The sequence below is a fragment of the Arachis stenosperma genome, chromosome 2 (assembly GCF_014773155.1).
Source record: "Arachis stenosperma cultivar V10309 chromosome 2, arast.V10309.gnm1.PFL2, whole genome shotgun sequence".
NCBI classification, from domain to species: Eukaryota; Viridiplantae; Streptophyta; class Magnoliopsida; order Fabales; family Fabaceae; genus Arachis; species Arachis stenosperma.
Genome location: NC_080378.1, coordinates 104,982,208 through 105,054,296, shown reverse-complemented (window position 1 = coordinate 105,054,296; position 72,089 = coordinate 104,982,208). Strand labels below are relative to the sequence as shown.

At 32.6% G+C, this 72,089-nt stretch overlaps 5 protein-coding genes and 1 non-coding gene across 7 annotated transcripts; 4 read left to right on the top strand and 2 right to left on the bottom strand.

Moving 5' to 3' along the window:
* The first annotated feature begins 3,210 nt into the window (after positions 1 to 3,210).
* LOC130964320 (small nucleolar RNA R71) lies at positions 3,211 to 3,318 on the top strand. Its single transcript, XR_009080420.1, has one exon. It is a non-coding gene; the product is annotated as a small nucleolar RNA R71 (small nucleolar RNA).
* Positions 3,319 to 21,751: 18,433 nt separating this feature from the next.
* LOC130962168 (non-specific lipid-transfer protein 1-like) lies at positions 21,752 to 22,745 on the top strand. The gene is made up of 2 exons (XM_057888286.1): positions 21,752 to 22,161; positions 22,478 to 22,745. The coding sequence occupies exons 1-2, from the start codon at positions 21,818 to 21,820 to the stop codon at positions 22,485 to 22,487; spliced, it is 354 nt and encodes a 117-aa protein (XP_057744269.1). The 5' UTR covers positions 21,752 to 21,817; the 3' UTR covers positions 22,488 to 22,745.
* An 18,234-nt stretch (positions 22,746 to 40,979) lies between these two features.
* LOC130963364 (uncharacterized) lies at positions 40,980 to 42,182 on the bottom strand. Its single transcript, XM_057889488.1, has 2 exons — positions 42,021 to 42,182; positions 40,980 to 41,957 (listed from the first exon to the last, which is right to left on the bottom strand). Exons 1-2 carry the CDS (start codon positions 42,180 to 42,182, stop codon positions 40,980 to 40,982), a joined length of 1,140 nt encoding a protein of 379 aa, XP_057745471.1.
* Positions 42,183 to 46,886: 4,704 nt separating this feature from the next.
* Positions 46,887 to 48,478, top strand: LOC130962029 (non-specific lipid-transfer protein 1-like). The gene is made up of 2 exons (XM_057888118.1): positions 46,887 to 47,320; positions 48,156 to 48,478. The coding sequence occupies exons 1-2, from the start codon at positions 46,977 to 46,979 to the stop codon at positions 48,163 to 48,165; spliced, it is 354 nt and encodes a 117-aa protein (XP_057744101.1). The 5' UTR covers positions 46,887 to 46,976; the 3' UTR covers positions 48,166 to 48,478.
* A 7,660-nt stretch (positions 48,479 to 56,138) lies between these two features.
* LOC130963690 (uncharacterized) lies at positions 56,139 to 59,728 on the bottom strand. 2 transcript variants are annotated; one of them, XM_057889793.1, is made up of 2 exons: positions 59,435 to 59,728; positions 56,139 to 56,484 (listed from the first exon to the last, which is right to left on the bottom strand). In XM_057889793.1, exons 1-2 carry the CDS (start codon positions 59,573 to 59,575, stop codon positions 56,245 to 56,247), a joined length of 381 nt encoding a protein of 126 aa, XP_057745776.1. In that variant the 5' UTR covers positions 59,576 to 59,728; the 3' UTR covers positions 56,139 to 56,244. The 2 variants fall into 2 exon arrangements, with proteins under 2 accessions (XP_057745776.1, XP_057745774.1); XM_057889791.1 differs by lacking the exon at positions 59,435 to 59,728 and adding an exon at positions 56,574 to 57,716.
* A 2,636-nt stretch (positions 59,729 to 62,364) lies between these two features.
* Positions 62,365 to 63,672, top strand: LOC130961604 (non-specific lipid-transfer protein 1-like). Its single transcript, XM_057887567.1, has 2 exons — positions 62,365 to 62,791; positions 63,411 to 63,672. Exons 1-2 carry the CDS (start codon positions 62,448 to 62,450, stop codon positions 63,421 to 63,423), a joined length of 357 nt encoding a protein of 118 aa, XP_057743550.1. The 5' UTR covers positions 62,365 to 62,447; the 3' UTR covers positions 63,424 to 63,672.
* The last annotated feature ends 8,417 nt before the right edge of the window (positions 63,673 to 72,089 follow it).

Genomic DNA, 72,089 nt, shown 5'->3' with positions numbered 1-72,089 from the left:
GCACACTCTTATTGCCTTGGATCACAACTTTATTTCTTTCTTTTTCTCTTTCTTCCCCCCCCCCCTTTTTTTTCGTTTTTCTCCTTCTTTTTCTTTTTTTTTTTTTTGTATTCACTGCTTTTTCTTGCTTCAAGAATCATTTTTATGATTTTTCAGATCCTCAGTAACATGTCTCCTTTTTCATCATTCTTTCAAGAGCCAACAATTTTAACATTCATGAACCACAAATTCAAAAGACATATGCACTGTTTAAGCATACATTCAGAAAACAACAAGTATTGTCACCACATCAAACTAATTAAGCTAGTTTTAAAGATGAATTTGAAATCCTGTACTTCTTGTTCTTTTGATTAAAAACAGTTTTCATTTAAGAAAGGTGATGGATTCATATTCATAGCTTTAAGGCATAGACACTAAGACACTAATGATCATAACACACAAACATGGATAAACATAAAGCACTAAAATTCGAAAAACAGAAGAATAAAGAACAAGGAGTTTAAAGAACGGGTCCACCTTAGTGATGGCGGCTCTTTCTTCTTCTTGAAGATCCTATGGAGTGCTTGAGCTCCTCAATGTCTCTTCCTTGTCTTTGTTGCTCCTCTCTCATGATTCTTTGATCTTCTCTAATTTCATGGAGGAGGATGGCATGTTCTTGGTGCTCCACCCTTAGTTGTCCCATGTTGGAACTTAATTTTCCTAGGGAGGTGTTAATTTGCTCCCAGTAGTCTTGTGGAGGAAAGTGCATCCCTTGAGGTATCTCAGGGATTTCTTGATGAGAGGGGTCTCTTGTTTGCTCCATCTTCTTCTTTAGTGATGGGCTTGAGGTCAGGCCTTCTCGGTTGAACCGGCTTTGGATGCCATAAATGGTTATGGAAAAACAAAAAGCAATGCTTTTACCACACCAAACTTAAAAGGTTTGCTCGTCCTCGAGCAAAAGAAGAAAGAAGTGAGTAGAAGAAGAAGAATTGGATGAGATGGATGTGAGTGGTGAGGAGGTATTGAGGTGATTGGTGAATGGGTGAAGAAGAAGAGAGGGTGGTGGGGTTGGTGAGGATCCTGTGGGGTTCACAGATCCTTAGGTGTCAAGGAAAAGTCATCCCTGCACCAAATGGCATCAAAATCCACGTTTTGAGCCAATTCTGGCGTTAAACGCCGGGCTGGTGCCCATTTCTGGCGTTTAACGCCAGGTTCTAGCCCTTTTCTGGCGTTTAACGCCAGTCTGGTGCCCCTTTCTGGCGTTAAACGCCCAGAATGGTGCCAGACTGGGCGTTAAACGCCCAACTGCTAGGCTTACTGGCGTTTAAACGCCAGCAGCTTCTTCCTCCAGGGTGTGCTGTTTTTCTTCCTGTTTTTCATTCTGTTTTTGCTTTTTTCATTGTTTTTGTGACTTCTTATGATCATCAACCTACAAAAAAAGATAAAATAACAAAAGAAAATAGTTAACTATAAAACATTGGGTTGCCTCCCAACAAGCGCTTCTTTAATGTCATTAGCTTGACAGAGGACTCTCATGGAGTCTCAGAGATACTCAGAACCGTGTTGGAACCTCCCAACACCAAACTTAGAGTTTGAATGTGGGGGTTCAACACCAAACTTAGAGTTTGGTTGTGGCCTCCCAACACCAAACTTAGAGTTTGACTGTGGGGGCTCTGCTTGGCTCTGTTTTGAGAGAAGCTCTTCATGCTTCCTCTCCATGATGAAAGAGGGATGTCCTTGGGCCTTAAACACCAAGGATTCTCCATTCACTTGAATGATCAACTCTCCTCTATCAACATCAATCACAGCCTTTGCTGTGGCTAGGAAGGGTCTGCCAAGGATGATAGATTCATCCATGCACTTCCCAGTCTCTAGGACTATGAAATCAGTAGGGATGTAGTGGTCTTCAATCTTAACCAAAACATTCTCTACAAGTCCATAAGCTTGTTTTCTTGAGTTGTCTGCCATCTCTAGTGAGATTCTTGCAGCTTGTACCTCAAAGATCCCTAGCTTCTCCATTACAGAGAGAGGCATGAGGTTTACACTTGACCCTAAGTCACATAGAGCCTTCTTGAAGGTCATGGTGCCTATGGTACAAGGTATGGAAAACTTCCCAGGATCTTGTCTCTTTTGAGGTAATTTCTGCCTAGACAAGTCATCCAGTTCTTTGGTGAGCAAAGGTGGTTCATCCTCCCAAGTCTCATTTCCAAATAACTTGTCATTCAGTTTCATGATTGCTCCAAGGTATTTAGCAACTTGCTCTTCAGTGACATACTCATCCTCTCCAGAGGAAGAATACTCATCAGAGCTCATGAAAGGCAGAAGTAAGTCCAATGGAATCTCTATGGTCTCATTTTGAGCCTCAGATTCCCATGGTTCCTCATTGGAGAACTCTATGGAGGTCAGTGCACGCCCATTGAGGCTTTCCTCAGTGGCGTCCGCCTCTTCTCTTTCCTCTCCAAATTCGGCCATGGTTATGGCTTTGCACTCTCCTTTTGGATTTTCTTCTGTATTACTTGGGAGAGTACTAGGAGGGAGTTCAGTAACTTCCTTACTCAGCTGACCCACTTGTCCTTCCATATTCCTAATGGAGAACCTTGTTTCAGTCATGAAACTTTGAGTGGTCTTTATTAGATCAGAGACCATTGTCGCTAAGTCAGAGGGGTTCTGCTTAGGATTCTCTGTCTGTTGCTGAGAAGATGATGGAAAAGGCTTGCCATTGCTAAACCTGTTTCTTCCACCATTATTGTTGTTGAAACCTTGTTGAGGTCTCTCTTGATTCTTCCATGAGAAATTTGGGTGATTTCTCCATGAAGAATCATAGGTGTTTCCATAGGGTTCTCCTAGGTAATTCACCTCTTCCGTTGAAGGATTCTCAGGATCATAAGCTTCTTCCTCAGATGAAGCTTCCTTAGTACTGCCAGGTGCATTTTGTATTCCAGACAGACTTTGAGAAATCAAATTGACTTGTTGAGTCAATATCTTGTTCTGAGCCAGTATGGCATTCAGAGTGTCAATCTCAAGAACTCCTTTCTTCTGACTAGTCCCATAGTTCACAGGATTCCTTTCAGAAGTGTACATGAATTGGTTATTTGCAACCATTTCAATTAGCTCTTGAGCTTCTGTAGGCGTCTTCTTCAAATGAAGAGATCCTCCAGAAGAGCTATCCAAGGACATCTTAGATAGTTCAGAGAGACCATCATAGAAAATACCTATGATGCTCCATTCAGAAAGCATGTCTGAAGGACATCTTCTGATTAATTGTTTGTATCTTTCCCAAGCTTCATAGAGGGATTCTCCATCCTTCTGTCTGAAGGTTTGGACTTCCACTCTAAGCTTACTCCATCTTTGTGGTGGAAAGAACTTTGCCAAGAAGGCATTGACTAGCTTTTCCCAAGAGTCCAGGCTTTCTTTAGGTTGAGAGTCCAACCATATTCTAGCTCTGTCTCTTACAGTAAAAGGGAATAGCATCAGTCTATAGACCTCAGGGTCAACCCCATTAGTCTTGACTGTGTCACAGATTTGCAAGAACTCAGCTAAAAACTGATGAGGATCTTCCATTGGAAGTCCATGGAACTTGCAATTCTGTTGCATTAGAGAAACTAATTGAGGCTTTAGCTCAAAGTTGTTTGCTCCAATGGCAGGGATAGAGATGCTTCTCCCATAGAAATCAGGAGTAGGTGCAGTAAAGTCACCCAGCACCTTCCTTGCATTGTTGGCATTGTTGTTTTCGGTTGCCATGTGTTCTTCTTCTTTGGAGAATTCGGTTAGGTCCTTTAAAGAGAGTTGTGCTTTAGCTTCTCTTAGCTTTCGCTTCAAGGTTCTCTCAGGTTCAGGGTCAGCTTCAACAAGAATACCTTTGTCTTTGCTCCTGCTCATAAGAAAGAGAAGAGAACAAGAAAATGTGGAGTCCTCTATGTCACAGTATAGAGATTCCTTGAAATGTCAGAGGAAAAGAAGGGTAGAAGACAGAAGTAGAAAATTCGAACTTATCAGAGAAGATGGAGTTCGAATTTTGCATTAAGGGATAGTGTTAGTCCATAAACAGAAGGATGTGAGAAGAAGGGAAGTGATTTTCGAAAATTAAGTAAAAGATTTTGAAAACATTTTGAAAAACACTTAATTGATTTTCGAAAACTAAGAATGGAAAAAGAATCAAGTGATTTTTGAAAAAGATTTGAAATTAGAAATCAAAAAGATTTGATTGAAAACTATTTTGAAAAAGATGTGGTTAGGAAGATATGATTGGTTTAAAAAATGTGATTGAGAAAATATGATTTGAAAACAATTTTAAAAGATATGATTTGAAAACAATTTGAAAAGATATGATTTTAAAATTTAATGACTTGCCTAACAAGAAAAGATATGATTCAAACATAAAACCTTCCTCAACAGAAAAGGCAAAAAATGTTCAATCAAATCATTAATTGTTAGTAAGTATCTTTGAAAAAGGAAAGAAATTGATTTTGAAAACATTTGATTGAAAAGATATGATTTGAAAAAGATTTGATTTTGAAAAACTTTGAAAACTTGAAAAAAATTGATTTTGAAAACAAAATCTTCCCCCTAGCACCATCCTGGCGTTAAACGCCCAGAATGGTGCACATTCTGGCGTTTAACGCCCAAACTACTACCCTTTTGGGCGTTAAACGCCCAGCCAGGCACCCTGGCTGGCGTTTAAACGCCAGTCTGTCTTCTTCACTGGGCATTTTTGAATGCCCAGCTTTTTCTGTGTGATTCCTCTGCAGTATGTTCTGAATCTTCAATTCTCTGTATTATTGACTTGAAAAGACACAAATTAAAAATATTTTTGGATTTTTAATAATTAAAATGCAACAAGAATCAAATAACAATGCATGCAAGACACCAAACTTAGCAGTTTGTATACTATTGACACTAACTACATGAGAATGCATATGAGAAACACAAAACACTCAAGTCAATAGAATTCAAAGATCAAAACAAGAAAATCATCAAGAACAACTTGAAGATCAATGAGGACACATGCATGAATGCAATAAGAACAGAAACATGCAATTGACACCAAACTTAAGATGAGACTCTAGACTTAAACAAAAAATATTTTTTGATTTTATGATTTTGTAATTTTTTTGGCTTTTTTCGAAAATTAAGTGGAAAAGAAAATAAAGATATCAAAATTCTTAATGAGAATTCCAGGAATCATGCAATGTTAGTCTAAAGCTTTAGTCTAAAGGAATTAGACATGGCCGGCAAAGCTTCAGCAGGACATTGCATTCAAGAGCTAAATTGATGAAGATCAATCAGCTTTGGTGATGATAAGAACATCACCTTGAAACACTAGAATTCATTCTTAAGAACTCTGAAGAAAAATACCTAATCTAAGCAACAAGATGAACCGTCAGTTGTCCATACACAAGAACAATCCCCGGCAACGGCGCCAAAAACTTGGTGCACGAAATTGTGATCACTACAACTTCGCACAACTAACCAGCAAGTGCACTGGGTCGTCCAAGTAATACCTTACGCGAGTAAGGGTCGATCCCACGGAGATTGGTGGTATGAAGCAAGCTATGGTCATCTTGTAAATCTCAGTCAGGCAGACTCAAATGGGTATAGATGATGAACGAAAATAACATAAAGATAAAGATAGAGATACTTATGTATATCATTGGTGTAAGAGCTTCAGACAAGCATATGAAGATGCCTTCCCTTCCGTCTCTCTGCTTTCCTACTGTCTTCATCCAATCCTTCTTACTCCTTTCCATGGCAAGCTCGTATAGGGTCTCACTGTTGTCAGCAGCTACCTCCCATCCGCGCAGTGAAAGCTAATGCACACACTCTGTCACAGTGCTGCCAATCACCGGTTTGGTTCCCTCCCCTACCGGAATAGAATAACTCTTTTGCGTCTGTCACTAACGCCCAGTAGGTTACAGGTTTGAAGCACGTCACAGTCATTCAATCATTGAATCCTACTCAGAATACCACAGACAAGGTTAGACCTTCCGGATTCTCTTGAATGCTGCCATCAGTTCTTGCCTATACCACGAAGACTCTGATCTCACGGAATGGCTGGCTCGTTTGTCAGGCGAGCACTCGTTTGTCAGGCGATCAACCATGCATCGTGCAATCAGAAATCCAAGAGATATTCACTAAGCCTCAGATGCTTGTAGAACAAGAATGGTTGTCAGTCACCTTGTTCATGGGTGAGAATGGTGATGGGCGTCAATCATCACCTTCATCATGTTGAAGAACAAGTGATATCTTGGTAAAAGAACAAGTGGAATTGAATGGAAGAACAGTAGTAATTGCATTAATACTCGAGGTACAGCAGAGCTCCACACCTTAATCTATGGTGTGTAGAAACTCCACCGTTGAAAATACATAAGAACAAAAGTGATCATTGGTTTCGACCCCAGAGAGGGAACCAGAAGAACCAAGATCTGATCTAAGAACTAGATGTCCAAAGATGAAAAATACAATAGTAAAAGGTCCTATATATAGAGAACTAGTAGCCTAAGGTGTACAAAGGTGAGTAAATGACATAAAAATCCACTTCCGGGCCCACTTGGTGTGTGCTTGGGCTGAGCAATGAAGTAATTTTCGTGTAGAGACTCTTCTTGGCGTTTAACTCCAGCTTTTATGCCAGTTTGGGCGTTTAACTCCCATTTAGGTGCCAGTTTGGGCGTTTAACGCTGGGAATTCTGAGGGTGACTTTGAACGCCGGTTTGGGCCATCAAATCTTGGGCAAAATATAGACTATCATATATTGCTGGAAAGCCCAGGATGTCTACTTTCCAACGCCGTTGAGAGCGCGCCAATTGGGCTTCTGTAGCTCCAGAAAATCCACTTCGAGTGCAGGGAGGTCAGAATCCAACAGCATCTGCAGTCCTTTTTAGTCTCTGAATCAGATTTTTGCTCAGATCCCTCAATTTCAGCCAGAAAATACCTGAAATCACAGAAAAATACACAAACTCATAGTAAAGTCCAGAAAAGTGAATTTTAACTAAAAACTAATAAAAATATAATAAAAACTCAACTAAAACTACCAAAAACATACTAAAAACAATGCCAAAAAGCGTACAAATTATCCGCTCATCAGTAACTAACTTCTAAAGTATGTGAGTATATGAAAGTATGTTGATTCCCCTTCAATCCTTGGCTTAAATAGCATCAGAAATGAGTTGGATTGGGCCCACAAGGCTTCTAAAATCGCTGGCCACATGTTGCTTTAAGTGAACTAGGTGGCAGCAACGGCGCGTGCGCGTACTTTCCGCGTGCGCGCCACCATACGTGTAGCAACTATGGCAAATCTTATATCGTTTCGAAGCCCCGGATGTTAGCTTTCTAACCCAACTGGAACCGCATTATTTGGACCTCTGTAGCTCAAGTTATGGTCGTTTAAGTGCGAAGAGGTCGGCTTGACAGCTTTCCGGTTCTTTCATTTCTTCATGAGTTCTCCAACTTTTCATGCTTCTTTCTTCATTCCCTTGATCCAATCTTTGCCTTCTAAATCTGAAATCACTTAGCAAACATATCAAGGCATCTAATGGAATCAAGGTGAATTAAATTTATTCATTTTAAGACCTAAAAAGCATGTTTTCCCTCTTAAGCACAATTAAAGGAGAATATACAAAACCATGCTATTTCAATGGATAAATGTGGGTAAAAGGTTATAAAATCCCCTAAAATCAATACAAGATAAACCGTCAAATTGGGGTTTGTCAACCTCCCCACACTTAAACCAAGCATGTCCTCATGCTTAAGACAAGAGAAAGCAAAGGGATCAACATTTATTCAATGAAAACTAACTAAATGCAATCTACCTATATGCAACTATCTACATGAATGCAATTGCTTGGTCAAAATAAATTACTTCCCAAGAAGCATATATAAGCACAAGGGCAAAAGGCATTAACAACCATGCCAAACCACAATTGAATTGAGCTATTAAATATTTTTACAAACTTGCATGAAAGGAGATGATCATTGGTGGAAACATGTAATTGAGCATCAAACCCTCACCGGATGTATTTGCACTCTATTCGCTCAAGTGTTTAGGGTTGACTCACTCAATTCTCTCCTAATCATGCTTTCTAAGATTTGTTTTTCTTCTAACAATCGACATATATTTCATGCATGCATACAAGTATCATGAGGTCTTTTCTTTAGGTTGTAATGGGGCTAGGGTCAAGGTAGGATGCATATTTGGTTAAGTGAGTTTGAAATTTGAATCTTTGATAAGCTTAAACTTCCCACCTAACCTATGACATCCTATACAATTAAGTACTAATCTAACTACCCATTTTTCACTCTTTCACATACTCATGTATTCCTTTTTAATTTCACAACACCTATGCATTGATTTTATTGGACTATACTTTGATTTGGGGTATTTTGTCCCCTTTTTATTCCTTTCTTTTTTTTCTTCTTTTTCTTTCTTTTTCTATATATTTTTTTCTTTTCCATATTATTTTTTTCTTTTTCTTTTGTTTTTCTCATTTTTTTTTCTATATACAAGAATCTCAATGCATAAGGTTTTACATTTGATCAATACATGAGTATGTACCCAATTCCCAATATTTTCGATAACAATACAAAATTACCCTTTTATTCACCCAATGTCCCAAGGTTCCCACACTTGAATGATACTCACACACTCTAGCCTGAGCTAATCAAAGATCCAAATAAGGACATTTATTGTTTTTCGCTTTAAGGCTTGTAATGTGCTAAAATTAAGAACAAGTGGGTTAATCGTAGGCTCAAATTGGCTAACAAAGGAATATAAAAGGGTTGGCTATTTGGATAAGTGAGCTAATGAAATGATGGCCTCAATCATATAAATGCATGTATACACAAAATAATGGACATAAAGAATCAAACAAATCAAAGATTACAATCATAGAAAGAGAATAATACACACAAGAAGGAAAAATAAGTGGTTATAGGATGTAGCCACACCATTAGGCTCAAATCTCACTTGCTTGTGTTCTTAGCTCAAAAACATGGTCCACAATATATATAATTCAAGCAAGTTCTATGAAAAGTTTTCACTCAAATCAATTGGTGCCCTATAGATAGAAATCTTGAAAAATTCATTATTTTGACTAAGCTTATTGTGTATATATATGCAAAAATAAGAAAATGCAAGTAAAAACCATAAAATCCTAGAATGAAATGCAAAAGTGTTGGGATTAGAAATTTGTCACCCAAAATCACCGACCGGTCGGACGACCTCCCCACACTTAAAAGTTTGCACCATCCTCGGTGCACTCAAAGATGAGCAAGGGGGTACGGCGACTCTCCGGATTGCTACGTGTTCTTAGTCTTGCTTCCATTATTGCTTGTGGTGCATTCATCATGAAAAACAAAAATATAACACCATAAGATGAGAAAACAAAAGCAAGGAAGCATACTTTGTTGGAGTGAGGTAAATCACTAGAATGCGGTGAGTGAATTAATGTGACATGAATGACAATTAGATGTGTGAATTCTAAATTGCGCGGTTTAGAACACACATTAGCATAAAAAGCTATGTCACCAAAGAAGCATGCACTTTACTCATTCTAGTATGCTTGAGATGCTTTAAGTAAACTTGTAAGGTAAAACAAGCATTAAAGAAGCATAAAAGCATTCAAGTCAAACACATATGGATGCATAGAATCATGAAATACAATGCATTAAGGTAAATGCACAACATCATCCATCAAGAGGTTGCCTAATCACAAAATAAGGCTCAAATCACATGGTGGCCAAATCATGTAATTCAAGAAGAGTTACAAGCTCGAAGGCAATTCGCATCACTTGGTATTTTTTCAAAAGATAAGCATGAAAAACTTAAGACCAAGTAGCAAAATATAACCTCAATCATAGGATCCAACAAAGATTATCTAAAAACATTAATGCTAAATTAGCATTTAGGCAATAAGGGGGAAGCAATGCATAGTAAACAAAGTCAATAATCCAACACTTATGATGAAAAGAGAGAAAATAAAATGAAAACTAAACTAAAACAAACTAACAAACTAACCGACTAACTAATTAACTAACTAAAATAAATGGTTATCCATGGTGTTTGGAAGTGTTGGATGAGGGGTAGGAGGAGGGAAAAAGAAAGGAGGAGGAAAGAAATAGAAAGAGGAGAAGAAAAGAAATGTGGTGAAGGAAGGAAATCCACGCGTACGCGCGCATGCCGCGCGCGCGCGGATGGTTTATTTCGAGAGTGGGGTTGTGCCAAAGGCACAACGTTGGCGTGGCGTAGGCATAACTCTCTGAAAAATGTATGGAATGTGAAACTTCTCAATCCACGCGTACGCACGCATGGCGCGCGTGCGTGGATGGTCCAAAATGCATGATGTGCGCGTATGCGTGAAGTGCGCGTACGCGTGGATGGTGCTCTGTTTTTCAAAAATTTTTTTGCTATGTTTTTGCACCCATCCAAGCATTCTAAACCTCCAAGCATCTACCAAAATACCATAAAACCTTATTTGACATGATAAAATACTAATTAAACTCAACCAACTAATCTAAACATGAAATTAAACTAGTTATACCAATATGTACAAAAAAAGAAAATGAAAGGATTTTACCATGGTGGGTTGTCTCCCACCTAGCACTTTTGTTTATTGTCCTTAAGTTGGACTTATGGGGAGCTTCTCTCAAGGTGGCTTGTGCTTGTACTCATCTTGGAACTTCCACCAATGCTTGGACTTCCAATAAGCTCCATCATGCAAGATTAATATCTCCAAGCTTTGATGGCGTTCTTCACAAACCATGGGCTCCCAATGTTGATCCTCATGTGTTCCCGGATCCCATATTTTGTCTTCACACCCATCTCCAAGTTGATTATCATTAATCCATGTGGGTGGTGAGCAAGGTGAATTCTCAATAGAGTGACCAAACATCCTTCTAGACTCAAACAATCTAGTTCTACACCAACTCTTACAATTAAGCTTTGAGTATGCAACCATGATGAACCTAGAATGATATTTCAAACCACTAACCATCTCCTTTTTACTCTTAAAGCCACCAAAATGTCTAAGTTGACCATCCGTCTCAAGAAAACCATATTCAAGGGGAATAATAGAGCTTAAGTATAAAGAATTTACCCACTTGAATGAAAAGATAGATGGTGGTGGCTTGGGGAGAGGTATCTCCAATGTGCTAGCGAGCTCTACTCCCTTGTATTCTTCCTTGTCAATTTCCACCTCTTCATAAACTTCTTTGTTTTCAATCCCTTGTTCATCATTTTCATCTAGCTCTTCTCCATCACTCAAATCATAAATTGGAGGACGAGAGAAATCTACCTCCACATCACTTTCAAATTCATTGGGAGAAGGTTCTTCAAATTTAAAGGATTTTCCACCAAGAAAATTGGATGCATGATCTTCATCACCAAGGGGACTCAATTCTTGCTTCATTCCTTCCAAGTCTTCATTCAAAAATTGTTTTGGAGGTTGTGTACTTTCCTCCTCAACATCAAATTCAATCTTCTTGGAGGGGTTTTCTTCAATTCTAAGTTCCCAAGGGGATTCCGCATCTCCTAAGTCTTCAACCACTTCTTCCTCTTCTTCAATGACCATAGGTTCCTCCAATTGTTCTAACACAAAGTAGCATTCCTCATTCTCCACCGGAGTTTCCAATCTCTCCTTCATGCTATGCTTTTCAATTGATTCTCCACATGTAACCATGGGAGTGCCTTGAGTACTCAAATATTGGGAGACTAAATTGCTTACTACCTTGGTCAAAGTAGCCATAAATTCTAGTGTCTCCCTTTGCATTTCTCCTTGCCCTTGAAGTATAAGGCTAAGGATTTCATCCATTGAAGATTGGAGTGGATAAGAGGGTTCATTGTCTTGGAGAAAGGGTTCATTATAGGAAGGTGGTTCTTCTTGGTAAGGTGGTGGTGTATATTGAGGTGGTTCTTGGGAGTAGTAATCTTGGAATTGTGGTTCCATGTATGGCTCATATGGTTCAAAAGGTGGTTGGTGTAGTGGATATGAATCATGGTCATATGGAGGTGTTTGGTGAAAATAGGCTTGAGAGTGTGGTTGAGGTTCATGTTGAGGATATGACTCATAGGCATATGGTGGTGGTTCTTGAAAGTCACAAGGAGATTCACCATAGCCATTGGATTGGTATGCATCATAGAATGGCTCTTCTTCATAGTGCATTGGTGGAGGTTGTTGCCATGAGGATTGATCATAAGCATATGGCTCCTCCCACCTTTGATTATCCCATCCTTGATACATTTCTTCATTGTAATCTCCACTTCCTACAACATAGTTATAACTACACTCATAGCCAATATGAGAATTCATAGTGGAAAGAGAAAACAAAAATCAAAAGATAATAGAAAACAAGAGAAATAAAATTCTACAACTAGCAAATAAAGCAAAGAGCAAGATATTTATACTATTCACATATATACAATAACCAATAACATAACACCATTGCAATTCCCCGGCAACGGCGCCATTTTGACGATTGGATTTTTGACGGTATAGAATTTCACTATTGAAGTCTCGTTGCAAGTATAGTTTCTAAACCAATCAAAAATCCTTTCATACAAAAGATTGTTTGTCACAAGTAACAAACCCCTAATTTTATAAACCGAAGTATTCAAACCTCGGGTCGTTCTCCCTAGGAATTGTAATGAAGTGTCTTGTTATTGGTTGTGAATTATATTTGGGATTTTTTAGCTTTTGGACAAGAAATATAAATGACAAAGAAAGTAAACTAACAACTAACAAAGCTCTTGGCAAGATATGAGAACTAGAAGTCCTATCCTAATTATCCTCCTCAATTGTGATGACAAATTGTCCATTACTCCCACTTAGTTAACCTCTAACTATGGAGGAAAGTCAAGTGGATGAATCAATTTGATCCCTCAAGTCCTAATCAACTCCTAAAGGAAAGACTAGCTTTAGAGGCATTCAAATTAATTAGCAACTTCTAATCATCAATCAACAAAGGAATTAGATAATTCAAGTGTCACTAATCACTCTACCTATGCCAAGAGGAACAAAACCTACACTAAAATCCAACCAAGCATTTCATCAAACACTTGGAAGGCATGAAAGAAAAGCATAGTAAATTGATAACAAGAATAGAATCTAACAACAATTATTGCAAAGAATTAATAACAACAATCAAAAGAAACGCATCTATTATGAATTACCTTGAATTGAATTGGAAGAAAGTAGAAGAAACAAAAGTAGATCTACAACAAAAACACAAGAACAACATAAAGGAAATTACAACAAAAGAATAGAGGAAGATGAATGTAACAACAAAGAAATTGAAAGGTAGAAGTAGAAGAAAGTAAAGACTAAAACCTAGATCTAAGAACTAATCCTAATCCTAATCCTAGAGAGAAGTGAGAGCTTCTCTCTCTAGAAACTACTTCTAAACTAAACTATGACTAATGGTAACTAACTTCTAAAGTATGTGAGTATATGAAAGTATGTTGATTCCCCTTCAATCCTTGGCTTAAATAGCATCAGAAATGAGTTGGATTGGGCCCACAAGGCTTCTAAAATCGCTGGCCACATGTTGCTTTAAGTGAACTAGGTGGCCGCAACGGCGCGTGCGCGTACTTTGCGCGTGCGCGCCACCATACGTGTATCAACTATGGCAAATCTTATATCGTTTCGAAGCTCCGGATGTTAGCTTTCTAACCCAACTGGAACCGCATCATTTGAACCTCTGTAACTCAAGTTATGGTCGTTTAAGTGCAAAGAGGTCGGCTTGACAGCTTTCCGGTTCTTTCATTTCTTCATGAGTTCTCCAACTTTTCATGCTTCTTTCTTCATTCCCTTGATCCAATCTTTGCCTTCTAAATCTGAAATCACTTAGCAAACATATCAAGGCATCTAATGGAATCAAGGTGAATTAAATTTATTCATTTTAAGACCTAAAAAGCATGTTTTCCCTCTTAAGCACAATTAAAGGAGAATATACAAAACCATGCTATTTCAATGGATAAATGTGGGTAAAAGGTTATAAAATCCCCTAAAATCAATACAAGATAAACCGTCAAATTGGGGTTTGTCAGCTGTCACCTGGTGATTCATGACATTGATCAAGCTTATGACTGTATCTCCTGCACTTGAAACATATTTGATGAAGGCCCTCGTATTTGATGTGGAATTCTTTTCCTAAAGCTGAGAAAGAGGAAACTAACTTGTTCCTTAGATCAATCTCAACACAAATACAAGCAATTTTTTCTCTAGAGTGGATGGAGGTTAATTTGTCAACTTTGAGCATTGTACCCAAAGACTTTCCAACCTTCCAGAGAAAATATCTGTTGTACAACTCTGCTGGTAAATTGGGAATTCGTACCTACATAGCAATTTTCTACACTTGTGTCTCCATTGGTATAAAGAGGGGTCTCCATCTTTGCACAATAAGGTAGTGGTCCACTATTATCCATAGCCCTTCAAACAAGGCATATCCATAGTCTTCTTGACTTTCGAAGCTCACGAGAAAGAAGTTTCCCACTAGATCCATGACCCGGATAGAGCCTTTCTTAGCCCACCTTCACTACACCCATCGGTCTATACCTAGGAGATTAACCAGTTTTTCAAGAGGCTTGACAATCAAAGAGAACTTTCATGGTCAACACCATTCTTCATATTCTTCTAGAGACACCTCAATATTAGGCTTTGGATTGAAGGGAGTCTGATTCTCCATATTCATATCCATGGGGTCGGATTCAGCGATATAGTCCTTTGCCACAAGTTCAACAATTTCATCAGGATTTAGTTTTTCAAATTCATTGTTGACTACCATATCATGATATGATTTGTTCGGCTGATGATCAATTTCTGGGACAATGGAGTCCCTACTATGCTGATCGGTTGTAGGAGTTTCATCTAACTCCATCTCTATTTCTGTAGACTTGTCCTCGATGCCTTCCCTGAGGCCGTCATACTGATTAGCCCCATCCATTTTTACTTTTTTTGTGCTCCTGGTGATGAGGTCTTCTTCTTCTGACGATTTCTTGTCGACTTTAATAGGTTGGTTTTCGGTGCTCATAGAGAGGTTTTTTCAGCTTTCTCACTCTACTTTTTAATTATGCAGAACTATATATAAACTTTAATAAATATAAATATAAATTATATTTTTTAAATTAAATATTGACTAAAATAATAATATTAATTTTATTAAATATAGAAAATTGGATTCAGTACATAGCTTTTTTTTTTTGTCTAAAATAGTGATTTTATTACTAGAAAAAGGTTCATTAAGGACTTACATGCACCAAGGGGTAAATATAGAAAAGTTTCACCAACAGAATTTAATTAAAGTTTATTACTTGAAGAAGTATGAAGAATTGGTAAGGTCAGTTCATCCCCTTCCATTCTTGTTGCATAGCACGGGCCTCTTCAACACAAAGGGATGGAGGCTTCCTGTACCCATCGAAGATGAAGCTATTCTTGGCCTTCCAAAGCTGCCATAGAAAGTTTGTCGCTAGTTCTACTGATCTGATTTGTCATTGAAAACTTCCATTTTCTCTGTAACTTCTTTCCAACATCGCCAATGGTGTTCATCTGGGTTTGGGATGGAGAAATCCACTAAGTGCCAAGCTTCCAATGAATCAGTGCAATACCACAGACAATGGTGGGCTGACTCTACCGCCGAATCACATCTAGGACAAGTTGAATTCACTATTTTAATTCTGGCACTAATTTTGAGCTTTACTAGTAAGGCATTGTATAGTAATTTCCAAAGAAAGCTTCTAATTTTTGGTTGGCTTTTCAAATTCTAGATGCTATACCAAAAGGGTTTCGAGTGGCATTGTCCCGAGAGAAACTCAAGTGGCAGATAATTGAATTGGAAAGCAATGATGTACCTAGACGCAACCGAGTATGCACCAGTTCAGTTCAGCATCCAAGTAACCTTATCTTCTCCTCCCTGGATATTTATTTGTAAAATAGTTGTTGCTACTGTTGGGCTGAATGTCTCTATTATTTTTTGTTGATTCCATTGGCCATTTGATTGAATTAGTTTAGACACCCATTTTGAAGCATGATTTGAGATTGGGAGTAGGATTAGGAGTAATAGCCACAAAGTTCATGACCCAAGAATCTTTCTTAATTCAGATTGATCTGCCATTTCCAACTCCCTAGAGAATTCTTTTTTCCAACACCTTTCTGCTTTCCATGATGCTACGCCATCCCCAAGCAGGGTTTGTTCTTATCTCAGCTCTCAAAAATGTGAAAAATCTAAAGAATTTGCTTTTTAGGACCTTGTAGATTAATGAATGAGGTCTTGTTAAAAGCCTCCACCCTTACTTTGCAAGCATTGCAAGGTTAAAAGCTTTCATGTCTTTAAAATTGAGTCCACCTTGTGATTTCGGTCTACATGTTATCTTCCACTCCACCCAATGCATCCTCCGTTCATTACTTTTTTGTCCCTACCAAAACTGCATAATAGCTTTTTGAATCTCTTCGAGTAGAGTGTCTGGTAGCTTGAAATAGCTTAAGGTGTAAATCGGAATCGCTGTTGTGACAGCTTTAATTAGGATTTTCCTGTCAGCAGAAGACAAGAGAGACCTTTTCTATAGCTGAAATTTTTGGTTTACCTTGTCTTTGATATAGTTAAAAGTAGCTCTTTTTGACCTCTGAATCACTGCCGGGAGTCCCAGATACTTGTTCTAATTCCCCACATGAGGCACTAGGAGAATATTAGCTAGGTGATCTTGAGTAGGTCCCGGGGTATTCCGACTAAAGAACACAAATGATTTATTCAGGTTCACCACTTGCCCGCTTACTTTCTCATATGTCTTCAATATTCTGATAAGACTGTGACAATCTTCCTCAAAGGCTCGGTAGAAAAGGATGGAATCATCTGCAAAAAATAGATGACTGAGTCTTGGGTACCTATGATTTAGTCTCAATCCGAAAAATTCGTGTCCCTGTTCTCCTCTGTAGAGCAGATGGGATAATCCTTCTGCACAAAAAAGGAATAGATATAGGAAGAGGGATTCGGTTTGTCAGAATCCCCTACATGATTTGAAAAAACCATGAGGTTGTCCATCAATAGTAACAGAGTAAGAAACCGTCATCACACATTCCTTGATCCAGTTAATCCATTTGTTGCAAAATCCAAATTTTCTCATTATCTCCCGGAGAAAAGACTATTCAACCCTGTCATACGCTTTACTCATATCCAGTTTCAAAGCCAAATCATACTGACCAAATCTCTTACTCTTTAGAAAGTGCATAAATTCATGTGCTATCAAATCATACTTGATCAAACAACCATTGATAAAAGCACTTTGAGAATCACTAATAACTCTGTTCATGACCAACTGTAGTCTGTGTACTAGAATTTTAGAAATAATTTTATAGAAAATACTACTAAGACTTATGGGTCTAATATGTGTCATAGAAGTAGCATTTTCAATCTTCAGAATAAGACAGATATTTGTATGATTAAAAGCTTTTAAAAGTTTACCTCTAGCAAAGAAGCTCTTGACCGCTTGTACCACATCCTCCTTAATTGTGTCCCAGAAGAAGTAAAAAAACTTAGTCATGAAACCATTATCACCAGGGGCTGAGAATGGGTTTATAGAAAAAGTAGCAGCTTTAACCTCTTGTTCTGTGACTGGTCTGGTTAATATAGGGTTGTTGGTAGCATTGATCTTAGGTGGAATATCGCAAATTTCTTCTGTGGGGTCCCTTGGTTCACTGGTTGAGAATAGTTTTGTGAAATAATTCTGAGCAATAGAAGCTATTCCCTCTGTATCCATTGCTATATGCCCCCTCTTCATCCTCTAACATATAGATCTTATTCTTATGATTCCTTGTCTTAAACTTAGAATGAAAGAATTTAGTGTTGCGTCCCCCCAGTTAAGCCATTGAACTTTTTATTTCTCTTTCCAGTACCTTTCTTCCATTTCTAATCCATATTTTATTTCTGCCTCCAAACACTGGATTGTCACTGGATTGACTTGATCAACTTTTTCTTTCTCGTTTTCTAATCGACCCTTTAACTCAGAGATTCTGTTTTGGGAATTGGAGTTAGAGTGTTGCTACCACACCACCAACTTGTGTCTGCATAGCTTGAGTTTCAGCTAGTCTAAACATGGGAGACCCTATAATTATATGTTTCCAAGTTACCAGCAAATTGTCTATTACACCAAGTGAACTTCTCCCCCTCATAACCCAAATCCAATAGTCTACTCTCATTAATAAAGTCATTAAATGCTTGGATAGATATATTCGATTTAGGTCTACTTCTTTTCTTTTCATGGTTAGCTAGGATGGCATTATAATCACCAAGAACTATAATATTGTCCCTGCTGTTTTCCATGACTTGCAGCAATTGACGAAATTGTTCCTCTCTTCTTCGTTCTTCCGTGCTCAAGTATACCTCTATAGCCTCCCATTGTTGTCCACCTTGTTAACCCTTATAAGAGAAATGAATAAAGAAGTTCTCTTGACGTAAAATTTTCACCTCTACCCTTTCTTTCCATGCCACCACTAATCCACCCGAGAGACCATTAAAATCCACTGTATTCCAAAACTGAAAACCAACTTTCTTCATCACACCCTCCACTGACGAGGCATTGTTCTTGGTTTCGCAAAGGAACATTACCTCGGAGAATGGGATTCAATTATCCCTTGGATTTTGTGAACTGTCAGGAATTTTTCCAAACCCCGACAATTCCACATCAATATCTTCATATCTCCTCGGGTGTCTCTTTTTGGGTGACACCCTCTCCCCTTAAAGTTGATGTGTTATCTTTTTGGTAAAATTTCTTGTTGTTATTTGAGTTTCCTAAATCCTCGGAAACTCTTTTCGCTCCTGAACCCCCTCTTCGCCAACTGCTTCAAACTTTGCCTTTTGCCTTCTTTTTTGCTGATCACCTCTGCTAATTAAACTCTCAATAGAAAATTGAAGGACATGTTCTGCTCCACCGTCTTTCCTTCCTTCTCCTATATTACCCCCACTATCAGCCACTTCCGCGCCCACCCTCCTCTCCTCCATACCTCAAGTTTTCCTTCTTTCCTTTCGCGTCAGCCCTCTTGATTTGAGAATTATTGTCTTGGACGACCGAAAGATTCGCAAAACTTCTGATTAAACTGACTGGTGTAGGTTTTTTCTGCTGCTGTCTCCTATTCTTTTCCCTCTCAACATTGTTAGAATTTTTATTCTCTTTCATGCTTTTAATTCTCCAACCAGTTTGTTCAGTCCTTAGCCATGGTTCCCATTGTTCTTCCTTGACATTGCCTCCCACCGAGTTCTCCATATGCAAATTACAAGTTCAAATTTCATGTCCTATATGACCACAATAGTGACAAAAATTACCAATGCGCTCATATTTGAGTTTGAGATCTATCACTTTTTCACTGCTGCTTGCAATTTTAAGTGATCGACACAGGAGTTTAGTAATGTCCATCATAATTTGGATCTTCATCATCTTTTCCTTTTATCCTCTCATTTTAAATAGGTCTGAATTTAGAACTTCTCCCAATGATTTTCCTATTCTTCTTTTCAAATTGTTTGTTTTACAGTGTTTGGGAAGCTCCCATAATTGCAATCATACAAAAATATAGATAAATTTTTTTCTTTAATTACAGTCTCATCGTTCCACCTCTTTAAATTAAAAATGTAGTTCTTGAATAGTCACAGAATACTTTTCTCAATTCTTAAAAGATCAATTTTATTGTTAAAAAAAGTTAAAAAAAGATTTTTTTATGATCAATTACTTTAATTCCTTCTAGTTGCCTCCATATTACAAATAAGACCACTTTCTAAGGTCTTTGCACTGAAACCTCTGTCAGCAAAAAAATTTCCAACCAAACTCCTTAAACATTTTTTGATACTTTCTTTTATATCTTTATCAATTAATTGCACTATCTGATCCTTCTCAAATCCTAGTGCGTAGCTGTTATCTAGCCTAAGAGGAGCGATTGCTGCCATTCAATTAATCACACGTGATGAAATTTCATAATTAGGATTAACTCAAAAAAATCCTAATAACAAGACACGTTATTATTATTACTTTTGTTCGGTACGTAGCTTTAAAGAGACATAAATAAAGTCCAAACTAAAGTTTAGAGTTGAAAATAACGCAGAGCAGAGGCATGATGACTTGCGGAATGTATTTGGATTGTTGTATTGTAACTGTATTGTATGGTCCCAATCCAAGCACATTGAAGAAAGCATGTAAAACCCAAATCTCAAGTCTCTCGAGATACCCAAAACATTAATTGAATACAAACTTAACTACCAACTAAACTATATGCACTTCAAATAGTAAATTAAATCAAGTTAATTTATTTTATTACTGATATAATATATATTTGATTTAATTTATTATTAATATATAATATATAAAAATTAAATTAAATTAATTTAATTTAATTTATATAAAAATATTTAAAATAGAACGTATAACTAATTTTAATTTAAATTTTTTGTATCATTTTAAATTTTATTTATTTTATCTAAGTGAATTAGTCTATTTTGCATACATTTCCATATATGTATAGACGTATACTAGATACTAGATAGTATACCTATTATATAGAAACACTTAAAAATGAGTTGTATTCGTGTGTATTTGTAATCCATATATTAATAAGTGTATATATTATGGAGAGATGAGGAATGTTAGTTAGAGAATATCAATTAATTTTTTTAAATTATTTTATTTATTTAATTTTAAATACTAAATTATCAATTTTTAGTTTAAAATTTTAAATTATAAATATAAATTCTAAAATTGGCTAATATTAACAAATTAAAAGTTGATTTCTTATAGTTTTTCTATTGAGATATATAAGAATTTTTTTTTTGCCTTTAAGTAATTAACTGTTTCTTTCAATAAATAATTAGTACATTAAAAGTTAATTAATTTTATACATATCTAAATAAACATATAATGTATTTAGATACATTGGTTTTTCAGTATACGAATAACTATTTTCCCAAACATACAATTGTTTAAGAACAAATGCAGAATTAAATATCTATATTTAGCTATAATAATACCCATTAGTTAGATATATCAATAAGATTTTAATTTGTAGTTACTGAATCTATACATAAATATAACTTTGAATTAATTATATATAAAAAATATGCCAAAGAAAATAATAAATTAAAGAATAATAAAAACATCCCACTAATAGCTAGATTTAACACTTATATAATTAAATTTTTTTTTTGGACGATTCAAAATTTAGAGTTCAGATTTAAATAAGACAACAAATATCAACTTCAAATTTTGAAAAAAAAAATGTTGTTTGAATGCCTAAAAATTTCATTTGGGATCCATATACACTGAATTAGATTAGTCAGATAGATACATAATAATATTATTTTTCAATAATAAATGGGTTCTAGTTTAAAAAAAAAAAGTGATCTACCGTTTAAAATCGTTTTAGTTATTTTGTTCAGTTGATCTCTATAATTTTACTAAATTTATAATTAGAGTCTTATATTTTTCTTTCTTTCAATTAGATTTTTATAATACTTTTAATTTTGTAATTAAGTCATTATCAATGTAAAAAATATCATAATTAATAGAATATTTTTTTGTAAATTAAAAGTGCCTACAGTTAAAAATTTAATAGATATTTATCACATATTTTAAAAAAATATTTTGTTAATTTTAATATTTTTAATATAAAAAAATCTATTTATAAAGTTAAAAGCAATATAAAAACTCCATTAAAAAAATATATATCAAGAGTATATAAAAACCCAATTAAACTTTTAAAATCAGTATATAAACACCACACCCTCACACCATTTTCCACCAAGCAATATTGCATACATTTGCATTCATCACTACACATAAATCCAAAACCCTTCAATTAGTCACACTTCCCTTTGAAAAATGGCTAAGCTAGCACCATGTGTGGTTCTCATGTTGTGCATGGCTATAGTGGGTGCACCCATTGCCAAAGCTGCCATCCAATGTTCCTTTGTCACAAAGAGTATAGCTCCATGCTTCGGTTACCTCAAAAGCGGAGGGACTGTTTCCGGGCCATGTTGTAGTGGCATCCTGAACATCAATGGCACTGCCAAGACCACCTCTGATCGTCAAGCAGTTTGTAACTGCTTGAAATCGGTCGCAGGTAGTCTTGGCAGCCAAATTAACCTTAACAATGCTGCCTCTCTACCTGGCAAATGTGGTGTTAGCATTCCCTATAAGATTAGCACCTCTACCAACTGTTCTAGGTAACGTCATGCTTAATTATTGTTACAAATTGCTCATTTCTATGTTGTTTTTTTTTTAATTCAAAATAAAGTTCTATTTTATTCGAAATAATATTGTTTGAAACCCAATTAAACATTAAAAACTTGTAAAATTGTATTATATGTATTTTTTATTAACTTTGTTAATTTTATCATTAAAAATGGTGTGAAAAAAATGATGTTGTCTTATAAAATTGATTATATGTAAAAGAGTGATCGAAATTCAATAATTATTTTTATTGAATGTGTTTATAGTCTATATATCTGAAACTAATTTTATCAATATTTTTTTTTTCAGCATCAAGTGAAGAAAATTCGGACGGTGATGATGAATCGGCCACGAGAAACAATAGTTTATGCTAGAGCAAGAGTTATAGTCTACTCTTTATTTGTGTTTATATGGAAACACTGTTATATGTTTCTATTGAAGTTATATCATGATGCTTTCAAATAAAATAATGGGGTTTATTGCTTGAATCGCAGTCGCTCTCCATATATAATATTAGTTGGGTTTTTTTTCGAAGGTTTAGTATAGTGTTCATGTTATTAGGCATCTGTACTGAGTAACGGAGATTATATCACTATGATATGGATTATCCCAAATGAAATTTGTCATATATATGGTTTATTTAATTTTGTTACCCTCCATGTGTGGGTTATTCTTTTGCATAAAATATTTTGTTAATGGTATTTTTATAAAAATATTTAGAAGATAATAAAAATTAATTTAAAATAGCACAAAATTACATACATAAAATTATAAATACTAGATTTATTAAAATAATTTTAAATTATTATCTCTCTAATATTATTATATTTGGTTGTATTTTAAGTTTGGAATTATCTGTTTGACTATGTATATATAATTAAAAAATCTAATTAACTTATGTCTAATTCCAAAGACCATACTTTAAAAGTATAATAATAATTTTTTTAATATATTTAATACATTGAAAATATAAAAAAAATTGTAATAATTTTTATATAATATTTTTTTATGGTATATTTAATCTATGTTTTAAGATACAAGTTAACAAAAACTATAATTAAATAATTCAGATAAATAATTACCATTACTCTCTTTAATTTATAGTTCGTCTATTGAAAATTTTTTTGAAAGGAAAACAGAAAAAACAAAGCTCTGGAACCCACCGATCATCATAAAAAGAAACTAGAGTAGCATGTTGGCATCTTCTACCGCTGAATCTGAGGTTACAGAAAAACATGTTTTTGTCCTCTGAAATTCATCCAAAAGATAACCCTTTGGAATGCACCGGTCAAGCCATCAAAGTTGAAAGAAAACACCCAAATTGGGTAAAGTAAACAACTAAATTGATTAAAAAAAATTGTTAAGTTTAGATTTAAACTAATAGTTATAGCTAATGACAAACATTGGTTTGATGAGAAGGGTATTTTTGACAATTTAGAGTTATGAGGTAGAATAATAATTTTATCAAATTTAAAGATCTGAATACTAGAAAAATTATATCATGCTAGTCTTGAATATCAAAAAGACAAAAAAATTTTCTAGAAAATAATGATGTTAAAATGACAGCACTAATAAGATTTATTGGGTTAAGTTACAATAACAAGAAGTCTAATAATATTTTTTAAGTTTAGTAAAAAAAACACAAATTTAGTAATTATTTTTTAATTTATGTAGTTTTTATTCATGGATTTTAAATGCTAAAGTATAATAAAAAAAATCTCAAATATGTTATTTATATATTGTTATTGGCCTCGCATAAATGTAGGAGTGTTGATGGATTTTATTATGATTTTATTGCAGGTAAGAAAATTGAATCTCAAATTGTTTTAAATATATTGTACATTTATTTGTTGGTTCTTACTCATATATATGAATTGATATTTTTATAGATTTTTTATTTGGTTTATTTAAGAAAAGAAAACATAAATACATCATTTATTTTTCTATAAATAAATTTAATGTGATGATATTTTTAATTATAAGTCAAAATATTAAAGATTTTATACACATTACTAAGTTATTTCTCAAAAAATTTGTTTATGCGATAATTTATGCTAGTTGTTTAAATGCTCATATTTTGCATGTTAAGCGTGTTTTGGATAATTCTGTGTGAAACATTGAGCGTCCTCATAATTCTGATATTTATAATTTTGTTGGATGTTATCTTTATCAATCTCTAAATATTTTTAAATCTTTGACTATTTTGAAATTATTATTTTTGCCCTCAAGTAATAGTGTTATTTTAGATTGTGAAAGTAAAGTTGAAAAAATTGAACCTACATACATGAAAAACATAACTACAATTCAGTAGGTAAAGAAGAGCCATCGAATGAACCATGCTATTTGAATTAGCAGATTGGGTTTAGATTCTTTGAAGAAAAGAAGAACTTCTCATTCAGAGAAAAATAACACTTGTTGCTAGAGAAGATGGTCCATTCTAAGTATTGGAGATTATAAAGAACAATTCAAGCAAGAATAATATTTTTGGTAGGTATTATGGTCCAATTGTATTTATTGTATTTAATTTTTCTCCTTTTGATATATATGCATATTTGAGGACGAATTTTTTTTAAGAGGGAGAGAATGATACGTGCTCAAAAGAGTATTTTTGGCGATTTAGAACTATAGGACAGAATATTAATCTTGTCATATTCAAAGATCTGAATACTAGAAGAATTATACCAAGCCAATTTTGGACATCAAAAAGACTAATAATTCGTCTTAAAAATAGTAATACTAAAATGACAGTATTTATTTGGTCTATTGAGTTAAGACAACAAGAGGCCTAATAGTATTTTTTAAATTTAGTGAAAGACACATTTAACAATTATTTTTTAATTTATGTAGTCTCTATTTTAGTTTATTTTATTGTTAGGGTTTGTTAGAAGATTTGATTTATTTCTAATTTATGTAATAGTATTTTTAGAAATTTTAAATTTAAATCAATATAATCTAATCCAATAAAATTAAATCTAATTTAAATTAAGTCATCTTATCTAAATTAATAAATTATCTTATTCAATTGGCCAATTTTTAAGTTGATCTATTAGAAATCTATTTAAATACTTTTTGCAATTTATTCTAATTAACTTTTTGATGAATAAATTTTATGGATGTTAATATATACTTTTTTTTATATGTGATCAAGTGAGATAAGTAATTTGTCTTATTGCATGAAAAAATTTGAATGATTCAACTTAAAATAGTTTTTAGTGATACTTTTTTTAATTTTATGCCTTTTAATTTAGTTGTTAAGAACAAATACTTTAAAAGTCTAATAAATTTTTTTTATAATTTAAATTTCTAAAATTAAATTTTTTAGAAATTTAATAAAAAAAATTATCTATTTTTTTTGTGTTTCCGCTATATATTTTTTATTTTTTTATCCTCGTTTTTATTTTCTTATCACAAAGTATGAAGATTTCATATATATCTTTGGAAATGATTTTATCATGAGCAAAATTCTTACTTAGAACAAAGCTGAACATTTATGAATTAAAATTAACTAATTTATATCTTAATGACATATTTTAAAAATATAATAATAAAATTTTTTAATATTTTTAATATATTTAAAATATAAAAAAATAATTTTTATAATAACTTTTATAAAATAATTTTTTTATAATATACTTAGCCTAGCACAAGTTAGCAAGAACCTTAAAATAATTAAGGATAACATTTGGAATGAGTTCAATTAGTCGTGCATGACACATTGATCTCTAACTAAAACTATTATTAGCCCCCGATGAAATTTATATTTATCAAGCAAATTAGCCCCAATGGCGTCGTTTTTGTGGGCACTTAATTAATTTGAGGAGGACCAAATTGACCTCTCTCCACATGTCACTTTTAAGTTTTAATGTTCAAATTCATGTGTTAACCTTACACATCAGAAGACTTAATTAGTTGTTGATAGACCAAAATCACCAAATTGATGAAAAAATTAATTTATCTAATAGAAATAATTTTTAAAATCTAATAAAAATTTATTAAAAATAAAATATTCAATTTAAAATTATTTGATACCAATTTCAATGATTTACTCATTAAATTTCTTTTATGTGTTTAATTAGTGTGTGGATGATAGGTTAGTTACTAATGTTCTATTATTATTATTATTATTATTATTATTATTATTATTATTAAAAGTAATTTTTGTTAGTCAATACTAATTAATTTTAATATTTTAGTTTATAATTTATAATTTAAATTTAAAAATTATGATTTAAAATTTAAAATTTTAGATAAATAAAATAATTTAAAAAATTAATTAATATTATTTGAAAAGAATTAATTATCTGCTATTTTTTATGGGTTTAACTAATGTGTCTTTATTCTAAAGATACACGATAAGATTATTATTAATTTTATTTTAAATATTTTTATTTAATAAATAAAAAATAAATACATTAAAAACTTATATTTTTTATTTTTAAAAAAATTAATTTATCATATTAATATGTGTCCTTAAAACATAATTAAGTTTGATAAACCTTTTTTATTATATTATTTATAATTATAGTGATGTAAAACTAGTGTTCCCGAGAGTTCTGCTTTGGGACTTGGCGATGTTAGTTTGAGATTGTGTAGTTGTTTGACTTTTTTTTCCCCCTCATTGAGATAGTGTTTTTTTTTTTTTTTTGGGAAAAACTAATAATATAGTATATATATGCTTGAATTAACTCTCAAAGAGAGAAGCTAAGGGCTACATATAATTTGGCAAACATCTCTGGTGAGACTATATTAGTAGAATCTAATATAGTGCGTCAACTTCCTAATATAATCTAGTAATCAAACTCTTCTAAATGCTTAAAGCTTAAACAAACTTTAAAATAGTAAACACTTCTTAACACTTAGAAGAAAGACTGTTTAAGAAATATTGAATCACTAATAATATGAAGGCTAGCTCTTTTCAGTTTTCACCGTTATCAAAACTAAAATCTTGAGCCGAATTCACAAATTTTATAAGCCTCAAGCAATACATCACTTTTGATGTCTCGTAATAATTATTTGGGTTTAGTCCATAAAGTACGAACACTTTATTAAAGTGTTGTTTGTTCAAACACATTTTGATTATGATATTATCAATATTTATTTAATATGCGTATTTTTTATATTCAACAGTATTTTAATAAAAAAAATAATTTTTTTAAGCACGTTTTAACATATCTAAATACCATTACGTATTAATATGTCCAGTTTTATTTTTAATATATATTTTTGAAATGAGTTTAAATATATTATTATTTGTTTAAACAAAAAATATTTTAAATACTTTATATAATTAAAAAACATCAAAAATAGTTAAAAATTCATTTATATTATATTATATATATATATATATATTATGTCTCCGTGTCTTGTAAGAATTTAAAATTTGTATATCTATATGTTCTGTATCATGTCTCGTATCCATATATCATAGGATTTAGCTAATTAAAAAAAATAAGAATTAATGTTAGAATCATTTAGGGGTATATATATATATATATATATATATATATATATATATATTTGATTTCTAACTGTATCTCTTAATTTGGCACGACAATAATTAATTTGGTGTGAATATAAATTTTATTTAAAAATTTGTTGTTGACTAATAAATTATTGCATATACAAGACGAGATTGAATCTCTAATATTTACTTAAGAGAACGAACGAACTAATCACTTGACCAACTTATGTTTTATTTTTTTCTTTTTGTTCTTGGATTGGGCTGGGAAACCCAAAACTCTCTCGGCACTATACAGAATACCAAACCCATCATCCTGTATAAAACACCACCCATCTCAACAACTACTCATTAAAGACACACACACAAAAAATTCGCTAAGTAACCAACACCCAATCAGTCAACTACTGGCAAATTTTAATGGGGCTATTCGAAAAAAAGCTCAAGATATATCCCAAAACCAAAATCCTATCTTACTATAATTCCAATTTAATCTTTCACTTTCACACAACATTCAAAAAACAACAGCATGCCTATTCACTTTTCTCTCCCACTCGCCATCAAGCTGCCGCTGACTTTCATTGCCACTATGCTACCAGTGCCATCCGCCTATCATGTAGCTGGCGACGTCCCACGACCAATAGAATGCGAGTCCCCGCGTCGTCACTGCCCCTCACGTGCTGCATTCCACAAGTTCTCCCAAGGCCGCGCCGACCAACCTGTTGCCGCCTCGTCCCAGTTCCACGCATCGTCATTGTCGGCGCCACAATGTGAGTTCTGAGCGACGTCCCTTCCCAGTGTGGCCACTGCCACAGCCTCAAACCACCGCCATTCTTCCTTTCTGCCGCGCGTTTTTATTGGTCAAGCCCAACCTGGTCTGTAACTGCGCCGACACCCTCTCTATCGTGAGTCCCTCCGAACTATCACTTTATCAGTGTCGTCTTTATTTTAGTTGGATGTTTTTCTGAGTTATATGCATGTGTATTTATTTTGGGAAAAGTGTATTTGAGTTATATGGAAGTGCCTTTGTTTTTTGCGGCACTTAGGGTGGGAATATCGGTGGAAGTGTGTGGGGTTTTGACGAAAGTATTATTCGCAGCTATTCAACAGTCTAAGGAGGGAGTAGGTCACATTTTGGACGGATGTATCTTTATTTTAGGTGGATATATTTTTATTTTGAGTGGATGTGTCTTTGTTTTGGCGTGGATGCCCACGTCCAACACAGCGATCTGGTAGTCTGAGGATGGAGACGGGTTGCGTTGGGATTGATGATGGAAAACACGTTCGCATGAAAAAAAAGGGGGCAGGAGCGGTCAATTGGTAATCTTGATTTTTCAAATTATCATTAATCAGTGATTATTCAAATTTTCTTTTTTACAAAAATACAAACTTAATAATTATTAATTGTAGTTATTTAAAGTTGCTGACTCGTTAGGAGTTGTTTACCTATACTTTTTCAAAAAGAAAACAACTACTCCTTTAAAATTTATCTCCCACCTAATAATCAAATATCTCTAACTACCTCTATCTTCTTTGACCAAATAGAAAAAATAGCCATTTCTAACCATAAAAGATTCGAACGCTAACAAATTAAAACTAACCATGAAAAAACTAAATGAACTTTATACCCATGAAAGAGAAAATATGTTCGACAAAAATATTCAATTATTAAATTTTTGTTAACTATTTAAAAAACATATTAAATTCTAAAATTAACTCTAAAATTGACGCTACTATCAATCATCTTTAATTAGTGTGTCTTTTTTTTTTATTTCTTCTTCTTCTTCCTCTTTTTTTCAATACAGAAACAAAATAAAAAATAAAAGAACCCAAAACTCAAATCTATCTTCTTTTTAAATATGTCCACCTTCCTCCTTTTGTTTTTGGAATCATTAATAGTAATTATAATTTAATTAGTTATAAGAAGCATAACTTAAAATTTGAGAAGGAAGTAGAGAAGTTTTAACAGTAGCAATGGCACTTGAACATGTAAAAGAAGGAGTTTGACGAGAGAAGAAAAAAGTGGGATTCAAGAAGAAGAAAGGGGTGCTTTCATGAGGGTCAACGACGAACCTGGCGCCAATGGCCAGAGAAAAAAAAGAACTCTCATGACCCTTTTTGGTCAAAGTCAAGAGGGTTTTCACAGTGGTAAGCTCCATGATGATTCTAGAAACTTTTACGAGAAAATTTTTTTGTTGTTTTAAATGCTCAATTCGAAATGGGATGCATCTGAAATTAATGAAAGAGAGCATTTTGAAAGCTTAAAAAAAGAAAATTTGCTGAAACAATAGAAGTGAGTTCTGTTCATCTTCGAATTTAGTGTAAGGGAAGGTGCAGCTACATGACAAGAAGGAATGAGCCTTGGAGTTCTTTTGTTTTTCATTTTGTTTCTGTAAATGGAAGAAGAAGAAACGAAGAAAGAGGCATAAGAGGAGATTGAAGGTTGTGAAGATGATTGGTGGTAGGAATAATTTTGAAATGAATAAAATATCATTTTTGTCCTCAATATTTGGGGTAAGTCTCAAAGTTGTCCCTAACGTTTCAATCGTCCTATTAAAGTCCCTAGCGTTTCAAAATTGACTCAATGTTCTCCTGCCGTTAGGGATCCGTTAATAGAATTGACGGCAGAACAAAATTGAGACGATTTTGAAATGTTAGGGACTTAAATAGGACGAAAACGTTGGGGACAAAAACAATATATAAAAATAAATTTTAATTTAATTTTATCTTTCAATAATATCAATTTTTACTGTACATAGTATCCAATTATTTTTTAATTACATCTAAGTAAATTATACTTAATTACATTACTTTCATTTTAAATAAATTTATTTTTTTATAATTTTAAAGAATTTTGATACATTAGTGACAAAAGGTATAATTTATATTTTATTGTATATATTATTTTTTCTTTTCCGCAAATTTATATACTAGTCATTCTACAAATATTTCATGATAACTAAAAATCTTTAAGGGTAAAATTATAAAAAAAATTAATTTATTTAGAATGAAAATAATATGATTAAGTGTAATTTACTTAGATGTGATTAAAAAATAATTGAATATTATGTATAGTAAAAAATTGATATTATTGAAGGATAAAATTAAAATTATTTTTATGTATCGTTTTTGTCTCCAACGTTTTCGTCCTATTTAAGTTCCTAACGTTTTAAAATCGTCTCAATTTTGTCCCGCCGTCAATTTTGTTAACGGATCCCTAATGGCAGGACAACATTGAGTCAATTTTAAAACGTTAAGAACTTAAATAGGACAATTGAAACGTTAGGGATAACTTTAGAACTTATTTCAAACGTTGGGGATATAAATAATACTTTACTCATTTTGAAATTTAATGTGTTTTTAAAATAGAATTAATAAAAATTTAACGATTAGATATTTTTGTCGAACATAATTAATTTTTCATAGGTTTAAAATTTATTTAGTTCTTCCGCAATCAGTTTTATTAGCGTCCAAATCTTTTATAATTAAAAATGACTATTTACTCGATTAAATAAATGGATCAAAACAGAAAGCTCCAGAAGAGAGCATTGTGGAAAAGGTTAGTGTAGAGGCAATGCTGAAAGCTTCTAACCTAAGTTTTTTTTGGGTCAACCCAAGTTAGTTTAGGTGTTTGTATATATCATGTTTCTTTTGTATGATATGAAGTACGGATATTTTGCTGAGTTATTGTATCTGTGTGTTGAACATATTTTGGACACGACATTTACTGACATTTGTTCGATATGCGTGTTTACTGTGTCTAATTGTATCTTAATAAAAAACAAAAAAATTCTTCTCTTAACACGTTTGGACATACCTAAATACAATTACGTGTCAGCGTGTCTAATCTTATTCTTAACATATACTTTTAAAATAAATTTAAAAATAGTATATATTATTATTTATTAAAACAAAATTTTTTTTAAATAATTTATATAATTAAAATAATATATTAAAAATAATTTAAAAATTAATTTATGTTTTAATATCAATAAAATATCAAAATATCATTATATTTATAAAAAATATTTTATATTTTATATGTATACGTATTTTTAATTTTTAAATTTGCATGTCATGTCCTGTAACAGTAGTGTCCATACTCATAGGTAGCGTTTGTTTTCGAAAACAGGACACAGAGATATGAACAACACATCTTTAAAAAGTGTTTAGAAGTAAAGACATGGAGATTGAACACATTGTCTCCGAGGCAATTTTTTATAATTTTGTATCCACTCTTTTACGAAGGATAATGATGGACACATGATTTAAAAGAGGGACACAGTCTTTTTTTATGATTTTTTTCTTTTTATCTATAGATATTTTTTATTATTTCACTATTATTTTTTTTATTTTTCCTAATTTTCTTTTTACAGAATTTTTTATTAGGTTAGATAATTCATTTCTTCTTATTGTTTTTACTTTAATATCATTTTAACATTATATTATATTATTTGATTTGTAATAAAATAATAACAAAAATAATTAATCTTAAAATTTTTGAAAGATAAATATTATCAAAGGTAAAATTGATCTTTTAAAATACTAAAAAATAATTTATAAGTTGTAATTAATTTTATATAATTTAAAAAATTTCAGTTTTTTGAAAAGAAAAATAAATTTTTAGATAAAAAATTAGTTTTCTAAATAAAAATAGATTTTTATGTGCAAACGCTAATTTTTTTATATAAAAATGGATTCTTTTTTAAAACTAATTTTTTATTTAAAATTAATTTAACTTATTAATCTAAACAAATTTTTTTATTAATCGAACTCAGATTTATTTTTTTGTTAATATTAACCATATGTATTTCTACATATTAATAATAAATTTAAAAATAAAATAATTATATTTATAAATTTTATTTTAATATAAATATTATTATATAATTTTTTATTAAAAGTTTTTGTCCTTTCAAACATTTTTTTTTCAAGTTTTACTCTTATTTTTTATTAAATTAGTTTGTACTTGATGCAGAAAATTTGGAATAACATGATTATTTTAGTCATTTCTATAATATTTTAGTCTTATTCATGTATATCCAAATATAATACAGGATATTACAATAATATCTTATATATTGTATCTAAATATAATACACAAATAATAATTTTTAATATCTTCATCCTATTATATCTGTCTTAATATTATGTTCTGTTCTATTTTTAAAAACAAACGCTACCATAGGTATGAATGCATTGATCCATGCATGTAGGGATATTTTGGACTTGTGTGTGGTTAATTGGTTAAATCCAATATAACACGCTGGTCACTGATGATATTGGGCTGAGAATTTAAATAAAGAATGAATATCCTCATGGGCCCGGATGGCATCACAAACATTCACCAAGCAAAGCTAAAAAAAGTCCAAGAAAAAAGCTCAAAAGAAAAAAAAGACATTCACTAAACTTTCGCTTGCAGGTTTCTAGGCTAAGAATTTGATGGTTGTAGCCCGTTTTGGATCATTAAATAGTTTTATAATAAAATATATTTTTTAAGTTTTTTAATAATTATTAAATAGTTTTTTTAATTTTAATTATAAATTAATTTTATATATTTTATTTAATTATAAAAATTATTTTTTATTTTATAAATTATTATTTTATTATTTATTTATTATATTTATTAATAATAAAAAATAAAAACAATAACGAATTAGATCTTCTATTGATCGTAATAAATTTTTTGGCAATTTCAATCGATTAAAAGTTTATCTTTGATCCGTTACATCGTGTTGTTTAGAAAATCAATCGATTGGATTAACAAAACAATCGATTGAATTTCAGGTCCATAACTCAATCGATTGGACTTCAGGTTATCACAAAACAATCGATTGAAAATTGCAAGGCAGTATAGTTTTTGCAAAAATCAATCGATTGGTCATATTACCCAATCGATTAAACGATGACTAGAATGTGGGTTTTTTATAATTCAATCGATTGTTTATATTACCCAATCGAAAGTTATTTTTAAACAGTCGATTGAATTCTAAAAAATCCACATTCTAGTCATCGTTCAATCAATTGGGTAATATGACCAATCGATTCATTTTTGCAAAAACCATATTGCCTTGCAATTTTCAATCAATTGTTTTGTAATAACCTGAACTGCAATTGATTGAGTTATGGGAAATCTGAAATTCAATCGATTATTTTGTTAATCCAATCGATTGATTTTCTAAGAAACACGATTTCACAGCCCTGAACGAACTTGTAATCGATTGGGATTGCCAAAAAATTTATTACGATCAATGGAAGATCTAATTCGCTATTGTTTTTGTTTTTAATTGTTAATAAACATAATAGATGAATGATAACATAATAATTTATAAAATAAAAAATAATTTTTATAATTAAATAAAATATATAGGATTAATTTATAATTAAAATTAAAAAAATTATTTAGCAGTTATTAAAAGAACTTAAAAAACATGTTTTATTATGGGACCATTTAATAGTCCAAACATTTTGATACCATCGAATCCAGTGATAGGTTTCTACTCTTATTTTGTATATATATATCTTATACGGTGAATTATATGGAGATGTAAATTTATAGATCTTTCTTTTCTTGTGATGAAAGAAAAATTGAAAATATTAGGACCCACATTTTAAATATTAATAAAATAATAAAAAATAACTATAAAAAGAATTTAATTCTCTCTCTATACAATATCAATCTGTATAATAGAATATCCCATCTTATCTTGGTTATACATAAATGCTTTAGTATCATCATATCATAAATTGTTTTTCCCGAGTACTTATACGCTTAAATACAAGATATATGAATAGTTTTAAATAAAATTTCTAGAAACTTGGCCAATATTTCATCATGTGGTGTATATGTATGTGTTTGTCTTCTTTAATCGAGAATAGTTCGTTTGATCTTAAATTTGATAACAAAAATATTATATACAAATAAAAGACCAGTTATTATATTTTTGTATTTAAATATAAATATCATTTAATTTATTTTTAATATATATTTTATATTTTAATTATTTTATATAAATAATTAATTTAATAACTAATATTTTGTGTATACAGTAAATTCAGAGATGGAACTAAATAAAATATTAAGAAAGAGTCAAAAGTATTTATATAATAAAATAAAATAAAAATAAAATTTTTAAAAAATAAACTAAAATTTATATATAATTTATAAGATAATATACTTAAATAAATAAAATGAGAGAATCCTTTACCTGATTGTAACATTTAGAAACTCCTTACGTGAGTGTCTTGTTTTGTTTAGTATGTAAACCGTGGGAGCCTTGGACGGATTTCAGCTGAAAATCTTTGAGAATAAACCGTGGCTACTCACCACGGATTATGAAAAAAAAATAGGTAGTCATAAACCGTATTTAGTCACCACGGTTTATGAAAAAAATGCTCTGAACATAAACCTTTCTACTTACCACAGTTTATGCATAGATAAGTATAAATAACATAATTTGTGGATAGTCATCACGGATAACATTTGTACCAAACTAAAATTGTTGCACCTTGGTGGTTGAAGAGTTTGAGGGAGAGGTTTGAAGGTTTGAAGGTTTTGGTGACATTTGAGTGGTGGAACCATGAAGAACGAAACTCGCATGTATCGGTTAAATGGCGTTGCACACGTGGCTGGATACATCGACCAAGAGGTTAGTTATTATTATTATTATTATTATTATTATTATTATTATTATTATTATTATTATTATTATTATTATTATTATTATTATTATTATGAGTTGCTAGTAATGGTATTATTATTATTATTATTATTATTATTATTATTATTATTATTATTATTATTATTATTATTATTATTATTATTGGGTCATGTTGGTATTATTATTATTGTTATTGTTAGTACAGTTATTCCTGTTGGTATTGTTATTATTCTTATTGTTTCATTATTGTTATTACTATCATTAGAGAAAATAGAAAATAAATGTGGGAATATAATAATTTTTTTAAAATTATATTTGATGTTATAAGTATTGGTCGTATGTTGACGCCTTACCCACATTTTACAGCCTATTAGGGTTATTAGTGGTGTAAGGAGACAACAGAATATGCCTTTACACGACCGGATTATACCATATCTGGAGACCGCTGGGTTGTATCACCTCGCTAGGCTGAACAGTCAGTGGTTCTGGGTTGATGAGCCCCTACTTAGCGCATTCGTTGAGAGGTGGCATCCTGAAACCCACACCTTTCACATGCCGTTTGGGGAGTGCATGATCACTTTGCAAGACGTGGCGTATCAACTCGGTTTGCCCATCGATGGGGAGGCCCTTAGTGGGTGCCTGACTGACTTTGAGAATCTGATGGAGAACAGAAGACCCGCATGGGTGTGGTTTCGGGAGTTGTTTGGTGAGTTACCGCCGCAGAATAAAGTCAAGTAGATGACGGTGTGCTACACTTGGTTCCATGAGAGGTTCTGGGTTCTCCCAGCAGACGCGAGTGAAGAAACGGTGCGTATATACGCGCGTGCTTATATTCTGATGTTACTGTCATCTCAGCTGTTTGCGGACAAAAACGCAAACCGGTTTCACCTTCGCTGGTTGCCTTATTTGGCATCGCTGGACGATTTGGGTAGATATAGCTGGGACTCGGCTGCACTAGCCTGGTTGTATAGATGTCTTTGTCATGGTGTAACACCCTCACTATCAGAAGTCACGCTTCCGGCTGCGATACTCGGATAGAAAGGAGTATTACGACTACTTTACATACTAAATACTAAAATAGGAGCCTGTGACTCGACACTGTATCGCTGATTTCCTTGAAAACCGGAAAATAATAACTTTATCTTAATAAAAAAAAAAAAGCAAACAGGCATAGATTCATATACAAGACTCCTTACATAATAACTCATAATAAAATATACATATAAAACATACAATTCATGTCCCTCTTACAAATTTGTAATAACAAAGACGAGGGAATAAAATACTCTAATTAATACAACAACATATCAACCAAACGCAGTATAACTCTTCTTAACGCTTCTTCATCCGGTTCCTGGAAAGGTAAAGCTGTAGGGGGTGAGAACCTAACCTCACGGTCTCACCACGGAGTTTCAAAGTTGTCATAAGAAGATATTCAATAAGAAAACTGTTTTCAGATTCTGTGATTATCATTGTCTTATAAATACTTCTAAAATCCAATAGCTAATCGTTTAAAACCTTTTCAAAGAGGCAGTGTTTAACATTTTCAGAAATTCAAAGTCTTTCCTTTCTCATAAGCAAATCTCAATCAAAAACCAACCACACAATCAAACAACACAGTCATTAATTCAACACCAAGGTTCATTCTCAAATGTAGCACACCAGAACAAACACAGGCAAGACAAACAAGGAAAACACAAGTAGGTAGCAGTTACAACAAATAGTTCAAGTAGCAGTTAAGAACAATTTAGCAATTAGGCAGACCAAAACAAGTTCAAACCCAAGCAAAGCATATAAATGCATATGATGCATGCCTGTCCTATGGCTGATGAGGCTCATCTGTCGGTTATCCAGCCAACCCGACAAGTCTGAATTGTCCTTGGACTGTCCCCCGACGTGCATCCCCAAGAGTCTATGCATAGCTTTTTCTCAAATAATCAATATTGCTCAATGGGGGTAACATTCCCGGGAATTTATATAGTGCCCGGTCACACTTACGTCGTAGGGTCAACAGAGTATCGAGTTTTCAACCTGGTACACGTGGTGGCAAGCCACGGCACTTAATCCAGGGAACCTCGTATCTCAGATATTTCAAATTCATAAGCCATATAAATAATTCATTCATCATTCATCAATATCTAAGCCATTCTTAATATCATCATCATTCGTCAATCCATATCCATTTCCAAACTCATTCAAAAATCATATTTTAAATCAATCCTTATCATTCTTCTTTCCGTTTCGTTCACTAACAATTCTCAATCCAAAACATAACTTTTTCTTTGATAAATGAAGCATTTTTAAATCATCATATAATGCTTAAAATTAAACCTTTTAAAATAACTACTTCAAATGAAACTTCTAATTTTATAAAATTTCGGCAGCATCTCCTCTAAAACTCGGATTCTGCCACCCTTTTCGGGTCCCATCCAAACATTTCTCAAACCTTTCCAAAACCTCAATCATTTTCCAAGATTCGGCTAGTTCCAATATCAAATACTTTTCAAAGCGAATCAGTGCCCATAATAAATCTCTTTTTAAAATCAGACCAGCTCAAATACTAAATCATTTATAAAGTCACTAACTCAAAATTAAACCATTTCCAAAGCCAATTCCTTTACATCATCAAAAATAGCTTCAAAACCAAGAAAAGCCATTTTTCATAATAATCAACTAAATAACCTTCCAAACTAATTTTTTTTCAGCAATCACAAACTACTCAGGCAGTCAAGCAATCAGTCATTCAGCCCAGCAAATAACCACATTTAGAAGGCAATTATAATCACAGGCATATGCTCTCTCACATTAATGTCTATTTATCACAACTCTGTAATATAAATTAAATTTTAAGAAAAACCCTACCTCAACTAGCTGAATTCACATAGGTTAAACACAGTAACTTCCTTCCCTTTTTGTTAATTTCAGCAGCGGCAGCAACTCTAGTAGCTCGTTAGTACTATTAATATTATCACCTATGATAATTCCATCAGTAAACAGGGAAGGCAGAGCAACAATGTTAAATAGAAACATAGGTTTTCCTTATTCAGAATAGAAAAAGACTAAGAAACAAAATGGAAGCAGAGTAAGGATTGAGGAGTTACATATTCAGAAATAGCAGAATTGTGGGCAGTACTGATTTGAAGACAAGAACAGAGGAGGCTGTGGTGGATCCTTCTGGTGGCAGCTTGGACGGCGGCAGAGAGACTTGCGGTGACCGTATAACCAACAGACACAGGCTTGAAAGGCGGTTTCCGGCGCCAGCAACGGCGGCGAAGAGCTCCGACAACGCAGCAGCCGCGCAGCAGAACGACGGCGAGCCCAGCAACACGGCGGCGACGGCAGCTCCGCGACGGTTTACCTCGCGCGCGTACCCTGTTTGCGACTCCAACGGCGACGTCTGGCAACGGAGAGGACGAACGGCAGCGGCGCTAGCGGCAGGACGCGGTGGCAACCTCCCTCCCACGGTGGCTCCCTCACGAGCTCGCTCTCTCCCTCTCTCTGTGCTCGCGACGCGACGGTGCAGAAACGGCGACCGTGGCGAGTTGCGCGGTCTTCCTCTCCCATCAGCGCTCTCTCTTCTTTCTCGGGTCTCTTCCCTCCTCCATCAGCAGTGGCGGCGACAGTGGCAATAATGCCCACCGCGCCACCTTCCCCTTCTCCCCCCTCTCCTTCCTTTCTGCGGTCCCCTTCCCTCTTCCATTCTCTTTCTTTCTTTCCTTCCTTTCATCTTTGCTGTGTGTATATCATTATTGTTGAGGGTGAGTGCATTAGGTGAGGGTGGGGTAAGTGTGGCGGTAGGTTAGTGATGGTGAGGGTAAATTATGTTACAATTAGGGTTAAGAGTATTGTAAATTAGGATTAGGGTTTAATTTGGGAATTAGGGTTTGATTTGGGAATGAACTAATTATGCTTCATTTCATTCTTTGGATGTCGGTCATGTTGTAGGTCTTGTCCAATTAACAAGAATTAGAATTTTATGCACATGACTGTCTATTAATTAACACTGTTAGCTTGTCGTTGCATATCTGTTGATGTTAAGTCTGGCCAACTTAATGTTGATGGCTATTTGAACGGGAAAGTTAATAGGTTATTAAGGGCGAATTGGAATTGATAAGTAATAGGTAACGCTTATCGCGCTGCTTGCGGACGTTAGGAATTAATTCTCGAGGATATTCTTTTATGTCTCGAAAATTTTACTGATGACTTGTAACTTGTTCTTTTATAGTGTGCCTTGAAATCCTTATTTGAGATTTCTTTTTGAAAAGTAGTTTGATTACTTCTCAAATTTATTTCTTGTTGAAATGCATTCTCTTTTAATTCTAACTGCTTATATTTACTTAAATTCTTTGGAGAATTTGTTTGTCTTTTCAAACTTTTTTTTTATTCATGTAGTCTTTTATGAAAATCTGAAAATGTTAAACACTGCCTCTTTGAAAAGGTTTTAAACGATTAGCTATTGGATTTTAGAAGTATTTATAAGAAATTGATAATCACAGAATCTGAAAACAGTTTTCTTATTGAATATCTTCTTATGACAACTTTGAAACTCCGTGGTGAGACCGTGTGGTTAGGTTTTCACCCCCTACAGCTTTACCTTTCTAGGAACCGGATGAAGAAGCGTTAAGAAGAGTTATACTGCGTTTGGTTGATATGTTGTTGTATTAATTAGAGTATTTTATTCCCTCGTCTTTGTTATTACAAATTTGTAAGAGGGACATGAATTGTATGTTTTATATGTATATTATATTATGAGTTATTATGTAAAGAGTCTTGTATATGAATCTATGCCTGTTTGCTTTTTTTAAGATAAAGTGTTTATTTTTCGGTTTTCAAGGAAATCAGCGATACAGTGTCGAGTCACAGGCTCCTATTTTAGTATTTAGTATGTAAAGTAGTCGTAATACTCCTTGCTATCAGAGTAGCGCAGCCGGAAGCGTGACTTCTGATAATGAGGGTGTTACACATGGGACAAATAGAAACGTTGTTAACTTGGCTAGGCCACTACAGCTTCTACAGTCTTGGATTTTCTGGAGGTTTTCCAGTTTGAGACCTAGTCGTTTTGATGTGTACGGGTTTTCGCTTGCATCCAGGTATGGTTTGTTATTTTAGGTCCATAAGTTGTTCAATTTCATGTGTTCTTCTTTGTTATAACATGCTTTCAATGAAAATTGTAGGTGGGGTACATATCTACCGAAAAACGATGCAGGGGATCAAAGAGTCGTGTCTGCACACTTGTCTTTGGATAGATTGCGTATCCACAATCGCATGTGTGATCCTTAAGGGAAACTCGATAGCTACCTAGCGAGAAGTTTTCGGTCGGTGTCGTCTCAGCCACCGTGTACTCCGACTAGTGCCTGTTGTATAACGTGACGGTGAAGCACCTTGAGTCTCTTATGTTCCGATCAATAGCCTTCACCAACGCTTGACAAAATTCATGGCCAGATCCAAGTTGCGCCTATGCTATTTGTCCGCGGACCAAGAATAGCTCAGCAAGCCTCCCGTAAGTAGACTTAACCAACGAAGTGACCGGAAGGTTACGAGTTTCCTTTAACACGGAATTTACACATTCACTAATATTGATTGTCATGTGCCCGAACCGTCTACCGCTATCCTCATGTTGGGTCCACTTGTCATACTCCATTCGGTTGGCCCAGTCACACATGGCCGGATTCTCAGTCTGCATTATGTCAAATCAGTAATAAAACTCTGCTTCAGTTTTTGCATAGGCAGCATTGACCAGCATCCTCCTTGCATCTTTACCTTTGAAGCTAAGGCTAAAATTTGCTGCTACATGACGAATACAGTACGCTCGAAAAGCACGTGGAGGCAGCCAACCATTCTCGGGGGAGTCAAGTGCAGCCTTGATGCCATTATGCCTGTCAGAGATAACATTAATACCCTCCTGTGGCGTCACATGCGATAGTAGGATGGACAAGAAGAATGACCATGACTCCGCATTTTCTCCCTCCACAAGGGCGAAGGCTATCGGGAGGATGTTCGAGTTCCCATCCTGCGCAATCACCAACAGTAACGTGCCTCCATACTTGCCACACAAGTGGGTACGGTCAATACTCACCAGGGGCTTGCAATGCCGGAAGGGCTCGATGCAGGGTAAAAATGTCCAGAAAAGACGATGAAAGTACACTGTAGACTCATCGACCTGATCCCCAACTCGAACAGGAGAGGTCTTTAACACAGTAACTGTTCCGGCCATGGTCAACTGTACCCCTAGCATCCAACGTGACAACACGGCATACGACTCTTCCCAGTCTCCATATATTTGTGCTACTGCCTTCTGTTTTGCCATCCAAATCTTCCTGTAACTAGGCCGAAACCCATAATCAGCTTCTGTTGCTTGTTGCAAGACCTTTATCGTAACCGCAGCATCCGCCCCAACCAACGAAAAAATCCTCGCACAGATAACGTGGTAATCAAGCTGACGGTGATCAGTGGAAATAGAGGTGGCCAAGCAAGTGTGCGGACCGTTATACCTCCTAACCTCCCAAGTTTCCTTTCGTGCACGAAGCAATTTGCGAATCAACCAACTACACCCCTTGCCGAACTCCTTGCATTTTCCATGATACTTCAGATGATCTGATTCCAAGACTCGGTACTCAACACCTCGACAGATGCTATAGTCCTTCACACTCAGAACAGCTTCATCTTTATTCTGGAACAATTGCCCAATCTAAAATTCTGTAGAAGAACTCCCAATTGTAGCACCTCCGTCTGCCTGTTGACCCAGAGCCTCCAAGTTTAGAGTGGAGAAGTGTGGAGGGTACTGCTGTGTGCCAGAACTTGAAGGTCCGTGTTGTGCATGTGGATTGGCACATGTGTCATCATCACTGTCCCCAATGATATCTACAGGCTCCTGGTCAGAGTCATCATACCGCATTGCATTCTCTACTCGATCAGGTTCTCCGAAGCCTTCAACTTTATGAATTATCCACCACCGGTATCTGCCTCAAATGCCTGCTGCCAGACCCCAAGATTCTCCAACGGTACAGAACCAACTGCCTCCGTTCGATCTAAATCAGCCGTGAAGGAAGGGGATGCAACCTGCGGAACAGATGCCCCGGTCGCAGGCATCGAACTAGACGCACTGCCTGCGGCAGTCGAGCTATGAACTGGAGCTGATTCCCCAGAACTATCGACACCAACTTCTAACTTCGCATACAGCTCGTGTATTCTGACCTCCGGAAAACTCCTAACACAATGAAACAGAACCCTAATATCTTCATCAGCCGCTAGCATAAACGTATCATACTTAATACTGGTCGACACAACTGCGATTGGAATCTTGTAGAATAGCTTCTTCACCCACTTGCTTCCAAATATCCCAAGCTTCTGTAAGATGCTGTTCTTTACATCTGACAAAGTGTTTGATGAGCTGATGAATACACTCAATGGTTCTCTGTCAGTGAACTTCACACCATATTTTTTGCTTCTTTTAATTTTTCCCAAAGCAATGCACTAAGATAATAAAACTCTTTTCCTCACTTGCCATTGTGTGATAATGACCTCTTGAGCAGCACCAACCTCGCTCATGTATATATAGAATTCCTCTTTTCATAAACTGTGGCAGCCTACAAGGTTTTATAAGTTTAAAAAATTCTTTATAAACTGTGGCTGCCTAGAGAATTTTCTGGTTGTATTGTTTCTTTCGTAAACCGTGGTAGGTCACCACGGTTTATTATCAAACCTTTTCTTTCAAAAACTGTTTCAACCAGCTACGGTTTACATGTTAATATTGAACCGTAGTTAGCTTCTACGAATTACATAATATTAAAACAAGATATGCACGTAACAAATTTTCATATGTTGCAATCACGTAAACGTTTCTCACATTTAATTTATTTAAGTACATTACCCTAATTTATACATAAGAAATTAAAATTAAAAGATCATTTTTTTTTTCACTATATGGCTCCGCCACCGGTTAAATTTGACATCACTAACGAACACACTGTTAAAGATAAAGGATGGAAATATGCTACACGACCCAACATGTCCACATGCATTTTCTGAGGTTTTACTATTGTACACAAAAACTGTAGTAGAAAAGTAGCAAGAAATAAGAAATGGTACAGATACGATTTCATGAAATCACATGGTGTTATTAAATTTAAATAAATACATGTATATACGTGGCAATTATATTTGCAAATGTATGTGACACTGTATTATGTGCAGTACATGACAGCATTTATTTGGAGATCTACCGAGTCTGAACTTGAAACAAGGTAGGACCTATGCGTAGGACCATTACTTGACGTTAACCCTCTGCACCACCACTGCACCATGCATGACGTACAAAGGGTGAAACTTGAAAGTGAAGTGACCCTAGCCTTTTGTTTTTTCGGTTTGTTACGGATTGTCAATTTGATAATCTAAGAATTAATAATTGATTCAAAATATGAAAGCTCAAATTTAACAAATTTATAGGTTGATTTGAGTTTACGAATTAACTGAAATAGTACGAATATATTTTATAAAAATTATAAATTATTCAATTATATATATATTATCTTTAATTTTATTCATATATTTTATCATATTATTATTAAATAATATAAAATAATAAAAAATTTACGTCAAAAATTAATATTGTTAAATGATAATTTTATAATTTTTTACAAAATTATTAATATTTTATTTTAAATTATATATATGTGAAAATACTTTTTTTTTTCTCGAATTTAAACTAAAATCTAAAATTTGGCACAATATGCAAACCAAAATTACACTTATCTCACCAAAAAATACCAACAACATATGGTCAAATTTACAATTTGATGATTGCAGGCGTAAAAAATGGCCATTTTTTTAATTTTAAGCGAGTTCATATTTAATACAAAAATTTGTTTACATAAAAAATCCAAAGTAATCTCTCAAAGATTGAAATAATAATTTATCCCTCAGTAGCATTAACAAATCCCATAGCTTGCGACACATATAGCATATGATTGGCAAGTGCGGCTAATTTTTTTTTATATTGAGTTATTATTGGTATTTTTTATTAATATTATGATGTTTTAGTATAATGCAATGATATGAAATTAAAAAAAATAGTAAGTAACTGTTTTAAATAAGATAAAAAATTAAAAAAAAAATTAACAGAAATCGTAAATTATAATTTTAAATAAGATCAGACAAAAAAAAATTGTGAGTCACGATTTTAATTTTTTAATTTAAAAAAATATAATTTATAAAATTGTGAATAACAATTTCTTTTGTTATGCAAATTGTAAGTAATGATTTGTATTATATATCACATTTATAAAATGGTGAGTTCTATTCAACCCTCTCTATTTCAACATGTAAATTATCCCTCGTGACGTGGTATGTTTTAATTGGATGCTTAGTTTTAGTTTGAGTTAATTTAACTCAATAAGAGTTAATATGTTAACTAAAGTAGGATAATTTTGTAATTAAATATTTTTATAAGAGGGATAAATATATAATTTCTATAAATATTAAAAAGTAAAGTTATATTTTTATCAATCATCCCCATTCACAACGAAGGTATGTTCTACAATTATCTGTATTCATATACTTTAGTTTAATGAGTAAATTAGCAAATTATTATTTATTTATTTTCTCAACAGGTTGCACCTTATGAAGTTTTTCGAATTGAAAAACATGAAGGTTCATCTGTTATCTCCATTATATTCCTCATGAAACTAATGTTGACAAGTTATTTCAAGAGATGATTGAACACAGAAGTCTACCCTCTGACATCATTGTGTGAGAGGATGATTTGGGGGAAGAATGAAAGACTGAATTTTTAATATTTTAGTCAATTATATAATCACCCACTTTGGGCTATAATTTAATTACCAATAGTTTAACTATAGTTAACATAGTAACCAATTAAAAGATGACATGTCACAGAGGATAAATTACATATTATTATAGAAATGGTAGGCTAGAATTTACCTTATAAAATATATCCATTTTAACTCGTACTAACGTATTACACAGTTTCATCCATCGTATACAAAATAATTAACTCAATGATTTTACATCAAATATCATAAAAATTTAATCAATACGGAACATGACGGAAAAATAATTCACCCAACTGCATCTGTCATTCAAAGATGGGGACAGCGAGCTCGTGACTATTACGGTCTTTATTACGAAAAGATAGCAGTAAAATTTAGTTCACAAATAATAATTAACGTGTTCAATTATTTATACATTTAGTGTAAATAAATGTATTTGGAAATGGTGTATTTTAGTAATACATTATAAAAATATTTATAGTATGGGTCCACAAAAAATTAATTATTAAATTAGTTTTTTCATATAAAATATATTTTAAAATATAAAATACAAATTAAAAATATATAAAATATAACTGATTCAATGATTAATTTTTAATTTTTTAAATACCTAATATTTATATTTGAATTAGTTATTCACGTAATCACGTAGCATTTGTATTCCTTTTACTCCAAAACAGTGGTAGTTAGGTTTTTAGGTAACCGTTTTTATTTTTTTGTAGTGAATAGTAGTGACTATCTAGTAGCTAACTAGTAATAACTAGTGAGTCTATTCCTCACGTCGGTGAGGGAAAAAAAAAACCAATAATAGTATTGATCTGATCTCTTGCAACTTCAATTCAAGAAATATATGCTATTAATTTCTTTTTTTTCCTTTTCTGTGCATATATAAAAAGAGACCATATATATTATCTGAATTTTATGGAAATGGATCATCTGACCACAATCACACTTCACATTATGTCAAACTTGACTTAGAAAATTTTAAATAAAAATAAATGTCTACAGATCAAGAGAAAACTTACATAATAATGGTTAATTTAAAATATTAATTAAATATATTTTTATATATATTATTTTATATATCTTTTTGAATTTGTGTTTTTTTACACTTAATTATGAGCATGGTTCAATCAATAATAATTTATCTAATTTTATTATAAAATTATTTATGTCAAAAAATTTAAACTAATCAATAAATAATTATAGGAAAAGTATATAGAACCAACTAATAATCAGCCAAGAATAAAACAACATAATTAATTATAATTAGTTTTATTAATTTATAATTTAATTTGTTTGTTAAATTATTATTGACCACGTTCAAAACATGAGGAAAGATACGCTAGTGTTAGGAGAGAATCACAGAACATATGCTTTGATCATTCATTAGTTAGTTCCATATAATTAATTATGTTTTATTAATGCGTAACACATGAAACATAGAAATCATATCCAAAACCATCCAATTTACAAGAAAAAGAAACATCCGTGTGTCGATCAGTAGCAATATCCGGTTAAAGTTATCGGTGTCTCTGATTTACCAGTTAGCTGGTTCTTGGCTTATATAGAGTTGGTTCCCTAGTATTGTTGATAATTATATATTTAACAAATTTAATAGATGATCATATTGAACGGCTAATATGAAGCCAGGTGCTGAAAGATAAGACCATGTACGAATCAAAGCATTGAATTGAGCACAACCACCACCACATTCATGGCTGACACTTCCATTACATGCCTTATCTTTCACATTTAAAACCCCCACTCCAAAACCTTCTATATAAACCCTACACTTTGCACCACTACCATTCACCCAAGTGCAACCAACCAATCACCCTCAAAATAAAAAACACTTGTTTTCCTTTTCATTCTCTATCAAGTCTAAATCACTCATCATCATGGCCAGCATTAGGGTTACATGCGTTGTTCTTACGGTGTGCATGGCATTGTTGAGTGCACCGATGGTCCACGGCGCCATGTCGTGTGGCGCCGTGACCGTTTCCTTGGCATCTTGCCTCAGATACCTGCAGAACGGGGGAATCCCGGCACAGACATGTTGCCAAGGGGTCAAGAATGTCCTTGCCAGTGCCAGGACTCCCGCCGACCGCAGGACCGTGTGCACTTGCCTTAAATCATCGGCCGGTCAAGTCCCCGGCCTTAATCTTGCCAATGCTGGCTCACTCCCTTCCAAATGTGGTGTTAACATCCCATACAAGATTAGTCCCTCCACAAACTGCAATACGTACGTATAATTAGTCATCAATTAATTATTATTAATATTTTTAATAATATAAAATTACATTTAATAGTATTAAATTATTCGTTTTTTATTTAATTAAATGTTAGTCAAATTTTAATAAATTTTAACTTTCTCTTCTTACAAAAATACTACTAGAAAGATAATAATTTAAAATTATTTTAAAAATAATTAATAAATTTAAAATAAAATAATTTTAGACTAATTTAAATTAGTTTTTATTGTCTTCTAACATTTCTGTAGTTATTAATTAAACCTACAGTATCATTTTTTATTTTCATCTTCAAATTGAAGAATAATAGTTTAATCTAGATCTTTTTCTAAAATCAGGTGACCGTTTAAACGATTTAATAAATTTTTAACCGCTTTTAATAATGTGGACCTTTTATATGTACGATTAATCGGACTGAATTTAAACATAAACAGATTTACTTTTTAGGTTGGGTCTATTACATTATCATCACAGTAGAATAAAGTATTTCATTCATTGATAATATATAACTAATATATAAAATATTTAGCCGTTATATACATTTCCTTTCTACTAAGAACAATTTTTAAAAAATATATAATATGATGATCGAACGAATATATAAATTTAGGTTGAGAAATCTTAAAAAACATTAATTGTATTTGATACATTTTTAAGCAATGATATGATCTATATATAGTCACCATCATAAAATAAATATTACTCTGCTTATTAATCACATGTTCAGTCAACATCATTACTAATTATATTTGTTTGAAAAAATTGGTAATAAATTGACTTGATTTTTTTTTTTTTTTTTTTGTGTGTTGGGTTTCTTCAACATTGCAGCATCAATTAAATTCTCAAGTGTTTCACATGTGATGGAGAAGAATGAAAGCGGATCATAGCCAGTTTCTACTGAGAGATTATATTATATATCTTATGACCATTTTCATAGCATGCTTTATTTACTGAGAATAAAAAAAAGGGAAAGGTTATTACGTGGTCTCCACTTGCGTGAGTCTATAAGATTTTCCCATAGTTTCATGGCATTTTGAATTTGGGTTTAGTTATCATCATGATGTGCTATGTAATATGTTTAATTTCTTTCGGTCAATGTAATGTCACATGTGTTAGTAGTAATAATTCTTCTCTAATATTTTTCGCTTTAAGTTTTGCAAATTATTATTAGTTCTTCTCTCACAATTTATATTGAACATTAAAGAGGTTAATTATTATTAAGAGCATTACAAATCATACCTATACCCTGCCAAGTTACAACTAACTAATAATTAACCACCTAACCAATTAGTTATAACAGATTTCTAATCCTAGTTAGCTCCTATTAAGTATTAATCACTCTAGTTAGTTGACTAAGTTATACCCTTCCTAAAAAGAAAGTTACCACGCATGAAAATTACACTTTATACTCAAACATTATTGTTATTTTCGTGAAGTTACATTATTCGAGTGTCAGTAATACACTTAAGATAATAAGATAATAACGAAAATTACTTTATTTAATTTAATATTTATAATTATATATATAATATTTATAATTATATTTTTATTATATTTAAAATTATACAATTATTATTATAGCCAAAATTGGTAAAAATATTAAAAAAACAAAAAATAAATTCTGACTGTTTTTATCCCAATTAAACTTTGACTTCCGACCATTTTCGTACACTTAAACTCCATCATAATAATAAATTGAAGGCGACAGAACAAATATGGACTAACCGAAATTTATGATTTTCAATTCGTAGATTTAATTGTACATAATAAAATTTTAGGAACTAAATTGATATACACATTTAATTTTAAAGATCAACTAAAATTCATCCTTTTAATTTTGTATTATTTTTTATACATAGAATTGGTTTATTCAATCAATTTTTTATAGTATTTTTTAATTTGATAAACTAATGACTATTTTATTATCAATCTAAATTCTATTTAAAAATTTATTATTGATCAATAAATTATTATATACAAAAAAATATGCTAATGAGTTGTTTTCTGAACTCATTTTATAATGATATGATCGTCGTATTGATGAGAGAATTTATAACTTTAACCAAAAAGATTATCAAAATATAATAAAGAGTTTGCATTTATGCCCATAAAATTTTAAATGATTGGTAGTCTTTTGAAGTTTGATTTAGTATATTTTATCTCTTCTTATATATATGAAATATATATGAATAATGTTAAGTCACTGTTATATTTTTTAAAATTATCTTGTATTTCAGTCAACATTTTATATATATATATATATATATATATATATATATATATATATATATATATTTTCTTTCAAAAGTTTTATAAACTAAAAATTAGCACTATATATTTTTATATAAATATATTATTTTATTTATTTTTAATATATATTTTATATTATAACAGTTTACTTTTTTGATAAAAGTGTATAAATCTAATCTCAAAAGCTAGCTTGACTAATAAGGATTGTCAAGGCTATTACGACTTTATTTTTATATATATGGTGTGAGTATATAGGGATGACCGAATACCAATTTTAACTTTGTTTTAACACCTATATTAGAAATTAAATATGCCTAATAATAATTAACTTAAAAAATTAGGTTAAGTAATAAAAGTTATGTCTCTATTATAAAAGATACCGTACTTTATATATTTAGTCCGTATGATTGTATGAAACTTTTTATATGCCATAAAAGTTTCTCATACTAGATTCTATTTTTATTTAAAAAAAAACGAGATTAACAATGATTACATTTTAAACTTTTTAATTATAAAAATACTAATATTATATTATATAATTATTTTTTCTAAATTTTTAGAAGTTGGATAAAAACCTATATATCTAAATACATAGTCAATAACCATACACATAATATTGATAATTTATCCGGTGACTATATATTTTTCTAATTAAAAAAAAAGAAAAATACTATTAAAAACATTATTTTTAACGGTAATTAAATATTAATTAACTAACTGTCTTATGTTTGTTGATAAAATATTTTAATAGTAATTATATAATTATCGATAAATTTTTTTTAATAATTGTAAAAAATATATAATTATTATTATAATATATAATAATAATAAATATATAATTATCATAAAAATATAAGTTAAATTAGAGCTATATATAGTACAGTCAAAATTTACTATTAAAAATGATTTTTCCGTAGTAAGAAAACACGCGTCCTTTGTCATTGGTCAAACACAAGCTAAGAATTTATTTGCTACATGTATATATGAACAAGGCTGAATAACCTAACCTATAGGAGTAACTAGTAAGGTAGCAATTAAAAGGGTAGCACTGTTTTGTTCCAATCATGTGATTGAAGTGTGCGGAGTTATGGGCAAGAAATTAAAAAGCATATCAATCAGCCAACCAGATTGACAATGAAAGAAACGCTCTCGCTCATTGTGTGTTGTGCACTTCTTTTGTCTTTTTCCGATCCAAAATGACTAAACTCAGTATTATTTCTTTGTTACTCTAAGAAGATTATAATGTACCTTATTTTCATTGTATAAAAATAAATTAAAATATTAAAAAAGCTAACTCACCTCGCTTTAAGGCGGATTGACGACCGCCACACAACTAGCCTGCCTAACTTTTTTTCTAAGTACTAAAATCAATTGAAATTAACTAGTAAAACATGATAAATAAAATTTGAGTATATACCCAAATTGGTCCCTAAGAAATTTTAAAGTGGACGTTTTAATCCTCAATTAAAATTAATCACTCCGTTGGTTCTTAATGTTTTTGGGCGTAAGACAAATTGATCCTTTTTTTCTTATCTCCGTTAACCACTAACGGAAGGAGGTGATGTGTCGTGTGACTTGAAGTTCCACGTATTTCGTTCGGACGAATTAGTCCCTAGCTAGATTGATACAAAACGCTGCAGTTTAGAGTAGAGCACGACGTCGTTCTATGAGAGGAAGAGCCTATCAAAACCGAAGCATCTCTTTGCCTTCCCTCCACCAAAACAAAATTACTCTGAACTCCCTCTCTTCTCCTAGGTTTTACTAAGGAAGCCACCACCACGTCAACCTGTAGTCCTCCGACCACCTCCGTTGCTGTTGTCGACGCTAGGGTTTGAATGAGTCAGCATTATTGCAGAAGAATTTTCCTGTGAGTATTTCGCTCACCACGGCCACTGGTCGAGGTTAGTATAGTGATGAGTTTATTGATTAAGATGTTGATGGTATAGTTGATCATTGTTGACATTGTTTAACGGTGTGATCATGCAGTAGTTGTTTCTATTAGAATACCATTAGTTGCTGGAAATAAAAGTTGTTTTTGATTCTTTGATACTGTTTCACATGGGTTACCGATAAGTGTTGTGGTGCATACATATACGAGTTTAACATGAAAAAGACACAATATGAAGTGATGAACACATCGTATTGATGTATTAAGCTGATTATGAAATTTATCCAAATAATAGAAGTTAGAGTAACATTTAGTATTGATGAAATTTTATCCAAATTTTATCTGATCAAGGGCAACGTTTATTATTCTGCTATTGATAGTGCTATTCCATATTTGTAAATTACAGATGACTGAGTGTGTTACCCCTGTGTTTCAACATGGGGGGAGCTTTGTCAAAGATAACAAGGGTGAACTTCTGTATCTTAATGGCAATGTAACAAGATTTTCTCCGATGGATCTGGACTTAATGAATTACTTTGACTTGAAGAAGTTGTTTGAAGAACTCGGCTACCATGAATTCAAGAAGATGTGTTGGTATGATCCAAGAGCTCCTAGCATGGAAGAAAGCTTACACCCTATTTATGGAGATAAAGAAATTAGAAAGATGTGTGATGCAAAGAGGGAAGACAAAGAAACTGATGAGTTGTACTTATTTTTTGACCACCCAATTATGGAAGATGTTGAATGGTCGGAAGAAGATGAGATGAATCTCAGTCAGGGAGATGATGGTAATAATAGCATGAATGAAGAACACACTGATGACGATAGAGAAGCCGAGGTCTTTTCTGATGATCCAATCTCTGATGGTGATAGCTATGATAGCTATGAAAGTGCTGAAGATGAGGCGTATAAACCCCCACCTCCAGGCTTTGAGAGTGAAACCGATGATGATGAAGATGAATTGCTCATTAACTTAACCAAGAGAAAAGGTGACAAAAGAGATAAGAAGGCTGACAAGAAAAAAATTACAAAAAATGTAAGGAAGAATGCTGGTCCTAAAGTAACTGTTGGGCCTACCCACACATCCAGGCCCAATAACACAGCTGGGCCCAAGTACATTGCCAGGCCTACTTCTACTGCTGGACATGGTATAGGGGAGGTTGATAGTGAAATATTTAGTGATGAGTTTGATGGTCTAGGTTTTGAGTCGGAGGGGTTTGATACACCTCAATCATCTGATAATGAGGGAGATGATTTTGACTGGCCTCAATTCAATGAGGAGGCAGCCTTTGGTGAAGTTCAACTCCAGCTGAACATGGAGTTTACCACAGTTGAACAATTCAAAAAAGCTCTAAAGGATTACACTATTGCTGAAGGGAGGAGGATTTTTTATGTTAAAAATGACAAGAAGAGAGTTAGGTGCAAGTGTGCAAATGGCGAGGAAAAGGTTATGAGTGCAAAGGCAAAGTTCAAGGCCAAGTGTAAGGAAAAGAGGGGGGCCACTGTAACTGATAACTATGGAGTAGATGAAGTGCAAGCTACTGTTGATGTTAGTGAGAAATCAAGATCAAAACACACTACAAACGTGAGTTAGCAAACAGGGGCTATAGAAGGTGCACCAAAAATTAATGGGACTGAAGGGAAGAGTAAGAGTGATAGCAACAAAACTGAATGTCCATGGCTGATTTATTGTGCCTGAAACAGTGCTAGGGGGTGCTACCAAGTTAAGACCTATAATCCCAAACACACTTGTGCAAGGGAATTTGGTTCTAACATGACTGACCAGAACTGGGTTGCTGATAAACTAGAGAAAAGGCTATTGACCCAGCCTCACTTGACTCACGGAGAAACCTTTGATCATATAAAGATAGACTTTAATGTCGTGTGCAGTGACAAGATGATTTACAAAGCATTAAGGGTTGCTAGAGAAAGGTATGTTGGGAATGAGAGGGCACAGTATGGAAAATTGAGAGATTACCTCACAGAGATACATGAAAGTAACCCTGGTAGCACTGCATTATTGGAATTAATTCCAACAATTTCTGATTCACCACCATTGTTCAGCAAGTTGTATGTTTGCCTGGAGGCTTGTAAAAGGGGTTTTAAGGTTGGCTGCAGACCGCTGATTGGTTTGGATGGATGCCATTTGAAAGGATATTATGGGGGGCAACTGTTGTCAGCTGTCGGTTAAGATGCAAACAATCACTTCTATGTGATTGCTTATGCGGTGGTTGATAGTGAAACGAAGCAAAATTAGAAATGATTTCTACAACTTCTGCAAGAGGACTTGGGTCAATGCACAGTCGAAGGCTGGAATTTTATCTCTAACCAACAGAAGGTAAGTCAGACTTAATTTCATTCATAATAATGTACTCAAAATTATCTACTAATCCTTAGACATACTTTGTGGGTGAGTTTCTTTGTATAATATTGGAATTATTAGAATAAGTATCATATTCCTGAACTTAGAATAAGTATCATACTCTTGAACTTACCAACTTTGTGATACGTGACTGACTGAGGAAGTTATTAAGGTTTAGGGTGTCTGATAAATTGTTTAAATAAGAATATATTTGTCTGATAAATGACTTAGTCGGGGATCTATGTGTCTGGTAAATGAATTTGTTGGGGATCTACGTGTCTCATTATTTGAAAGTTTGCATGCTATTAGACTTTGTATGTCTTTCATACACTACATGCACCTATCCTGCAGGATTTGCTGCCTGCTTTACAGGAGGTGATGCCAAATGCACACTATAAAAATTGTGTAAGACACATTTGGAAAAATTTTATAGGAAGGTTTAAGGACAAACAGTTGAAGAATATGGTTTGGGCATGTGCAAGGAGTACCACAGATGCTGAATTCCAGAATCACATGCAGCAGTTGAAGAGAATGAATGAGCGTGCATGGGCTTATCTTGCAAAATTTCAACCATCATGCTGGACCAAAACTCATTTCAGTCATTGGCCGAAGCTTGATAATGTGACAAACAACATGACTGAAGTTTAGAACGCTAAAATAAACCATTACAGGGGAAAGTCCATTCTTACCATGTTGGAAGAGATTCGTTGCTAATTGATGAGGAGAATGGCTAAGCATAAGAAGGTTCTAAGCACTTACACTGGAGTATTGGCACCAATTCAGCATAGGAAAATGGAAGATATTATGAAGGATACTAAGTTTTGGACAGCTCAGTGGACTGGTGACAACGATCGTAATGTATTCGAAGTCCAAAGACATTCAAACAAAAGTTGGTGTGCATCTTGGAAGGCACACTTGTAGTTGCAACTTGTGGCAACTAACAGGTGATTAGGACTATTATTCATTTTTTGTGAGTTGTGATTTTAACATGTAATATTGAGCAGAAATTCCATTTTTTTGCTGATCTTATGTTACTGCCTGATAATGTTGAGCAAGAATTCCATGTGTTCATGCGTTGACAGCTATACAAAAGAGGTGTGATAGGCCAGAATCTTATGTGCACCCTTGGCTCAAAATGGATGCATTTCGAGCCACGTATGAACATGTAATCAGACTAGTCAACTCAGAGGAGTATTGGAAAAAGACTGGTCTCTTGGCTCTAGAGCCACCCACCATTAAGAGACCTCCTGGGCACCCAACAAAGAAAAAGAGAAAATCTGATCCTGTTGAGGATTCACCAGATGCAACAAAGGGAAGAAGGACATTCATGGTCACTTGCCAAAAATGTGGTCAGACTGGTCACAATGCAAAGACATGCAAGGGACCACCAAGGCCTAAACCACCCCCAAAGGTTAAGAAAAATGGACAGCCAACAGCAACGAAAAATACTTCATTTACTCCACCATCACAAGATGAAGTCCAAGTCTCCCAAACAGCACCCCAACCACTGCCACAGGTATAATCTCAGTTGAATTTGTTGTGATCGTATTGTTGTTATGCTGCCTGCATTCATGTAATCTTCAATGTGATAGTGACTGATTGGCTTAATACTTAAGGATCTATTTGCCTAATAAATTATCTATTTGGGGATCTATATGTCAGATAAATTATTTAGTTGGGGACCAAAATGTCTAATGATTTATTTATTTTGTGTTCTATTAGGAGCAGATAACCAACAATTCAAGCCATGTTGCACCTCGATCAACATTTAGGCCTACAAGACCTAAACAACCAATTAGGAAGCCACATTCTACTCCAGCACCTACCCCACCATCTGCTCCAGCACCTTCTCCAAGACTAACCATCTCCGCAGCACTACAGAGGCCTACACAGTCAGCATCACCTGAAACACTTGCTGCTACAAGTTTTGGCACAACTTCAAGAATCTTCAAGTTCATACCAACACCTAGACTAAGGCTTCCAAAATAGATTTGATCCTACTATGTCAACGTAGTTTTATGAGTTTAATACAAATTTGTCATATTTTGTTATGTTGTTAGTACATCTTATTGAGACAATGTGGTCTGTCTATGTTTGGTTATTATGTTGATAGTGCATGTCACTGCACCTTTTTTTTGTGGAAGATCTTAGTATTCCTAGCAAAAACTTAAAGACTAGCTACCTTTTTGTGTTAAACTTTGGTTATATGGAATGCAAGATGGTACTTGAATTTAACTATGTCTGATTTTATTCCATTTCTAATGTAACTTTTTTTTATCCAGAAAATACTCATCATTCATCTATTCATCGTTCATTGCTTGTCCTAGCACTTACAGATTAAACTTGCATAAACAAAAGCTAACACTGTAATTACTTGTTACACTATATAACATAAGATAAAATCTTCCTTAAACTAACTAAATCCTACCTACAAGAAGACAGACCATAAATCCTAGTATGAAAAAGAACACAGGACTGCAGCACCCGAACCATTGTCTATTCTCAACGGCATTCTTATTCTTCTTCTCAAATGAATCAAGTAATTCTTTCAGCTTTTTCACCTTCTCCGCTAGAGCATCATCATCCTCTCCACCATGACCATCACATTGAAATACCCTATCAAACCACACAAAGAAATCACAGTGGGGAGTTTTCTCCTGCCCATAAAAATAGAAGAGTTTAGAGTACAACATTATCAGAAATCATATTTTACATACAAAAAAGTTTAAAATCATTAATACATTACCCTATAAAAAGGACATCCAAAGAAAGGTCTTTTCGGATTTTTCTCGGTTCCAAACTCTACAACTATGGCATAGGCTCCACAATGACATCTTGGAATTTTTCCTTTGGCGACTCTGAACCTACCGCCGTGGGCAGAAGCACTGCTAACACTGTCGTCACCACTACCTTTAACTCGCCGTCGATATGAACTTCCACAACTATCTCCGGCAGCCATTGTTAACACTATAGCCTTTGTTAATTAGGGTTCTGGCAAGAGGAAGAAGAAGATTTTGATTTCACACGTCGTTTCATGGCTATCTATAATTTTTCATTGTCGTTTTGGTACAATCACCCCAGAGACCACGTTGTCTGCTTTCTCACGTGTCTCTTATCATCTGTGTCACCAACTCAATGTGACACGTTGGATTTTGCCGTTAGACTTTAACAGACCAATTTAACGGAAGGATCAATTGGTCTGACGCCAAAAAATGTTGAGGACCAACGGAGTGATTAATTTTAGTTGAGGACTAAAACGTCCACTTTGAAATTTCTTAGGGACCAATTTGGATAAATACTCATAAATTTTTTATCATAATTCAAACGCAAATAAATATTCGTTCTCAACCTCTACCAGAAGTTACGTATGGGGTGATAATGATGGATAGATAATAACTTGTATTTTATTTGTGAATATATAATTTTGTGACCGTTAGGTAATAATTGTGACTAAATCGTGATATTTTACCGTACAATCGAAAAACATCAGATAAACTGCCGCAATCTTCCTATTTAGTTGTGGTTATAAAAATCGCTACTAAATGTTTGCCGATATTGATCGGTTTTATTCAAGATTTTAAAAATCGAATCGGTCATTGAAATATTTTAATTATTAATTTATTAATTTATTAGTCCAACTATAGTTCAACCGAAAATACTATTTTATAATAAAATAATAAATAAATTATAATAATGTTCTTAACTGCCTCAACCATAGTTGTCAGAACCGAACCGGTGATCGAACCGGTCAGGTTACTGGGTCACTGGGTTACTGGTTCAACCGGTGGGTCACTGGTTGAACCGATTGACCCGGTCCTATGTAAATAAAAAATAAAGTATAGTAAAAAATTTAAAATTAAAATTTAAAATACATATTTTTACTAACATTTTAAAAATATCTAGCTATTCTAAAACAATATGAAACAGGAACAATAAGTATTTTGTTAATTTTATTCTATCATAAATATTTTTATTTTTTTATATTAAAATAACTATTATTTTTGAATTTTAATAATTTATTAATTAGTTTATATCTATTATACTATTATATACTACAAGAATTTATTAAAAAATAATATTAATAGATATTATATAATTATAAAAAAATAAATGAGTTTATAATTATTGTTAAATAAAAATATAATTAATTTAAGAATGAATGAGTTTATAACTAAAATTAAAATAAATTAAATAGAAGTAAATTATTTGCTGAAAGATATTTATATATATATATATTAATTTGCAATCATATTGATAACAAGCTCAACAGCCTGTTGGTTGTGCGTATCATGTTTTTCCTTGAGGAGGGGGGTTCGAACCCCAGCTTTACCATTTTGGAAAAATATTGAAACTGAAGCGGTTCGGTCGAACCGGTCTTATCGAGTTTAACCGGTTTTGACCGATTCGCACCGGTTCATTACCTTATCCGGTCAGATCATTGGACTGGACCGGCTTAGGGTCCGGTTTTCCGGTTGAACCGGCCGGTCCGGTCCGGTTTTGCTAACAGTGGCCTCAACAAGCTGAAAAATCTCAAATTTAACATTTTCGACTAAATTAGCTTTTATTATTGTACATACAAAACAGAAGTACACTTTTCAAAGCCACCAAATATAACCAGTAGGACCTATAAATGCAATCAAAAAATAATAAGACTAAAAAATTCAGATCCCATGAAAATAAGCACAGTCGCTCAAAGACGAAACAAAATTTTTAAAAACAATTTAATGACCTAAATAAAATATAAATCAACAATTTATTGAATTTAGATAATAAATATAACAACTATTTAAGTAAAAATTCATTGAATTTAGATTTATATTCAATCAGTTGTAAATTCATATTTTCTTCTTCTGTCAATCATAGTCTAAACACAATTTTTTTTACATCAGCCTTTAATATATTAAGGAATTATGATTTATGACACATATTATTAATAATATGTCGAATTACCTTAACTTAATCTTTCTTTGCCTATGGAACAAAGAATTCATGAAAAATTAATCAGACTGTTATAAATCAACGTAACAACAATAGCAAAATATATATCAAAAAATCATTTAAAAAAATAAAAATCAGACTATAAAAAAAAAATAGATTCATCATACATTTCAAGGCTTAAACAAAGATAAAGAATTTAGGTTGAATAAACATAGATGTATTATTATTAACAAATACTTCTTGATTGATACCGTCATTCATAATTAAATCAATAAATCATTAAGACAATCCCAATCTAAGCACAATTAAATCATAAAATAATAAAACACAACACATCAAAACCAACAGCACATCACTAATCATGATCAATAATCAAAAGACATTCAATAATCAATTAACACAGGACCTTGAATAATCAATAATCAATAAAATAATTATTCAATAAAAAAATTAAGAACACACAAAATAGCTACGATACACAGCAGAATCAGAGCTCATTCAACAAAAAATCACAACACACAAACACATCAACACAAAAGAACCAGAGCTCATCAGCAATCAAATAATTATTCAATAAAAAATTAAAACACAAAATATTCAAATAATCAGTAATCAAATAATCATTGAACAATGCATAAAAAACGCAAAAAAAGTGAGCAGTGAACTTACCATCAAAGTCTGAGTCTCTGAATAGAGTGTGTTGTCAAGACAAATGACACTGACCACACGACGGTGAGAAGGGTTGAGCTCGCAGAAGGAGAAGCAGGGGATGGAGACTTTAAGAACAGGACAAAGAGAGAAGGGTTGCATGCGATAGACAATGGCAATGGCTTGACGAACAGACGACGATAATGGCTTGACACAAATGGACGACAGCTAAGGCTAGAGTTTTTAACTTTATCTTTGGTTGAGAGGACTTTGAGGTTGAATTGTGCTTTGAAGAACGGAGGAGGAGAGAGAAGGGGCTTAACGCTATTGATTATTGAAGCTTTCTTTTTTTTCTTTTTTGGTTATAAATAAATTAAATAGCGTCATTTGGGAGAATCGGTCGATTTTTGGGTCGACCTGATCGGCCGGTTTAATAATTTACAATCGATTTTGATGACAGCAATTTTACCATACAGACCAAACCATCTTAATTAGCTTCTGATTTACAGTTGGATTGATTCGACCAGTTAGTCTGATCCGATTTTTAAAACTATGAGTTTTACCATAGTGTTTGCAGTTGTTCATGAGTATCGCCATCGATAATTAAGATTTTTTTTTCTTTTTTTTAAGTTTAATTTGTAACAATTTCGTACCATCTTAAAAAGGTGTCGCAAAAAATTTTGATTCATTTTTTTAAATTTTAATTAAGTCCATTTATCTTATCGAAATAATAAAGTCATTATATATATAATATTAAATATTATCTGGCAACAATATATTTAACCTTTTAGAATGTAATTGAATTTCCATTTCTAAATCAAATTCCTATAATCTAACAAATTTAATAGTTGAGTAAATAACTTATAAAATAAAGTACATTTATAATGTTTTTTATTTAATGATATATGTAATTTTAGTCGAGTTTAATTTTAATACATTGATACTATTAAAAAATTATACAGTTATCGATTAAATCAAATTCACATGTATTTAAATAAATTTTTAAATAACAACTTTGGAAATAAATATTTTTACTAATATAATACACAGTATGATTAGTTGTCCATATAAAATTTTTTTATATTGATAATACATGAAAAATATTTTTTTAAGTTTGATATTAAAAATTCAATTTAACCTAAAATAGATCAACGAATTATATTCCCATCGTTTCTTTAGAAATAAAATCTATTTTGATGCACCAATAATAATTTTTAAGGTGTTTACTCTAATACTTATATATAGATGTGTAATTTACTAAAAAAATAAAAATTAATATTAAATTTAAAAATATAAAAATAAATAATTTTTAAATATTAAAAATTTAATATAAAAAATAAGTTCAACAAATTCGATACCAAACTCCTAGACACCAGAGAATTTGCCATTTTCTAATATAAGAATTTGAAATGGGAATTGTTTATAAGAAACAAAAATAGAAAAAATTTCACTTCAATCGTCGGTCCCTAATTGTGTCAAGTATATTTAGGGAAGTGTTTTTAATTAATTTGCTTTTAGCATCTGGTACAACTGAACAAGTTGAAAATGGAACTGTCCACGTGCTAGGTCGTTAACTAGCTAGCTTAAGCAGTTGAGCTTAAATAAGAGTTATGCTTTGTGCATTATGAATTATGCCAACTAGAAGCACAACACTTTTGGATGTCACTCAACCAAAATGCACACATCATCGATTAATAAATCTTCTTCGATCAATTTCAATTTTTTAAAAAGATAATTTTATAATATAATATATCAAAATAAATTTCTAGACATAAAAATTTAAAATTAGATTATTATTGACCTTAAAAAATATAATATAAAATAAATAAAAAATCTACGTAATATAAACCTAAAAAAGATTATGCTTTTAAATAGCAGCGTTTATAAACCACTACAAAAAAATTGAAAATTTCACAATTACAAATAATGACAGTTTAAAATTTCTGCAAAATAACAACAGATTTTAAAATAATTGATATATTCTAATATAGCAGCAGTTATGTCAGCTATTGTTAAAAATTGCCATAAATTCTTAAAAAACTACCATTAAATAATGTGCACCTTGTAGTGATTATAATAGATAATTTTTTATTAAATAAACTATAGAGAAATTAACATTGAGCAATTTTTATCCCATCAATCATAAATAAATTAATAATCTTTTGTATTCTATCTTATTATTGTTGGATTGCACATTGTCATTGTTATCGCTTTTCATTAACTTACTAAATCTAATATTTATAATTTTATATTTAGAAAAAAAAACACACACACACATATGAGAACTTTAGTAGTTGAATCCAATCTAGAATGTACCAGATAACTCATCTGTGTTCTATCTCCTGCCCTACCGACAAGCAAATTAAAAGCTCCAAACTTAAATTAAGCTAGGTGCTAAAAGATGAAACGGTACACGTTCCATAGAGCATTAATTGAATTTTGCACCAACTAACAACAAACTCTTATGGTTGATGACACTGCATATTATGGTACCTTATACCTATAGCCAATTTATTTTGATGTTCTTTTAATTGTTTTTTTAGAAAAATGATATTTTAATTATTATTATTATTTGAGTATATTTTAATTTTTTTAATAATATAACAGATAAATTTGGTATTTTTTCAATTTTTATCCATTATTTTTATAATATAAAAAAACAAAATTATAATAAAAAATAAAAATTTAATTTTAATACATTAAAAGTTTAAAACATTTTATATAGTTATTCATACAGTTAATATAAAAGATAATTATTTTTACTAACATAACTATACATAATTGAATACACGTACAAAATTATTTTACATTGTGTATCAAAATTAAATTAAAAAATAATATATAAAAAATGGTACATCTAATATTTGTCTTTCCTTTGTTGCATGATCCCTACTCTACTCTTCTATATAAACCCCACAGCTTGCACCCAAAGTACTCACAATTAAAGTGCCACAATTTCCAATTAAGTATCCACAACACCAAAGTAAAGCAATTATATTGCATTGTTGCATTAAGGCATCTTACTTTTAGTAACATGGCCAGCATCAAGGTTGTTGCATGTGTGTTTATGGTTTGTATGGCCATTGTGGGTGCACCAATAGTCCATGCTGCCATCTCATGTGGTCAAGTTAACTCTGCCCTATCACCATGCATCCCATACCTTACAAAGGGTGGACCAGTTTCTCCGGGGTGTTGCAGCGGCGTTAAGAGCCTTCTTGCGGCCGCCAAAACCACCCCTGACCGCCAAGCTGCATGCAACTGCCTGAAAACCGCGGCAGGCTCCATTCGCGGCCTTATCGTCGCGAATGCCGAGTCTCTTCCCGGAAAATGTGGTGTTAGCATCCCTTACAAGATTAGCACCTCCACCAACTGCGCCACGTATGTTAATTGGCTCATACATAACATGCTTAGTTTAATTCTCGTTTGAAAAGTAGTTTCTCTCTCAAATTAAACCTAAACCCTAAATAGATTAATTAATTTTGTGTTAAAAAAAAATTAAGGAACCTGCATGCATGCATGGATGCATATATGTTTAGTTAGCACTTTATTCTAATATTCTCACATGATTTTATATATAATTTTTTTAGAGGGACATGCATCACTATAGCCATATATTAAGCATTTGTTTTAACAATCATACTAATTACACACCAAAATCAATTACCAATATAAAATACGTATTAAAATATAGAATATATATTAAAATCAAAATTAAATTACATATATTTATATATAAATACATGATAACTGATTTTTATTGGACATATAATATTTTTGTTTTTTAAATTGTAACCACAATTATTGCTAGCTATTAATTAGTTGCATAAATTATCAACTTATGCACATTCTCATAACTATATAATTTTTATTTTACTTTACATTTTTTGCATGTGCAAAAGCTTAATTAATTAAACACTAATGTATAATCTTTTTGCTTAAAAATTATTAGTAATTATAAACTGAGTTGATTTGTTTGTTGGTTGCTTTAATGTTGCAGCATCAAGTTCTGAAGAATAATGGATGTGGTGGAAGAGAAAGAGGATAACATACATAGCCAGTTTCTAGTAGCTTTAGTTTTCAGATATTTAATAAGAATAAAGGAACGCAAGAAGTGTTTCACTTATGAGAGTATACTCTTGTGTTTCCCTTTGTTTCATGACACTTGGCTCTAGTTATCTTTGTGTGTGTATCTCAGTTGGTTGTTGAATACTTGAATGTATTAATAACCTACATAAGTATATATATTAATTCCACTTTAATTACTTTGCTTTCTATTTTCTTAATTTTTCTTTTTGGTCTTTATACATTGAGTCATTCACACTGGCCTTCTAACTAAAGTTATCGTATCTAAACCATAATTTATTTTGATCGAACATTAAATCAATACTTAGTTTAATTGATGAGTTACTGATTAAATTGTTAAATAAAAAAAAAACGATTTAGACATATTCAATATTTTGAAAATTAAACCGTTTTATTTCTCTCTCTACCCACTTATTACTGGTAATTCATCTCCTCTTCGTCTAAACAGCAATCCACTCGCACCACACACTACCTAATTTTCATGCCACCATTGCTCCTCCGTGTTATAACTTACATTTTTGCTCCTTCCCAACTTCTCCGTAATTTGAAAATTGTACTCTAAATCTAGAGGGCCGCTAGGGGGCCAACAGTTTTCTAACTTTTGGGCCAGCAAACAACCAGCAATACTAATTTTATACCTCAAACAAAATAAAGCCCAAACCCATAAAGAGAGCGTGTATTCACGCTCCTTTACCACGCTCTCTTCTTCTTCCCAAAAATTTTAGTCTCTCCTCTACACTCTTGCACGCCATTTTTGTTGCTCTCAACGCTGGAGCACGCTCAACACGAATCAGCATTCTTGAGCTCGCTGTTCATCTCAAGTAGCGTCTCCAATAGCAGCAGCGTTACTCTCTGCAACATGCAACAGCATCTCTCAGCTCTCTATCCATTCTTCTTCGTTTCTACTAATGCGTGATGCTTCTTCAAGATTAATGTGAAGGTAAATGAGTTTTGATTTTTGTTCATTTATTGCTTTCTTCAACTCTTACCTTCTTGCTGTCCATCATTCTGTATCCATTCAAAACATGCAACCAGAAATTCATAATAACACCCAAAAATATTACTCAATGTTTCCTGTCTTTCATGAAAAATCTTTAAATACTCTATAATAAAATTTTTTTTTATTTTGATTTTGATTTTGATTCATCATTAAGTTATTATCTCAGTTGTTACTAGAGGTTTGTTGTGGTAGAGCTTTGGAAATTGAAGCTGAAGTTTAATATGATAAGACGCAGCAACACCATTTTCATGAGTAGATTGCCCACCACCTGTTTGAGAAATTACCGCAGCAACTCTATAATAACTCTTCTCTTCTTCTACCTTTATTATTACTTTTGCCAGTCCATTTTGTCCTTGGTATGCTCCTGGATGTTGGTGGTTTCTGGTCAATGATTTATTTTGCTGTGCATGAAAATTATTCAACAGTGTGAGGAGCTATGTTATATCATATGACTTAGGTTCTTAATCAAGCCACCTCGTTGATGTCAATTTTGATAGACCACCTAAATATATTGTTGTTGATGCTATTATATTAACTAATCATACATAGAAAAGCAATCTCTGTAACAAGAATTAATTGCTTGAAGATTGATGAATTGAATCAATACATGTATATGAAAATTATAATAACTTGGCTGTCAACCAATATTAGCTCTCAGAAAAAAAATAAAGCTATATTCAAAAATACTTTCATGGTTATCCCTTTATGCATAAAGTCAATTAAATTATTTTGTGTTTAATATGAACTATGAAGGAAGGAACAGAAGACTTCAAGGCTTAGCTGCTGCTATTCTAAAGTTGTGAGAGAAGAGTCTTATTGTAAAAATTGCTATCAAGTTTGGAGTTCGAAATACTGACAATGAATTGATGGCCAATGAACTAAAGGCAAGTTTGATAGACAATCTATTGTTCAGTATATGCAAGTTTCAAGACATCATAGACTAAATAGGTATATGTTGAGCTTGTAAAGACACTTTTTCTTTAGCCTGAACACTTAAGCTTCCAGAATGTTCTGGAGTGTCAAAGGTTAAACATATGACATTTAATTTATAAATCTTTAAAAAATTTCATTAAGTTATTATCTCATTTGTTAGTACAGCTTTGTTGTGGTAGAGTTTTGATAATGGCTACTGCATAATTGATTACTAGCTTTGTTAATAGTATGTTTCTTAATAACATGCAGTGATTATTTGAAAATGGAAAAAGATCCAGATATTAAGATGCCGCGAAGAAGTACAACTACAAAGAAATCTGAAGCAGGAACTAGAAGGAAAATGCCGAAAACTCTTGAAGAACTAGAATCTCGGGTATGAACCAATTAAAACGGGGATTTTGCACACTTTACTCAGGACACTTTGCACCCATCTGAATGAAATTTTGCACACACTTTAATGAGAATTTGCACACATTATTCAGCATAGTTTACACTTAATATAATTGTTTTTTGCACACATTTTTCGAATAGTTTGCACCCACTTTAATTTGATTTTGCACACATCAATTTTGCCTAAAGTATACATGCCTAGATATAATTCCTATCAATCTGGATCCTCTCACCTTAACTTTGAACATCAACACATGGCATGAGCACGACAGGACCATGTCCAAATGTGGCTGCTTCCATTTATGTATGTTGTGTCTAGTAGATATATCCCTAGGCTTCTCTCTACTACTAAAATGATGGAATAATGTTAAATCATACTGTTACTTACATGTCTTTGGTAACTGTTTAGTGGGTCGTTGTTATACTTTTGGCTGGTATATGATGTGGGTTATTTAATTTGTACACCATAGGGGAAAATATTGCATATGCTGCATGCTGTGATTATTAACTTGTACTAAAAACTGCTGCCTAGCGGTGCACACATCAATTTTACAATTTGCACTCACTTTAATCAAGTTTTGCACACCTCACTTGCACAGTTTGCACTCAATTTAATAAAATTTTTCATATATCACTTAGCATATTTTGCACCCAATTTAATAAGATTTTTTTACTTTATGTTTGCAGAAAGTAATAGAATGTCGTTGTTCTCCTGTTTCGGTTTTCACAACGATAAATTCTCTTACAAAAGAGCAAAAAATTGAAGTTGATAAAATGGGATTCTCATCCATGAAGGCTATTCAAGATTGGAAAATTGATAGGCGGTTATTCCTTGCACTTGCTAAAGCATATAACACAATAACAAGCAAACTGGAATTAGTGGTGGGGGATATCGATGTGACAACAGACAAAATTGGGTTAGTTCTAGGATTACCTTCAATTGGTAAAAGTTTTCCAGAAGAAGAAGATTGGACTTCAGAGCAAAAAAGATTAGTTGCCCCATTCAAGTCTGTGACAAACCCATGGTTACAAGAAGTATTACATTCAAGAGAATGTAATGTTTCAACATTCAAAGGGAGAGATTATTTTAGGAGAGCATTTACAATGTTCATTATTAGCTCATTTTTGGCACCAACAAGTAGCGCTGTCACATCCCCAAAGCACTTACGTGCCATTGTTGATGTAGAGAATATCACAAGATACAATTGGGCAAGATTTGTGCATGATGAGCTTATGAAAGGGGTTCAAAAATTTAAGGAAAAAAATACATTAAGTATTGATGGTTGTCTTTATGTTTTGATGGTAATTTGTCTAATGTACTTATCCTTTTTTTCCTTTTTTCATTTCTTTTTTGATGATAATCATTACATTTATTATTTTGCTTGTAGATTATCTATTACCACAAAGACACATTTGGAGATAAGGAAAATTATATGGGGCCTCCACCACCATGGATTGCTTATTGGGATAAAGAAAAACTTGCAAAGAAGTTGACACAGGAGTCATCAAAGCAAAGGCCAACGGTTTGTTTTATTTATTTTATCATGTTAATTCGCTTCTTTTTTAAAAAAAATTGATGATTGCTTATAATATCCCAGAATTCTTTCTATTAATGAACCCCTTAATGCACATTTCTAAGTTGAATTCTTTTCACTTCTAGTTATCAGCTACATTTTGTTTATCTAAGAGGAAATATATTAATTAGGTTTGATCCTTTATGTGTTCTTGTGTGATGTGTGATGTGTGTGTTGTTTGAGATACATACAACTGTGTTGAATTCCTAATTGTTGAAATGGCATAGTTATAGAATGCTCAAATGGCATAGTTATAGTTATGATATTGCCTCAATTTTATTCTAAGTCTTATATTTGCATGCCTTGTTTTAGAAGTTAGTAAAATGACATTCTAAGGTTGTTGAGTGCAGATGTGGATTAGTGAGTATAATTGTGCTGTTTTGTAGTGTGCTTATTAGTGAATTAGTGTGTAGTTATTTGCTCTAAAGATTGAATGCAGTGTAATAAAAGAAAAATAGTGACAAGTTTGGTGCAAACTGCAGAGAATACAATTACAATGGTAAATAACAAAATTGAAACTAAACTGGATTTAATATGTAATCTCTGTTTTTTATTTTCAATTTTTAATTCATAGAATGCTAGTTATGCTACAACTCTTCTCCGTCGGCAAATGGAAAGCATTATAAGCTAAATACTAATTTCTAGTGAACTGAACTTTTTCTGGATTTTTTTTCTGTTTTGCATAATATGATGAGTGTATAATATAATCTGTGTGATTATTATTGTAGGGTATTGTTATCCTTTTAGTTAAGCAAGGTGGTGTTGATGCTAAATTTGCAAAGAACACAACAAGAGCACCAACTAAGAAAAGGGGGGCGAAGGAGCTTAATAAAGATAACACAACGAAGGAAAAGAAAGAAAGGTAAAAAAAATAAAATTTTGGGAAGCCTATGAGTATTACAAACACTCTTTATCACTAATTAAATTTCTTTTTTATAGGTTTGATGAACAAAATGATGACAACAAAATGTCAAAGGAAGATGATAATGTATCAGATGAGCAAAAAGATAAAGAAAGGTAAAAATTAGTTTTGATTTATCTTTTGTAATAAAAGAGAATGTAAAGTAAAATATAGTGTATTCTTCTTTATAGTGATGCAAAGCAAGATGATGAAAAAGAGGTCAAAACAAGGTAAAAATAGTGTATGTGCTTTTTTTTATAGTTATGATTTTTTTTATTTATTGTTCTACAAATCTTTAATTATTGTTTTTATTGATTTAATAGGGAAGACAAAAAAGATGAAAACAACATGAGATCGCCAATGAGATCGCCTAGCAATATGGGTATAAATTATAGTTCTTAGTGTTTGTTGTTTTGCATTATGTATTATGTGAATATATATGAGATTTTTGTTATGTAATTTTGCACACATAAATCAGCAAGTTTGCACCCTATGTAATGAATTTTTGCACACATGAATTTGATGTCTTGCACCCAGTTTAATGATATTTTGCACCCGTTTTAATGAATTTTTGCACCCGCTTTAATGAGATTTTGCACACATGAATCAGCAAGTTTGCACCCTATGTAATAAATTTTTGCACACATGAATTTGATGTTTTGCACCCACCTTAATTAATTTTTGCACACATGAATCAGCAAGTTTGCACCCTATGTAATGAGATTTTGCACACATGAATTTGATATTTTGCACCCACTTTAATGAGATTTTACACACATGAATCAGCAAGTTTGCACCCTATGTAATGAATTTTTGCACACATGAATTTGATGTTTTGCACCCACCTTAATTAATTTTTGCACACATGAATCAGCAAGTTTGCACCCTATGTAATGAGATTTTGCACACATGAATCAGCAAGTTTGCACTCCCCTTAATGATATTTTGCACACATAAATATGATAATTTGCATTTGCTTTAATGAGATTTTGCACACATGAATTTGATGTTTTGCACTCACCTTAATGATATTTTGCACACATGAATCATAGTTTGCACTCACATTCCTATTATTTAGATTCCACTTTCTCTCTATTTTAAATCTCATTTTTGTGTGCATACATTAATATAATTTTTGTGTATATGTTTTGTTTTATGCTTTAGATGATGCAATAAAACCTGAATGGAGAGAAATTGTGCAAAGTGCAGTACAAGCTTTTTTAGAAATAGAAGACTGTGATATATATACACCTTCTCCAATCAAAAAGACACAAGAACCTGTGGTACCATCAATTCCATCATTCTCCCTAATGATACATGAGGAAAACAAAATAGGAAAAGAAAAAAAGGTGATAGATGAGAAAAATAAAATAGGGGAAGAAGAAAAGGTGATAGAGGATAATAAGTTAACAGAAGTAGATAAGGATAAGATATACTTTTGGGCAACAGACGATAGGTTGAACAAGGATGAGACTTTGTGCATCTTAAAAGATATACCTAGAGCAATGCTTGTTAGGGAGGATATCATGTCAATGTTGCCAAGACATCAGATAAACAATATGGTTAGATTTCTTGATTGTGACATGTTTCTATTTTTTTTTTATATTTTTATGTGTATTATGTTTTGGAACTAACATTACATTGTAAAATGCAGGTTTTGAATTATATGGTCTTTTTTTTCAACAAATTAAGGCCACCTAGCTTTGATGTCTATTGCATAAATGCTTTTGTTTTGGTGTGTATGCAAAGTTACAAACTACTTTTTCAGTTTTATAATTGAAGAGTTTAAACTTTATAATCTAACTATTTCTTTATATATAGGGAGAGATGTTCTCACATTGGGGACACTTGATCAAAAGAAAGAAAAAAAGTTATGTACTTCTTCCCGATGATTTTGGAAAGAATGGTGACAGCTTTTTTGAGCAAAAGGAAATTCCAAAACATAGATGGGTGAGTAATTTTTGTTCTCTATGTATTGTGTTAATTTTTTTGTTTGTGCCAGAGCTATATTTGCTATGTATTTATTTTGTCGGTGTCATGCTATTTGTGGATTAATTTCACTCCTTCCCTGTCATAGTTGAAACTTCTCTACCATAGTTGAATCCCTTAAGATTATAGTACTAGACCAAAAATGTTTACCTTTATTTAATTCTGGGGGTGTCTATTTCCTGTGCTCTGCATTTTTTTCAGAACCCTGTTTCTATCCACGCATACCCTGTCACTGTTACCTTGTGTTAATTTTTTTCATTTGAATGCTATTAAATATTTATAATGGAACAGAAATGAAACAGAAATGCTATCCTCTGTTTTTGGACTAATAACAATAATTGGACATATAAAGTTATAGACATGAATATATTACTTAATGCTATCCTCTGTTTTTGAATCTATACTTGATATATGGGCATTGGAGCTTCTCTTTATTTATACATTAAAGTCAGTGATGCCTCCTTTTGCCTCATTTGAATCTGCTGACCCTAATCATGAGAAGTATTTCTGTATCCTTTGGTACTTATGGTTTTGGACAATTTCATCATTACTTTGTTAAATTATAAATCGATTTGTTGGTCAAGACTTTCACTTCTAATAAGAAAATATAATATAATGCAGTTATTGGTGCCGTGTTGCTATGACTTTCACTGGTGGCTCTATGCTTATGACATCTATGAAAAGAGACTTTTTGTCTTGGATTCCTTGTATAAAGAGGCTAAAGGAGATAGGGTGCAGTTAGACATATATGCGGTATAATTTCAATAGTTTTGCTCACATGATATTATATTATGTGGTTTAATAGTTTTATTTATTAACAATGAACCTTTTTTTCAGAGCAAATTGATTCAACAAATGGTCTCGATAGCTGTGCCAAACTATGAGCTACCAAAGAATGACCTGATCCCAATTTATTTGAATCTTCCTAGACAATCAAATAAGTAAGCATAATATTAATTATGTTATATTATAAATAATATAAATGTACATGATAAGACTAACTAAATTCTACAATTATTTTTTCAGCTATGATTGCGGATTGTTTGTAATAAAATGGGTAGAAATGTGGAATCCTAGTAGTATCGAGATTAATGTGTCCAACATGCCAGAATGGGACGAAATAAATGTTTTTTTGTATAGTTTTTATTTTTGCTTTTGATGTTCATGTTTTTTTTATAATATATAATCTTTGTGAACATTGTTATTGTAGTTTGAGTGCGTTAATCTAAGGAAGCAATTGGTCATCCAAATTCTTACATCACTTTCAAACGCACTTCTTAAGGATGTTATAAACAAATAAGAGAAATATAGAGTGGTAAAGCCAACTCCAGCTCAATCAAGTCCTTACATAGTATGTAACACTGATGAATTGATGATTGAATGCCTTGGTTCGGCTAGGAAGGGGTTTAGAAAGAAAACTGTTGCTAAGAAGCGCAGAAACTGAAATTCAAGACTTACAGTTACCATCTCTTTTTAGGGGTTATTGGATATACTTGTTTTCTATATAACAAAGTTCAAGTGATCATTAGATATACTTGTTTTGTAGAAAGGTATTGTTTTGTAGTTTTTACTATATAGTATGCACTCACTTTCTGAATCTCCAAGCTGATTAATTGTCTCAATGAATGTTTGGGGAAGTTCAGGAGTCCATTTGAGCCTTGGCTTTGGCATCAGTTGCGAGAACCAAGTGCATGTTACTTTGTACATTTTTCATTGTGTGTTGCTTCTTTTAGGAAAGAAAGAGCTACACTGTAGCATGTAATGTAAGCAAACACAAGAGAGACTTTTCAGTTTTCAATGAATGAA

What these genes read in the sequence shown, in the direction of transcription:
- LOC130961604 (XM_057887567.1), top strand. Translation starts at nt 62,448, where the DNA reads ATGGCCAGCATCAAGGTTGTTGCATGTGTGTTTATGGTTTGTATGGCC.
- LOC130963364 (XM_057889488.1), bottom strand. Translation starts at nt 42,182, where the DNA reads ATGCGGTATGATGACTCTGACCAGGAGCCTGTAGATATCATTGGGGAC. An exon ending in TGGAGGCTCTGGGTCAACAG is followed by an intron (nt 41,958 to 42,020) that starts GCAGACGGAGGT and finishes CAATTGTTCCAG; the next exon opens with AATAAAGATGAAGCTGTTCT.
- LOC130963690 (XM_057889791.1), bottom strand. Translation starts at nt 56,786, where the DNA reads ATGGCTGCCGGAGATAGTTGTGGAAGTTCATATCGACGGCGAGTTAAA. An exon ending in TTGGATGTCCTTTTTATAGG is followed by an intron (nt 56,485 to 56,573) that starts GTAATGTATTAA and finishes TTTTATGGGCAG; the next exon opens with GAGAAAACTCCCCACTGTGA.
- LOC130962168 (XM_057888286.1), top strand. Translation starts at nt 21,818, where the DNA reads ATGGCTAAGCTAGCACCATGTGTGGTTCTCATGTTGTGCATGGCTATA.
- LOC130962029 (XM_057888118.1), top strand. Translation starts at nt 46,977, where the DNA reads ATGGCCAGCATTAGGGTTACATGCGTTGTTCTTACGGTGTGCATGGCA.